We start from the raw sequence: 72,089 nt of genomic DNA on the forward strand, positions 1-72,089 counted from the left end.
CCCCTACCGGCTCTGCTGTATCAATGCCGATCGCCGAGTGGAGGGGGGAGAGGGGTCTTCAGGGTCTAGTCGTGTGATTGTATTCTATCAGTCAGATACCATACAGTACACTGGGAGTGTGTAGCCTCTAGGCTGAACAGCAACATAGGCTATTCTATAAAACGGACGGTCATTTAATTGCAAGACTAGTAGGCTACAGCTTATAGGCTATTATTAGGTTTAATAATAGGCTATGTCTAGGCTACTATGGCTATTGCCCCAAAAAAAACTCAATAGGATATTTTTTTCTAAAATGAACATATTTGTTAAACTGAAATAGGTCTACAACGATAGTCTAGCCTATACTGTCCAGTTTAAATTGCAAACCAAACTATAACACATTATTTTAGCCTACACAAGTGGGCACCAATGACAACCAATGGGTGCAGTCCACAAATGATGCCCACGGTTTTGGCCTAGCCTATATCTGAGACCTACAAAGACACAGAGTTTTTGGAGAGCTCTTCGGGATGCAGAGGGGCGCAGACAAGAGGAGGCTGATGGCTGACTTTTTTAATCATGCCTTATGGCCTTTTGCAACTGCTTTCAACAGTTTAGTCTTTAGACAGCACCCTTTACGACCTAGTTAGTTTGGGGTTTCAATTTGAATTTAAATTTTTAATTAAATAGTTCTGACTCAGACAATTTGTCTGCTGAATTTATGTATAGGCCTACTATAATGCAATGTGATGTATTAAGACCACTCAGACCGTACACAGCGGCTTGTTTTTACACAGCTCTGTTTTTAAAGTGATTTTTAGTGAGGAATATAGCAATATGTCACAATATGCATTGTATTGCAATATGTCGTGATATATTATAACTTGACCCTATCGTGATGCGTATATCGTGATGTCCTTGCCAAGACACAGTTATTAGATAACTATTCAGGACGAACCTTTGTGGGTGCTCTTTAGTGGCGCATGCAGGCTGAAACTAGTCTGCACTTAATCAAATGATGACACAAATCAGTTGACACATAGTGAATCTGGGGCTTCAGGGATGGCTATTTGTCTGCTTGTCCAGGTCACAGTTCAGCAATGGTCATGGTGAGATAAATATTGTTGCATCAACTTTAAAGGTCTGACCGGATAGTAATGTAGCATAGTTACATAGATCTGTGTTTAAATATATTGGTTGGATTCTGTCCATATAATTGAGTGGAAGGTAAAAATAACGTTTCAATCAGTGAATGCTTAATACATTTGACACAGGGGATCTATCTTTCTGGAACACTTTTGAATTGCTTAACATACCTATACGTGCCCCTCGATTTACAGAGGTTTTTCACCTATTTTTGGCTTATGACATAGTAACCAATGTGAATGGACTTGGGAGACATGTTTAACCGCAGCCCAGCACCCTCCAGCAACAATATTTAATATGATTATACACTCAGATAATCCTACGCCCACACGCATACAGGTCCAAAGCATAAGCCTCACAGAGTAACCTCTAGAGTTGTTTACCAGGCAGAGATAGAAGCCTGCTGTTGCCTTAAAACAAGTCACACTGTCCACCTATAGGAGACGCTTCCATCTGTCTTTCCCAGGGGTTAACTGTGTGCTGTGACCCCTCCACTGCTGCCCAGGCAGCTGTGTTGGACTTCACAACACCAACAGAAGGGCTTGCACACTATACCTCAAACATGAAGTGGCTAGCAGATTAGTGAATAGTGATTTATTTTATCAGACCAAAATCAAGCCCCATGATGACCTGATTATTTCTGTGTTTTCCATGACAAATAACAGAAATTTAACCAAACCATATCAGCCTACCAAATATCAGTGTTTCAAACGAAATGTTAGGACAGTCTCTGTTTGTGTGCACTGCATTCAGATACCAAGTGGACATTATTCCCTGATTTAATCCTCAAAGGAGGTGTACAGCAAGCAACAGCAATTTTCTTAAGCAAAATAAAAAAACTTAAACCTTGGAACCTTTAAAAAGAGAGATTTTTTAGGACTGCAATAATTATTCTTTTCATTATTGATTAATTGAATAATCACTTGATCTGTAATTTTTTTAAGAAAATAGTGATAAAAGTTTGCCAGTTTTGTGTGACCCCATTAGTCCTAAACTGAAAGACAACAGAGAAAGACAAATCATTTCACTAGCCTAAAACAATCATCAAAATAGTTGCCGATTCATCTTCTGTTGATTGAAAAATGTATTATTCAATTAATTATAGTGTTACAGCTGTACCCCTGATTTACAGAGCGCCTGACAGGCTGAACCCAGGGCTACAATTTAATATCAAATGTACGCAATCACGCAGGAAACAAGAGCCGACTTCTCAATTCTCGCGAGAACACACGACAGTTGAATTTTAAAATCGGGCGGCAGTGTTGCCAGAAGGAACACAAGTAAAGGTAAATGTTTACAACTCATACTAAATGTTATTCTTCTGTACAATACAACGTCTTCCTTACTATCTTTAAAGGGTGGTGAAGGTTGCCTCTGGGGAACTCACGACGGATGCAAATACATCGTAGCTTGGTTACGAGACTTTTGTTTCACTAATGAGACACTAGAGACTGGTAGCAGAGTGCTGCCGTTAGCATTCAGTATTTCATCTACTGCCAGGAAACGCCTAGTTGAAAGACTATTTGACTGACTCTGGCTTTATGTTTGTGTTACTGTGAAGGAAAGATGACTGCGGACAATGAACTGGACATTAAAGAGGCTTTTGAGCGTGCTCAGAAGGGCCACAACAATAAGGCAAAACTGGTGGCGAGTCTGAAGAGCCGCTACAGCAAGGTAAGTTATTAGGCTATGTGCTTGATACAGTGTTTATTTCTGCCATTGATTAAACTCACCACGGGGTCAATGGATTTACATTCCTCGAAGTTAATTCTTGCAAAGGATATTGGGCAAATCTCTATTATGATACTGATGCTGATTCTGAGCATTTTAAGGGAAGGAAGTGCAATTTCCTCCATAAAGCATCATCTAACAACAGGGCAATTGAAGATGGTTTACTTTAAGATATGGTATTAAAGAAAGGCAAGGCAAGACACAAGGAGAGAGAAAAAACACAAATAAAGCAAGAGAATCCAACATAGAGTGCATTTGCATTTTCAGTGTAAGGAGAGATTTGGATAAATTGCCCAACATATAACAAAGTGGCAAACTTAAATTACAATTGTGTGATTTAAAAGGTTGAAGCAGGGCAGAGCATCAGTTTTTGTTCTCCACTTTGGTGACACTGAACGCTGCTTCTATGTTTGTTTTCAAACCTAAACTATTATTTCTCTGGGTTTGTGTCCCCTTTTCTTTATTATCCTCCCATCAGCTTGAGGACAAGACCCTCTTCCATGATGAGTTTATCCACTACCTGAAGTACGCCATGATTGTCTACAAGCGTGAATCTGCAGTTGAAAATGTCATTGAGTTTGTCGCGAGGTTCGCCACCAGTTTCCAGTCTCCGCCTAAACCAGAAGAGGAGCAGCAGGAGGAAGAGGATGAAGAAGAAGATGATGAAGAGGAGGATCATCCATTTTTGAGTTTCATTTTCAACTTCCTGTTGGAGGTATGTGCATTAATAAACCAGCATATGCACGCAAAGTGAAATACTTTTAGACAGTCTTTTTTTTGTGTGATAAATGATTATCATGTGCACTTTGTTGTTTATCCCTTGGAGGATTTTTTTTTTTAAAGAAATCTGTTACACCAACACTTTTCAGACATTGATCACAAACCGCTCTTGGATTTTGACACAAGCATTTGCTGTATACAGAAGTCCTGATTTGATTGATGTCTCTGCTGCCTCTTAATTTAATTTTCGTCCCCTGCCATCTGTCTCTTCTCTCTCTTCCTATTGGACTCTCCATCTGTTCGTCACTCCTTCACTCTCCTGTGGTGTGCAAACCCCTCTTTCTCTTGTTGCATGTTCTCAGTCTCACAAAGCCAGTAGCCACGCGGTGCGTTTCCGCGCGTGCCAGCTGATCAACAAGTTGCTTGGAAGCATGGCAGAGAACGCCCAGATAGACGACGACCTCTTTGATCGTATCCACCAAGCCATGCTGGTCCGTGTCACTGATAAGTTCCCCAATGTGAGGATTCAGGCTGCGCTGGCAATGACGCGCCTGCAACAGCCACAGGATCCTGACTGTCCCACCATCAGCGGTTTGTTTGTTTTTTTCTACTCCGCCTAGTTTAAGAAAATATTCGACGGAACACACTCAGGAAAATGCAAACCATTTTATAAAGTGTCAACAAGTTACGTTTTGTCTGTCTGCTTCTGTCTGTTTAGAATAATATGTTTGGTTCAACTGTAAAATCTGCTGCTTCAAGTACATTTCTTTTTTTTTAAACTCTTTGATAACCAAATGTAAGATATTGTTGTGTGAAGTTGAACCCAAATATCCACCATCTGTTGTGCTATATCTTTGTTGTGGGATTTGTTGTGTGACTGTCCTTTTGCTTAAGCACAGTGTTCCTGCTCATTTCTTGGCTACTTAGTAAAGTCTTAAATCGCCACTCTTTCAAGTAGACTTTGTTCTCTGTGATTTTGATATGTTTTCTCTTCTCCTCTATGTCATTGTCCCTCTTAACTGTCTAATGCTCTAATTATTTTCCACTGTTCAGCATACATGCTGATTCTGGATAATGATTCTAACGCTGAGGTGCGACGTGCCGTTCTTTCCTGCATTGCAATGTCCCCAAGCACCCTCCCCAAAGTGCTGAAACGCACCCGGGACATCAAAGAGAATGTCCGCAAGCTAGCCTACCAGGTAACAAGAAGTAGTGCCAAACGATGGACTGTATGCCCAGTGCCCACACATGCTTAATGCATCAACAGATAACAAAACAACAACATGTGTTTTCTGTTTAAGGTTCTGTCCGATAAGGTTCACATCAAAGCTTTGACCATTGCACAGAGAGTTGGTCTACTGCAGCAGGGTCTGCGTGACACATCAGGTAAAAGTGATTTCTGGGCCTCTTTGTGTGACATCACATAAACACTATCTACATCTTTTTCAGTCAAGTACTTGCATTTTTTATCCAATATCAATTAATAATAAATACAAACAAATTCCTTTCTCAAACTTAATTGTTTCAGCTCTAAGCTCCATTGTGCCCAGTTAATATGTCTGACTGTGTGTTGTAGAAGCGGTGAAGGAGATGGTTTGTTCTCGCCTGCTGCCGTCCTGGCTGCTTCGGCTGGACGGTAACGTCATAGAGCTGCTCCACAGGCTGGATGTGGAGAACTGCGCCCAGACGGCTCTGGACACGCTGAAGGCCATCTTCAAAAGCACGCCTACTGAAGAACTGCTGCAGAGCAGAGTGAAGCTCGACAACAGGTACACCTATATACCATACACACCTGTACCATTATTACACCTGTCTCTGGCTCTCGCATGTGACACAGTTAACAAAGTGTCTTGAGGTTTTAAGATGACTGTATGTTTTTTCAACAGGAAGCTGATCCCAGCGGACTCTCTCACCTGTGAGAATGTGCTTTACTGGAGAGCGCTTTGTGAGTTCATCAAGGCTGAAGGAGATGATGGGGATGAAATTCTGGAGCAAGTGTTGCCAGACGCTGCCACTTATGCCGACTACCTCTACGGGTGAGAGAAGAGACGTTTAACTGGATTATCTTTAAAGTGTTCACACACTGGCAACTGTATATTTTACCCCCATTCCAGAGGAATACATTCTGAACTAGACAATTGATCAGTTAGATACAGACTCTACAGAAAAAATTATTCTTATGGTGATGACTGGGTGTTTTTTTAATAGAGTAGGAAAACTGTCTGCGGAAACTAAAAGAGGGAATTCTGTACTGAGAAGGCTTTACATTTGGTGATTTGTCTTATTCAGCCTACTGCAGCCTGACATTAACATCAGATTATGTTTTGGAATAGATTTGGATTTAGATGCAGGAAATGAGATCTATGGTCTTTGCAACCCATCTGTCACATTGGAAGCATGTAAGGAAGGGATATTTGAATGGCCAGTAGGAATGGGAGGAATCAATCAGTCTGTGTGTTCATATGGGCACCTGTTGGTATAGGACAGACGAACGACAAGCCTACCCTTTTAAAAATAGTATTAAGAAACATAGTTAATATAGTTGGAATTGTGATTCTTTTGACCAGATCATCGGCCACAGTTGTTGCCATAATGACCATGTTGTTACTCAGGTATCTGAATGCAGATCCGATGTTCTCAGAGGAGCTCCTTCTGTATGTAACTGTGTGGCTAACTCATTTTTTATATTCAACCTAACCTGGCTCGTTCTTGATATTATAGTGTGGTATTTTAATATACATATATAAAAGACTATCCATGCAAAAAAGGAAAACGATTTGGATTGATGCCCGACGCTACTGTAAATGTTTCTTGTCGGAGCCAGATTCTTCAAAAAACAGCCGTGATCCCAACAGATCATGAACCATATCTTCTTAAAAATGTAACTGATGACCTTAACACTAAATCAAATACTTGACTCTTTGTACACAGCATCTAAGTACACTTTAATTTTTTGTATTTGCATCCCGTGTTGTAGTTGCACCAATCAATCAATCATTGCGGCTGAGATTAAGAATATTACAACCCCATCCTTTATCTACCAGTTTTCATTTACAGGACCATATACTGCATAATACATATGCTAAATATGTTGCTTAAAATCTTATATTGATGACTTTTACTTAAATATTTAGCATAAATCACAGGATGCTCACCACACTCATTCATACTTACGTTCCTCCTTTTTCTTCACTGACTTTAAAGCCTTTTGCTTTTTTACCACCTCTCTAATGCGTGTGATGCTTTGATGTAACATGCTCCTTAATTAAATTGCTTCCCACTGAGTGGCAGGCTTAACATTTATCTGCTCATAAAATACAATTTAATCGGTTTAAATAAGTTACCAGTTACAACTTTGCATAAACTCCTCAGTGCCTTGTTGAAAGCTGTGTGTGGCTGTGGCTTGTGGGTAGAGCTGGTGCAGTGTTAAACTACCTACATCATTGCCGTATAGCATTGAATAAGGTTGTGTTGTTTATTCTGAGTTGTACCACTGTTAATCTGGTAGCTGATGGTCAGCCTCACTGCTCTGAGATCTGTTATGTCTTTACTCTGGCTGTTACAGATACCTGAAGGCTGTGCCTGTGCTGTCAGAGGAACAGAGGGCCGACTTCAACCAGCTTGAGCTGGTCATGACCAAGGAGTTCATCTCCCAGCAGCTCATCCATCTGGTGGGATGTCTGGACACCAACGAGGAAGGCGGCAGGTAAGCTGAGGAACAGAGGTGTTGTGGTGAAAATGCAGATGGCTGTAATATGCAACTGGAGGGAAAGATGCAGTTACAAAGTCACCCTACCAAACATGTTGACACCACATGTGAAAGAGAGAGAAGGAGAGATGGTAAAATGTCATAAAATAGTACCCATCTAAATGCTCAATAGTGTAATGTGACGTTGTCAGATGTAATTTGGGCCAAAACCCAAATAGATATAATCAGTTATCATAATATGACTACTAAAAGCAGCAACACTTCCCATTGTATAAATTGGAAATGGAATAGTAAACAACGTATTTACTTTATTAAAATAGTTGCTCATTATATGTAAACTAGTCAATGAGTTGACTAAATGTTTCAGATCTTGACTAGTTAGAGTAATAGACTTCTTTGATTGTTGTCACTATTGTCTGTTAACATCTAACAATAAGACGGTGTATTGAAATATGCTGTATGAGTGTGTCTGGGGTCCTTCCTTTAATAAACATCTGTTTATTGAGTCCAGCCCTGTGTTGTGCAGCATGGTTTGGTCCAGTTTGCCAAATATTATAAGCAGCATGTTGATGTGTGTCTTATTCAGACTGATTATGCTGTGTGCTTTTGTAGGAAGCGTGTGTTGGCCGTCCTGCAGGAGATGCTGGCTCTCCCACAGACACCCTCCTCCCTGGTCTCCCTTCTCACCGAGAAACTCCTCGCCCTAGTTCACGATGACCACAGACGCATACAGACTGTAAGTTTAAGTATCACTCTTAAATCAGAAATGTCCTGACACAAAGGAAAGTGCATATATCAGTGGCCTTCACACATTCAGTTGACAGCAATTAGGCAGAAAATGACAATATAAATGCAGAGATTATTTATCAATGTTTCCAGATGTACACGCTTCCGCAGGGCAAAATGATTGGACTGATGGATGCGTTAATTAAACTGTCCAGTGCTACTACAAGTCTTTTTAGTTTGAGACGTCACAAAATCAAACGGCATTTTCCGTTGGGTTGTGGTGTCATTACCTCTGAGATTGATGTCTTAAATGAGTGGGCTTTGTGTGACGCAGGTGGCAGAAATCATCTCGGATGTGAGGGAGCCGATCATGGAGGCCAGTCAGCCAGTCAACGAGAACGAGAGCCGTCGGCAGCAGGTCCAGGTGGGGATTGCTACGCCAACTGAAAGCAGCCACCAGCAATTTGATTCAATAATCCCTTCCAATTACCCTGTTGTAGTTTTCTGTTTGGGTGGATGAAAACACCATCTTTTGACACAGAACTAGATTTAATTTTGTGCTGCTTTTAAATATTAGATACCTAACAAGCTATTTTATTAGTCCAGTCATTTCTGTCTTGTGCTCTACTTATATTCCCTCTGTCTGTTTCTATTTGAACATCTGTTTGTACCTCCAGCTGGCAGATGGTGTTTTATTTGGAGCATGTTTAACGTGTGGGGTGGAAGGTGAATATTGTGTATACCAATCTGGTCTTTGCCTGGTGTATCCAGGTCCAGCAGTTCCTTTTGTTTATTTGATCTGCTCATCACATTTCTCACCTTATTTAACCTCAGTCACTGGTTAATTGGGAACACAATACGGCTCAGGAAATTGCACCACCTGCTTTCTCACACCTTTCCTGTGAGGAAAGTAAGCCCCAGTGGGTAGGAACCTGTCCCAGTGCTTCAGCTGTTGTTTTCCTCTTAGTGGAGGCGGAGTTGCCCTTTCTCTACAGTCAAAAGTCCTCTGGAGTGTATGTCACCTAGGGAACGACTCTAGCCTCCTCTTATGTCCCTCTATAAATGATATTTTCTTCCGTCGTTCCCTCCAGCTAGCGGAGGTGAAGGTGCGAATCTTGGAGGCTAAACAAACCCTGGAGGACTGTATCAGCGCACAGGACTTCAGCCAGGCTGCTGAGCTGAAGGACTCCATCACAGGGCTGGAGAACCGCAGGAACCTCATCATCCAGGAGGCGGCAGAGAGCAGCCAGCCGGCCGAAAAGGACAACCGCACTGAGAAGGTACACGACTCAACAATATCACCACCATTTTATGTGGTATAGTTTAGAGATATATTTCCTAAGATAAAAAATACCAAGGAAAAGTCTTTAAAATATTTTTTCCTTATTTATTTATTTCAGAATGACCCAGAGACTCTTCTGAGGTGTCTGACAATGTGTGCAGAACTGCTGAAGCAGATGAACATCAAAACACGAATCGGTCCAACCATAAGCGCCCTTATGTCCTCACTGGTATAAACCAACACTGCTCACATCTTCACATGTTTCAATATCACTATACTCTGATTGGACAGCATACATGTTTATCACCACAAATCATGTAAGTTCTAATATATGACGTGCTAAATCATTAAATAGACCACAAGGAACTTTTAAATGTTCATGAAACAGTCTAATTTTACATTATGATGATTAAATCAAGTTTCCTGAAGTTTACTTTGCTTAACCATCGTCATATTACCATTATTAATCTGACATAGTCCCATATACAGTATACATTACCTCATGCATCCTGTGGTCTCCCACTGACTAAACCTTTAACTCATCAGTGATTATCTGCTTATTGTTTAATATCATTTAACATTGTAATTAGTTTGTTGAGGTAAGAAGTGAAGTGAAGTAAGTAAAAGCTGGTTGATGTAACTAATTTTTCTCTATCTCTGTCAGGTCCTGCCCAGCATAGCGAATGCTCACCCTGCTGTCCGTAATATGGCCGTGGTGTGTCTTGGAACGTCCACTCTGCACAGCAGGGAGATGGCCAAAACCCACATGGTCCTGCTGCTACAGGTAATGATATACACGTGTGTTTTATCTAGAAGCAATTCAAATGCATTGATAAATAATAAACATGCTACTTGTTAAACAAAAATATCACTTTTAAACCTGTTGCGCGGATGGTGTCAGTTTTTAGTTGTTGACGCTGACTGAGATGTGTGTTGCTCAGATGCAATGGAAGTGAATTCAATTGAATTTGTTGTTTTTAAAATCTAACATTTAATAAACTGAACAGCAAAAATCTTTCTTTAACAGCAACCTCAAGATAATCCACAGATATGAGGTCTAGATTTTAAAACAAACTAGATTTTACAAGCGCTAATTGGAAAAATATATTTTATTCATTTTGGTGCAATGAACCAAAAACAGACATGAATTACATTCTGCCAATATTAAAGTGTGTGTGTGTGTGTTTTTAGATTGCCCAGCTGGATGAGGTAAAGATCCGTATCAGTGCTCTGCGGGCCATCATCGACCTGTTGCTGCTGTTCGGCTTCCAACTGCTCTCTGAAACAGCTGTCCCTCAGACCGCCCAGTCACCAGACAGACAGGAGGAGGACGCACCAGTGACAGAGGAGAAGGGAGATGCACCAGAAGACACCGCGCAGAGTATAATTGTGATGCTTTCCGAGTTCCTGGACAGTGAGGTGAGGGTCCCTTTTCTCGTTTCCCTTGGATGTTAAACTTTTTATTGAATTATCTGTTCGTGTTCCAAAATGTTCAGGTGTCTGACCTGCGTACAGAGACAGCGGAGGGCTTGGCCAAACTAATGTACACCGGCCGTATCTCCAGTGCCAAAATGCTCTCCCGTCTGGTGTTGCTGTGGTACAATCCTGTCACGGAGGACGACACCCGACTACGACACTGCCTGGGCGTCTTCTTCCAGCTCTATGCCCGCGAGAGCAGGTCACCAATGCCCACATATACACAAGGAAACAATGCGCTATGTGCTTAACTTAATTTGTATCTTTCTATTATATAAGTATAATTTATCTCATTGTTATTAATTTGGGAGTGTGTCTTTGTGTGCATTAGGATACACCAGGAGGTCGTGGAGGAGAGTTTCCTGCCCACTGTTCGAACTCTGATGAATGCCCCAGCCACGTCGCCACTAGCTGAGGTGGATATTAACAATGTGGTTGAGCTACTTGTGGAGTTGACCCGTCCAAGTGCACTTATTAAAGCTTCTAACACAGAGGTAAGAAACGTCCACTGAAAATACCTATTTCTGTTCTGTGGGAAAATGCAATGTTACTAAAAGCTGTGATTAATGCTTCATTTTACTGCTTTAATTCACCATTGTTTGTTTGTGTAAAGTAGATAACACATTTCTTGCGTATGTCTTTAGGAAGTGTCTGTCCATGATTACCTGGCGGTGCGTATGTGTGGGGAGATGCTAAAGGACCCCACAGCCCCTGAGGTGCGTCTCTATGCCAAGACTCTAAGCAACCTGGAACTTAGCAATGACGGGACCGTCAGGAAAGACCTGCAGACGCTGCTGCAGCAGCTTGTACAGGTACATACAGACACAAGACCAAAGAGTCTTCAGCAACACTATGCGGTTCAATGCTAATATGCTGAATCAAAGAACGTCTCATGTTAACTATTAGTTTATCCTGTTACTAGTATAGTAGGCTACTTGCTACAAAGTACAGCCAATGGGAATGTCAGTTTGTAAGGTATTTGGTCGTAAACCATAGTATTGCACCTGATGTCACTAGATACAGTTAGGGAATTGCCAAACTTATTATAATTCTTTCTGAGGGGAACATGAATGTCTTTTAACAATCCCTAACTAATGGTTGTTAAGATGTTTCCCTGAAGGCCACAGATAGTATGATTCATGAATGTCTGTACAAAGTGTCACGGTAAACCACCAATCAACTGTTGAGGTATTTGATGCCTGTAGCAAAGTGGTGGACCATCAGAATGATTGACATTGTCATCTCTTAGGACTTGGGTATATAAGTTGCTGGGGTGGCTTAAACCACACTGACACTCATATTGTTTTATGTACCTACATTTCTGCCTCTTGTAAGGTTTAATATTTAATCTCTCCTCGTTACATCGTTCTTATCTTCAGGTGGTGAAGGACCGTGTCTGCCTCCGTGCTCTGGAGAAGATGTTTTCTCTGCTGGTGGACTCAAAGGAACAGGCTGAGCTCCTCAGCGCCAGCGCGTTACAACCACTGGATGTCAATGCAGATGGTACACATGCGAACATATGAACAGTCTGTATAAAAAGCCAGCTGACATTCCGCTGAGTATCTGTAACTTAAGTTGCCTTCCCAGTAACTGTGTCTAACTAGATTTACTCCACACATTTGTGATAACTCCTCCTGTAAAAGGATTGTCTTAGAGATGAAATACGAAAATAAATTTTCTCTCATGTTTCCACAGAGGGTGCAACAGAGGATCCATCTAAATCTGCCAAGAGAGCTAAAAGAGGTAATGTGGGTTCTGTGTAAGGCAAGGCAAGTTTATTTATATAGCACAATTCAGACACAAGGCCATTCAAAGTGCTTTGCAGGGGCAAGATTAAAATACACAAACTAAAATAAATTAGAAAAGCGAATGAACAAAACATTTAAAAGCAAATTAATAGAAATACATCGAAATAAAATAAAAATTATAGGTTAAAATGGAAACAGAAAAGTCTTCAGTTTTCTGGGAGTTTGTTCCAGAGATTTGGTGCATAAAAACTAAAAGCTGCTTCTCCTTGTTTAGTCCTAACTCTGGGGACTGCAAGTAGACCTGTCCCAGACGACCTAAGGGCTCTGGACGGTTCATAATGTATCAGCAGATCAGTAATGCAGTTTGGGCTTTGTAAACCAAAATCAATATTTTTAAATCAATTCTTTGAGTGACAGGAAGCCAGTGTAAAGACCTCAGAAGTGGGGTGATGTGATCCAATTTTTTGGTCCGGGTGAGGACTCGAGCAGCAGCGTTCTGAATGAGCTGAAGCTGTCTGATGGATTTTTTGGGAAGGCCTGCAAGGACACTGTTACAGTAGTCAAGTCTACTAAAGATAAATGCATGGACAAGTTTTTCTAAATCTTGCTGAGACATAAGCCCTTTAATTCTTGATATGTTTTTAAGGTGGTACTCATCTGTGTATAGTGCCACTATATTTTTAGGGCTCTTCTTATACCTATGTGGACTCGGCACTGTGAGGTAACTTTATTTGTGCGCACAGGTCAGAGGAAAGTCTGCACAGCCAAAGGCAGAAAGCTGAGCAGGAGGGCAGAGTCATCTGAGGAGAGGTGGGTGTTTTGTCAGCTCCCCAGGTCTTCACCTTTACTTATGTATACCTTTGAACATGATTTTATACCGATTCACATTTATCTTGTTCTCTTTTTGGTTTGGCTACAGTGATGGAGAGAATGTTCCAGAGTCAGTTCCTGTTGTGCGTCCTTCGCGGAGGGCTAAGACTGCGGCTTTAGAGAAGACAAAGCTAGACCTCAACACACTCATAAACCAGGAGGCCAATGTGTCATCATAAGAGTCAATGGAAACTGAAATGAGTTATTTTTAATTAGTTTTCAAATACTTTTTATATGGAAATATTTGCCTTTCTTTCAGTCACACATCTTTTAATCACATTTCCTCAAGTTTGACATCTTTCCCAGTTTAATCATTTTTATAAATAAAGTTTAATGTCAATAAAGCTCGTCATTCTTTCATTATCACAACCAGAGAAATGGTCCCCCACCCATGTTTACCCAATATAGATATCAAAGAGCAAGTGTTCTACTTATTGAAGTTCTGAAGGTTGAAAGATTCATGGTGAGGGCAAAAAGAGCAGTTAAAATCAAATGCTAGATAATCCTGAATGTTTTCTATTCAAAGTTTACAGCAGGGTGTAGGGCATGTTGACACATACTGTTTTTTTTGTCTGCTTTTACATTTCATTGTCATCCACAAATCATATTGCTCGCTGGTTAATTCAAAAGACTTTATTGTTCCATTTACAGGTGCCTTTGTTGCATCTGTAATGGGCAGTATAAAAACACACAAAGAAAATATACAACCAATGTTTAGCACCAGGTTCTTCAACAGAGGGCTGATGGTTAAGACTGAGTCACCTCATTTCCATCGTGCTGAAATGGCAACCATAGTGACACACAATACATGTTTAAGTTTTAACCTACAGCCAGACATCTTGGATCTGTAGAGGAAAGGAAACCATGACATTAATCCAAGATTAGTGTTTACTGATCATCTGGCCCTCTCAATCAAACTTGATAAAGAGCAGTAGGCCTAGCAGAGCCCCAGTAGAGGTAGGCATCTTGCTGCAACATGAAACAAAAAACAGGAAACCTTAACTGCAACACATTCCCCACCTGCGTCTAAACCGTAAATAATGCTAGTGTATTTATGATCAAGACAATTTAATGCTAGTTTGAAAATGAACGATCAGTTTTCTTCTTTACTGAGGAGAACAAAGCAGGTGGGAAAAACAAAGTTTGTATAGCGATATCCTTAATCACATTAGATAGCTATGGAAACAACTGAAGTGACATCCCAGGCCATTGGCAATTGAGTACATCCACTCGTCTGTCAGCAATAAAATAATTACTACATATTGATAAATCATCTGGGTTTGTATTGCACCAAATACTCTAGTTTTACAGTAGGGTTTGGTAGTGGGATACGGGATGTGCAAAATATTGGGGAGGGGACTGTAGTGGGATTATTAATCTCAGAAGGAATAGTGCAAGAAGTAGATCTGACACCGACATACAGTATACGCTCTGCCTGAAAAAATAAACGCATAAACAGAATCGCAAAACAATACAGATACAAACAAATGAATCCAACTATACTACTATGACTGCAAAATACCATTTCCTTCATCGCTTTATAAACAGCTAAATTTTGTGGGGTGTTGTGGCTGAAATATAGTTTGGAAAACGTTTTTTAAGGAAATAGTGACATGACATATTTGGCTTTATTACAGGTCTGACAGCCAATTACTGCATTTTTCAATAATACAAATGGGGGTGATTGGAGTGAAGATGGGGCTACATGAGATTCCTTCATCGAACCACGTTTTGGGCTACTGGCTTGCAAAACAAAAGTGACTTAAGCACCAGAGAAAAATATTGCAAACAAGGCCCAGATTGGGAGAATGTCATTATCTTTTATAAAATCTAAAATACAAACTAATTATTTAATTAAAACAAATTAATTGAAACAGTTCTAAAGTAGGAGTGACTATTGCGGGATTGAAGAGCTGTACATTTTTATGGTGGAGATAATGACATCAAAGTTTCAAAAACTTGTTACTGGTTTCAAGATTAAAAGAAAAAAGTCAATGTCAGAAAGAAGTGGTGGCCTTGATAATGAGGTACATTTAGGGGGGGGATGGCACTGTCGTATGACCTCAAGAGTTTTCCTTCCTTTGAAAACAGACCCCCCGACACGGCTCACTGCATAATCACTTATCCCATTAAAACTCTGATGTAATGATTTGATCTACTATAGACGTACAGATAGAAAAAAACAAGTTGACAATAGGAAAAAAATCCAACATTATGTACATACATATCCATGGATAAAAATAGTGCAACATCAAGCTTTTGTTAAGTTAGACTGCTACATAATTGCTGAGTGTAAGACTGAACCATAGTGGGGTGGTCAGTCCATGTGGTCAGCTCAATGTCCAAAGGCACCACGTTAAACCACAGTCTCTTTCCCAGATAGGAGGCCTCAAGCTTCATTTAGTTTTCTGTCAAAAAAGAAACAGAGGAGAGGATGATTTTATGTGTTTTAAAACTGAAGCTTGGTCAATTTGACATTCAATTAAAGAAGTAAGGTAGTTACCGAACACGAAGTCAGACCATCTCGGCCCAGTTAGGCCCCTCATTCGCGATTGTCTCAACATTTTCGCTGGTGGTGGTTCAGTAGACACAACCCCAGAACCTTTGTAGTTGCGTTTCTGCCTCCCCACTGGCATCTCATCCTGCTCCTGGACTGATTTAGGTGCAGAACCGACTAACTCTCTTGAGGCAGTCCTACTTGTGCCCCTTTTTCTTTCATTTTTCACAGCTTTAACAACTCTTACCAGTTCTCTCTCCCTTCCTGCAAAGAGGTATGCAGAAGGTGACCCGTCATCCAGTGTCACAGTACAGGAGTCCCACTCTTCCTCAGCTGATTCATTGTCTGGAGAGTTGATCTTCCTCAGAAACACCCGGCATTCCTTTAGTGTCTCGGGACTCCAGGCTTTAGAGCAGAGGTTCTTCTCTTTGGGTACATCCAAAGACTCCTGTGTTTGATCAACAGAACTGGTGGCAGAACTTTTGTCCAAACGGTGTAATAACTGATCTTTTGCTGATTTGAGTGATTCTTTACATTTTGGTTGAAGTCCAGTCACTACATGCCTCTTTGAAAGATTTGTGGCTGCTATGTTTTTCTCATTCCTTTGCCTCTTTTTCCAACCCTCCCTATTTTTCCGAGTCAGGAATCTTGTCTGTGCTCTCAATAGAGTGTCCCGATATTTGCCAAATGCTCTACTTCTCCTCAATTGAGCTCCTTGATTGCGCCTGGAAGTTACAGACCCAGGAGTGAAAAGTTGTCGCCTAAAATTACGTTTTGGTAAATGTGCATTATTAATCTTCCTCAACCTTTTTTGAGCCTGTTGATGTTGCAGGGGACTTTTTGGCACAGTTTTGGCAAATTTCTTGACGTGTTTGCGGAGTCGCTCTGCCTGAGGACTGTGGCAAACACTTTTTCTATTGGCAGTGCGAGGGAAATGCATAAGTTCGTAAGGATTACGTGAACTTGTCTTTTTGACAATAGCCAAAGACTGTGTCTCTGTGGTCTGCATGAACCAGGAGCAGAGCTGTTGCATGCTACAGGACCTTGGCTTGTCAGGTGGACAGTCGAACAATGTTTGAACCATAGAAGGAGGTTTTGCCTTCCTAGTAAATGAACTATTTCTTGTGTCTAGTTCAGAACTAAATGGAATTTCTTTCTCCTGGTTTTCCACAGTGTCTGACACCCATGTGTCAGAAATGAGTCGTATTCGCCTGGCATGTTCCTCGGTTGTAGTTTTTTCCTCAGCTGATGCTGCCCACCACCTTAGCGTCTCTTCTGGGCTAAAGATTGAGTCTACAGACACCCTTGCCACTCCACTAAGGTCCTGAGAGGTGTTCTTCCTCTCTTGTCCACAGAGCTGTCTTTTCTCCCCTGACATTTCTACACTGCTCTGTTGCTCCCCCTGTCTCCTTTTATTGTTGGCCTTGTTTAGCAGAAGTTGTTTGGAGCGTCGTAGTAGAGCATTACTGTGGCAGTACGATCTAGAGGTAGCAACAGCGTGCAGAAAGTGGATTGATGGCTTTTTCACTCTCACTGACTGACGGACTGCTACAGTCTGATTTGGCAGTTTATCTTTACTTTCATCCTTAGTACCTATCCCTTCCGCTGTCTGACTGCTTTTGCTTGTTGATTGACGACTAATTGTCCAAGGCTCTTTGGCAGATTTAAATTCTGGTAGAAGTGCTTTTTTATGAATTAGTGTTTCAGGAGACTGCAGAGAATCCTTATTCATCTGAATTTTACGTTGCCTGGGTGACACTGTTGTTACTGTGACTGAGATTCCAGAGATTTTAACTTTAGCAGGTCTACCTGGTTTCCTTGAGGGCACAGCATCATCCTGCCTTGGACATTTGATGTTACTGCTAGATTGAGGTGCAGACTCTTTCACAGGGCAGACATAATTTAATTCCTCCGACAATTCAGTTGGGGCTGTTTCGTCATTACCTGAGCCGGTCTTAGAGTGATGCATTAATATGCCCCAGTCACTTTGAAGGCCAACTGCTTGCCAAGCATCATGAAATTCTGTTTGCAGCTGGTCAAAGCCCTCAGACACAGTCCGTTTGTTTCTCCTTGAACGGCCATACACTACTGTTATTTTCAGGTTCTTGTTAACATTCTCCTCAATGTCCGATGATAAAACAGATGTTCCACTTACTGATTTATCACCCATAACTGAATCTGTAGCCTTCTGCTTTCGTGGTCGACCAATGGGCCTCTTCACTTTCTGCTCCAGCTGTGGTCCCAACTTCTTTGGCCGACCCGGACGCCGTTTTGGAGTGGTTTCATGAAAAGATAGTAAGTCAACTGGTGATTTCTGGCTCTCAGTTTCAGCTAAACGCTTAGTTGGAATACCTCCATCTGATCTTCTGGAGCCAATTCTAGGTGATGAGGAAATTGACTTAGGTGAAGAGGCAAACTTGGATGGTGAAGGAGCATATTTGCTTGGCGAAGACGACTTGCTTGGCAAATAAACAGACTTGAGTCTTAAGGGGGCAGACTTGGATGGTGAGGAAGCCGACTTGGCTGGTGAGGAAGCCGATTTGGTTGGGGAAGAAGCTGACTTGGGTGGTAAAGAAGCAGATCTTGCAGTTGAGGTAGACTTTAGTGGTGAAGAAATAGATTTTACTTGTGAAGTACCAATATCAGTGCCCTGTCTCTCGTTTTTCTTAAGTGCCCCTGACCATGAAGACTCTTCACATGGGTCGAAGGGTTCCTCTGCTTGTCCACTAGAACCATAGCCTGCTGATTTGAGACTATATCTAACTCCTTCCTTGTCCTTTACTGGCGATACAAACATTATCTTAATTGGGCTATTGTACTGAATTTGGGAATTGGGAGGTTTCTCAGCACAGGTAGCAGACTTTGTTCTATCCACATTTGATCGGGTTTTGGGAGTTCTTGAAGCTGTCCTTGAGTCCTGTAGCCTTTTTGGAGATGGACGCAGCCTTCCAAAACAGTCTATGCCATCTGTTCTATTGTCCGAGCAGTGGTTTTTAGGACTGTTCTCTTTGGCAGCAGTTTGTGGAAAGATCTGGTTTGTGAAAAGATCATTTTCAATCTTTGTAAGATGGTTCCATGTATTACCAGGTGAGGACAGAGAGGCTTCACTTGTTGACTCAAGATGGGCGTAAGTAACATCTGGATCTTTGGATAAAGATTCCACAGAGCTTGATGTCGAAACATCATCCTTTTGTGTTCTCTGGTTAAAAATGCTTTCAGAGAAACATGCAACAAAGAACATCTTCCTGGGCTCTGTGACATAGGAGGAAAACCGCTGTGGAGGGACTATACTTCTCCTGGATTTTCTTGCCCCCTTTGGGAAATGTGATTGAGATTTCTGTCTCCCTCTTATTGGTCTATGGCAATCTTTACCTGGTCTATTGTCACTGTCAGAGCTTTGACCTAAAGGGGCTTCTTCCTGGTAACTATCATTTTCAGCACCACTACCCTCTTCTTCTTTACTGCGACTACCATGTTGTTTTGCTGAAGTGGCGGTCACTTTCATCACCTTTGTTTGTGCACTGTCACCGTTTGAATCTAGTTTGCTATATTTGCTCTGCAGCTCAGGGGTTGGTATCTGAATGCTAGATACAGTAATTCCTTTTTCCTCACTGGGTATTTCCCTTTCCTTATCCTCTGCTTTAATGACCTGCACCTCTTCCGTTACTACAAGTGTCTGTATATCGTCTTTTACTTTATTCCCTTCACTTTTTTCAATGAGAATGTTACGTGGCACCTCTTTAACTCTTTGATTCTCTTCAGGTTCTGCACCTACTTCAATCTCTTTTTCAGACTCCCCTTTAACTAGGTTGGAATCTGATAAAGTGTGCGATGTCATAAGAGTAACACTTTTATCTTTAAATATTGCCCTCTTGGCTAAAGGCCCCCTTCTCCTACTGTAGGATTGATCAAACATGGCAAGCTCTCGTTTAATTTTTAAAGTATGCCTTCTGGTTGAAGAATCATCAGTGGGTGTTGCCATAGCAGCAAGGACTTCTTGGCGACGGCGGGAGCGGGTATTAGGTGACTTGGGCTCTTTGCTATCATGGCGATTAAACAGCTCACTGAGATTATAATCACTAGCACTGCCTGTGTGAAGAACTGTGGTGATGATTTCAGTCAAATGGTCATCAGCATGAAACAGCAAATTCTGACTGGTTGAGGGAGACTGTTGCTGCTCCTTTTCAGTGACATTCACAGCTGTGGAAGCCAGAGGTGGATCCTTCTCTATAGGTCTTATTGTCTCTAGTTTCTCACTGAAGCGATTCACAACTTCTTGCAGAGAAGTCCCACTTGGGTTTTGTTCCGCTCGACACCCTTGCATCTCTTCGGTAGCTGCATTAACATCTGATTCCTGGTGGTTTGTATTCACATGACCATCTTTACTAATTAGGTCATCTTCCTCCTCTTGTCTATGGTGAAGAAGGGAAGGTGGCTTCTCATCAGTTTTTTTATTTATGTCTGAAGGAATAGGGGACAGAGAGGGAGGAGAGGGGCTCTGTTCTCTCTTCAGAACAGGACAAGGAGGATCCCCAGCTTCAACCCCATTTTCTTGTGTGGTCATGACCTGTGTCAGACAGGCATGGTTTGAATAACAGGGACAAGAATGGGGGTTGTGTTGGTTACAGTAGATCGATGAGGAAGGGCATAAACTAGAGAAGGCAGTGCATAGTGGAGGTGATATGGATAACGAAGGAGAGGATGCAAATGAACACGTGCATTTTCCTGTCAGGCTTTGGCAGTGCAGCCTCTTGGGAGAAAGAACAGTGTATGTTTCCAACCTACACTTCTGCAAACAGCAGCAGCTTGAGCTTTGAGGTGCTTTATTTTTACAGTCTTTTAAAGGGTAGTGATGGATGCTACAATTGGATTTGGAGTCTCTTGGACGATACATTGTGATACCATGATCTTGATGATCACAATCAATTGAAGGAAAGTATGGGTTGCTGTCATGGGATTTACATTCCCCAAATCTGACTGCACTAGGGTTAACATTATCCTGTAGGTTTACACCACAGTGACAACAGTGAGATTTAGTTTGACCAACAGGTCTGTGATTAAGGAAAGACAGCACATTTTCCTGGTGTGCCAACTTTAGGATCTGGTAGAGCAAGGAACGATGAGACGGGCAGAGTGAGCTAAGAGCTTCATCCAACGCAGTGCTCTGTCGACATTTTATCCCTTGCCTTCCCAGATCTTGCATTTCTTCCGTAAATGATGGCAGCAGGGAGCTAGAGGCAAAAATAAAAAGATTGGAAGCTTTAGTGAAAGCTGACCAAATACATAAATGTCTGACACAGAGCCTTATGTCTTAAGCGACACCATTACTACTACATCAATATTTACACTAACTTTATATTGTTTTAATGTATTTATAACCATAACCCTTAATTTATAATGATCTGGTATTTGATTCCATTTCATTGATTAATGTAAATATTCTTTAATACATATGAATGAGGCAAAACATTTCTGTAAGAAAGACACACCACTTCAAAATTCTTAATGAACACTTATGTCGCTTTTCCACCGCACATGTAGCTCAACTCGACTCAGTTCAACTTGGTTTGGTAGCAGCACGGGTCGTTTTCCACTGCAAATAGTACCTCCTGAACGTGGGCGGGGTCGTCATACAAAGGGGCTGAAAGCCAACTCCGGAGCAAAGTAGAAATTAAGAGTAGTTGTTGCACTATTAACTGAACCAACCGCCAAAAACACGGATGAAAAATGTTTAAGAAGCTTGTATCTGTTTGCTAAAAGAAGTAGAAGAATATTATGACGAGCCATTAAAGGGGAGGCTGGTGTCACGATGTGTGACTCTGCCACACAGTCAGCTGTAGGGATGCATCACGTAGGTCCTACATCCCTATGCACATATTAACACGGGCATGATAAAGTTGACTGTTAAGTGCTTGTTTCAGGATAAGTGTTTTCAAATGCAAGCCGTGTCTCAGCCTGAATATTTTATTGAGGTAATCAGTTCAGTCCGAGGCTTGTAATGTAATCGCTCGCTATCATGTGTGTCCCAGCTGGCTACTATAGGCTATTTAGCTTAGCTGCTAGCTGCCCTACATGTCTCCTCTCGTATGTTTAAAGTAACTTCCCCAACAACCAACCCAACTGAGTGAGCTTAGCGAATATATGAAAAAAAAAAATCAGATCTGTGATGCAAATCAAATGAAAGAGAGCCAGAGAAGGCTACACGCGACAAAATACACTCAAAAGTCCCGGAGAGTTTGGGACAATAAACAACAGAATGAAGCCGGTAGTCTCTGGCAAATCAGAAGCATCGGCAGACGGCCGGCCACTGATTAGCCAGAGACTAATGTCTAGCCAATCAGCGGCCGGCCGTCTGCCGACGTCACCTTTTAGCATCGGCTCAGCTCGCTTGGAACCTAGAGCGAGGCGATACCAAAAAAAGCAGCCGCTGCTGGTACCAGGTACCATGTTTTCGCGGTGGAAACGCCAAAAATGCGAGTTGAGTCGAGTTGAGCTGATGCCATGCAGTGGAAAAGCGCCATTATAAGCCCTCTGCATTGTCTGCATTTTCTAATATCATTAGAATAATTGTTATTCTTTAGAATATGCACTGCCTTAAAATCAACCACATGAAAATAGTTGAAAGATATGATAGGTATCCTTGATATAATGATTATAATCTTAATGAAATGCATGTTTGACATAACACTAAAAACTATTTAACATTTTGAAAGTCACATTGAGATTTCCTTTTGCTGCATACACAGCTAGTGTTATACAATTGTAATCTGAACTGGATTCAGTTTTTTTTAATCAAATTGGCATGAAAAGCTTTAAACAAATGCATTAAAAACAGTTTCTTTGATCGAGCAATTATAATAAATAAAAAAGCTGTAGGGGAGAACGGGGTAATTTGTCACATGGGTTGGATGTCACATTCGTTATATCTCGCCACCAGAGCGCGCTAGCTCTGAAATGTTGATATAAAAAAGGTCCAGAATTGGGATCAGAGGTCACATACATAGACTTCCTTGGAGGAAGACAGCTGCATTTCAGGTGAGAGGATGTTTTGTGTTTTTCATGTCAAATTCAAAATATTTTGCTTCTCAGTATTTTTCTTCTAGGCTTTTACACAATGGGTTTATAACAAAACACTTGTTACCCTCAGAAAGTGTGAAGGGTAAACTATAGTTTAGATTGTGGTTAGCAAGCTAATTAGTTGTCAGATGGTTGTTGGCCTTGATGCTAGCAAGAAATTCAAGTTGGGGTTGGTCGTCAAATTTTTTGGGGGGTTGGTTGTCACATGTTATCTCAAGGCTGCAGCCAGAAAAGGAACCCAATAACGAAATAAATTGTCAAGCTGTATCCTCACTGACACCCCAGAGAAGGAAAGAATAGAGCAGGAAAAGGCAGCTAGCAAGCAAAAGAAAAAAGGGCAACAAAATCAAAACAACCCAGTGCATCCCAATCTAGACCAGCTGCCAAGGCTACAGCACGTTATGTAGGCCTATTTGTCAACTTGACAATGCAATTAAACATTCAAATTTGGTTCTGCCTCCTTGCCTTCTTTTTAAGATTTTTCCCATTAAGATAACATTGTGACAAACAACCCCATAGTGTGTGACAACCGACCCCTTGATGGGGTTGGTTGTCACAATGTGTCAGAGTGTCTTTGATGGTAAATTACTTCTTCATTACAATAAGTTGGAAAAAAAGAGAGACACACATTTCTAGCCAACACCTTAAGCTTCAATTTAATGTAGGAATGGCTATTGACAGATGTTTTGGTGATGAGCAATTCTCACTAGAGTAAAAAGTGTGCCTACTTACCCCGTTCTCCCCTACTTGTAAATATTTACATGTAGCCTATTAAGAACCTGAAAACCGCCATTGTTAATTTTGTTGATAAAATGATGACAAGCAACTGATTAGAGAACTGTTTTATTTATGGTTTACTGAAGGAACATCTGCTAGAAGCAGAGGTAACGATTGTAGAAACGCTTAAACCAAAATGTTTTTTCAACAGCACTTTCACCAACAAACAGCTAAAACAAAACCTCTAATGTTCAAATCAACTAAGTTAAATCAGGTCATGTGATTGATCGATTTCACTATGAAGTAGTAGTTGAAAAAGTAATTGATTTTATTAACAATAAAATAGCTATATTTTTTTTTGATAATGGGTAGTTTTTCCAACCAAGTTCAGTTTAGCCTCGTTTCCACTATAAGGTGCAGCTCGGTGCGGCTCAGCCCAATTTTATTTGCGTTTCCACGGTCAAATGGTTGTGTGTGATACCGAAATAAGTGAGTTGAGCCGCACCTATTTTTGGGACTGCACCGAAAAGAGCCACCATGCACAGTGGAAAAGAGGCGTATGTGTTCAGAACTGGTTAGAGTTCAAATAGGTTGGATGCAGTAAAGGAGTGATAGATTATTTAGTGTTACTGCTAAGTTTTTTATGATAACCACATTTTTTTTTTAAATGATCACTTAAATAATTTCATCTTAACATAAGTAATAAACAACCACAATATTCAGGAGTGTCATTTCTGGACAAAATAAATTATATCGTCTAACATTTAAAAGCTTTCATGCATATGTAGCAATGCACATTTCACATTTCATCAAAGTGCCCAATCACAAATCACCTACAACAATCAAACTATTAAAATCACAGTTCTGAAGCACAATTAATAAATATATAACACAAAAAAAATTTCTACGATAAAAATGCTTCTTATAAATCATCAGTGCAATAATTGATGTATGCATAAATAGCAGATTTCTGTTTTCTTGCCAGCAGTTTAGTCAAAGGCAAACAAAAACAAAAATGCCTTAAACTCAATTTGAAAACAAGTCCAGGTGTGTTCCCAGAATATACTGCAATGAATCTTAAACAACAAAATTAATAATTTTTTTCAATTTCTCAAGACGTGTTCGGGCTTGTTTACTGACTGGCCCTTCGATATAAAAGCAGATTATTCCCAGAGTAGAGCTCATGCTGCACTATGCTGTAGCCACAGGCACTGTGTACTGTTATGAGCCGAGACATTCAAGAGCAGAGACATCAGTATTTGTATAGCTGCAAAAGTTACAAAGGTTCAAATGCTAGACAAGCTAACCTAAAAGCTTTGAAAATTAAAAATAAATAGCAATTAGTTTTAAAACGACAAATAACACATACATAGATAACCAACAAGGATACTTGCACAAGGAATCTCTGCTTCCTTGTGCAAGGTAAGAACATGGCAGAAATCCTGTAAATGCCACAGGGCAGAATTGAAACATTTTTTTTTTATTATTTCAAACTCCACTTAACGGCTGGCTGACTGAATAGAAATGTACTAGAAGTTTAAGTGTTGTTGATGAAAATAGATTTACATCAATGCCTAAGGTTCCGACTACACAACATCAGCCTGATAATAGCTCGCCCCAACAGATGTAGGGGGCGCAGGGAAAGAAAATGGCCGTCAGCTGGACAATTAATTGTTTTAGCCCGTGCAGTATATCACAGCAGATAACAAGCAACAGCACTTTTGGAACGCCTCAGTAGGGCCCGACAAAAAGCCTTTTTTTGCCTTTCAAGACACATTTCCCTGGCATGTACTGTTGGTGGTTAGGAGCACAGTGCACTTTTCCAAGCACAACTATAAACATGGTGACATGAAAGACGAATGACGTTGGTGCTGCTAAGTGCAACAGTAAAACGGAAGGTCACTGTCCTTTTTTAAAATGCTTTTCCATACACAGCAGTGTCATACACACCACTTCTGACGCCATTGTTTGATTACATTCTTGTTTCTTCGAAGTCGGACCCCGGCAACTCTTTCTCAACACCATTACGTATGATGTGAAATATAGCAAGAGATGACTGGTCGTGGACAAACATGTAGTCTGTCATGCCCCTTGACCAAGTCACGACAAAAATGTATGACACTATACTCGCCTTATCAGACACAGTGCCTATTTTAACAGAGAAAAATAGCATCAAGTCTGAACCCAGTAGGTGTTGTTCCTTGAGACACAAATCTTGTGTGTTCCTAAGCTAATAATATATCATACCCCAGCAGATTCAGTATCATAACACAGAGGCATTGATGTGAAACCTGACACTGGGCTATAGGCAGATACAGTTCAGAGGTATATGTGGCAACGAGGTTAGAGAGACAGGCAGGCTGACATCAAAGCAAAACAAATAGAAGCAGCTTTGTGGGGGTAACCCTGAACTGCTGCTTTGGTAGTAGCACTGTAATGGAAATAGGTCTGTCCCAGAGACAGACATGAGTGTAGACGCAACATTTAGAATTTCCCTTGACACAAACGAAGAAGCCTGTAAGCATTACACTGAATTAAGTTATTGTCACACTGCTGGCTTTTGACCAATCAACCATCAATAACATTAACACCCTATTCATACACTAATCTTGGAATCGCATTAGTTGAAATGGGCTTCTTTGTCGTAGCTATGCTTCTTTGTGCCAAGAAAAACGATTGAGTAAAGTTTTAAGCAGCAGTCATGTATGAGGTTTACAGTAATACAGCTACAGTAGCAGAATTAGTAAATATATGTGATAATAAAAGAACATCTTTTACAAACAGTACACATACACAATAACATACATTTTCCAAGCTTATCAGTGAACATTTTAAAACATGCTGAACAGTTGCATTCTAACTACACTTTATACAATGTTAAGACTAGCTTGCACAAACAGAGGAAAACGATGTGAACACAAAATGGCTTTCTTAAGCTAATCTCTTCAACAAAAACTCATAATAATGATGTAGCCACCACAGCAGTTTATACTGTACAATCTCCCTGTTTGCAGAGGTGTCTACCAATAGCAATGAGTTTTAATCTGTCATAATGGCTCTAAGTCACTTCAGTAGCCCAGGTAAAATACCCAGAGAGAGATAGAAAGCTGCAAATGACAATCATCAATGCTCCATTAAGAAGGAGCTTTAAGAATTGAATCAAACCTGAATAACCTAACAGCTAGATAATATGATAGTCACACTTTATTTCTTAACTCGAAGAGGTCCACATCTGTAACTCATACTTGATCATGGGCAACAATCAATGTCAGTTTTTCTCCTAAAGCTACGAGGGGTTGAGTTTAGCAGCCACTGTGAACAAAAGCTGCAAGAGCACCATTGCCTCTTGAACAAGTCTGTACCTTCTAGCTGCTTTAATCAAAGCCCAGGCCTAAGCAGGAGAAATACAGAAAAAAAAGTATGAAATACAGAAAAAAGTATGACTATCATATTAAAGACACATAGTTAAAAGACCTGAATATCAATATCAATATATTTTGTAAAGGCAAGTGTTGTGTCTCCAGAAAACATGTATCTTGTAAGAGGTGATGAGTTCAAGTGTTGAGGAGGTCTAGAGGTGTTTCATGGTCTAGAACCTCTTTTCGTCACCAGGTGAGGAAAGAGTCCCTGAGTTAGTGGAACTGGTCATGTTACCAGAACCAGATGAGTTGGAATTGGATGAACAAAAGTTAGCGGATTTCTTCTTGGGCGGATTCTTCAGTGTTCCAGTACGCTCTTTGACTTTGTATTCTAGTGTGCTATGGGGCACCCCATAAACCCCCTGGGCCTTTGACACACTCATGCGACCTCCCATTACCATGGTAATGGCTTCTTCCAGCAGGTCGTGGTCATACTGACGGTATCTCCCACGTTTCTTTCTTGGCTGTTTGTCTTTATCCCGCCCACCTGTCCCGTCTTCTGAATCATCCAGGGAGGACCCGCGAGGTCCCAGGCGATGAGGTGACTGGTTGGCAATGCTGGGACAGCCTTGTTGTAAGAAAGGAGGTCTGAGTTTAAAGAGGGATGAAGGTCTAGCACTAGCTGACAAACTGGCAGTACCCTCTGTTGAAGATGTACGTTGATGTAGGTTTTCAGCCACGTTGCCATTCTCAGCTGGGTTCGACCTGTTATGGTCAGACACAGACCGGACCTGAGGAATACGGAGGGGTGTGGGGGGCTCCATACTGGGAGAATGGGGCTGGAGGGCATCCCTGAGCTGGGGAAAAGAGTGGGTGAGGGTACTCTGTAGGCCATTCGGCTGATAAAAGGTTACAGAGGATGAAGTAAAACTTAAATCTCCATTCTCCTCTACAGCTCCTCCAATTTCTGCCCGCTCTGCCCATGCCGCCACCTTCTGCAAAACAAGACGGGCTTCACCACCCAACATCGATGACATCACATTGTATGATGACACTTCATCCCTGGCATCTTTACTACTTGGTGTAAGTTGATTTATCATTCCCAGCCTTTCCTCAGCCCAGCCTTCCAGACCTTGCCTCAGGGTGTTGAGGGGTATTCCATAAAGCAACGCAGCCCGCTGCTCCTGCAGCCTCCCAGAACGAATATCCTTCAAGGCCTTGGACAGCAACCCCCCAGACAGCTCCAAGCTCCTTTGAATGTACGCTTCCTTCTGCCTGCGCTGCCTCCTAGGGATGGGAGGACCAAACAGCAGGGTCAGGATGGAGGTGATGATTGGGGGTTTGATTTTGGCATAGGGAACATGGGAGGTGCAGAGCGAGGGGTCCACTCCTTTATGCCTTGTGTTGGTAACATCACTGCGACTGTTATGTTTCATGACTGTCTGTTCTCAGTTTCTTTCTGGGCACTCACACACACTGCTGCTGTGTGTCTCTCACGCACACACTCTTTGTGTGTGGCAAGCCTCTTCACGTCCAGGTAGGACAGTCTGTGAATGGCTGGGGTTACTTTGACACTCACACACAACCCTTGTAGTTTTGTGATATCCTTCAGTGATAGTCCTACATTCTTGAAGGTTGAATAATCAAACTCATAACTGGTAAAAAAATGTAAAATCGTTGTGAGGTACTGCAATGTTCTCATCATACAATCCTGAGCTGATGGCAAATTATAATACGTGCCATTGCTGTTGTGACGTTACCGCTCAAGAGATAAAAGAGTCAACCCCGTACAACCAAGAACAACAGACACAAACTAACTCTTCATAATGAATAACAATTAACTGCCCCAATGCACGGCCAAACAAAGTAGTATGCATTTCATTCAGGCCAAAGAGGTGTGAATTAGTTGATTTAATCAAAGAATGCTGGTAAAAAAGGCAGTAACACAATAGTAATACAGAATTGATGCTAACCTTCCAATCTCACCCATGCTAATGCATGCGTCAAAGTAAATGCAATAGACAATAGTAATGAACTAAGTTAGAAATGGGGATTTCCTCATATACAGAGCAATGTTTTAGTCGCAGTAAGTTTGCCTACATCATGTATTCTTTTTTTTTTGTATTTAAGAATCAATACAAGAATTATTAAAGAAACTCTTACCCTGAGGCTTTGTGATTAGATGAGGACGATGATGAAGTTGAGAAGGCAGAGTTCCTGTTGGAGAGGTCGAGCACACCATCTGTTACAAGAAGAAAAAAGATGATGATTTAAACCGGTTAGGGTTTAAGTTATAGTGTTTTGGTATATTCACTGGGTGTCAGCGTTAAAACTTTGGAAGCTTAATTACCAGCTTCCAATTTACAATGCCATCCCCTACCTGGTTTACATTCACTCTCTTTCTCCTCCTGGGTTCGGCTCACTGTGAGGTCCAAAGGGCCATCTGATGTTTCTGACAAAGGTGATGAGGTCGTTGATGTAACACCACTGCTGGTGGGGAGTAGGCACTTTGACGCGTACTCTATGGCAAATTGATGTATCATCTTCTTCATCAGCTCCTGGGCAACCAGAGGAATGTTGGAATTACAGCCACGGGGCACATCTGATGAAAAAGGCACATATGCAAAAAAAAAAAGGTTAGACTTGTAACATAACAGGCATGATTTCTATGATTATTCACATTATTAAAAAGGATATTTTTGGGGTATTATTCATTTTGTGTGTAAACATATATACCGTACCACTATAACTACACCAGTGTTTCGCATAGGTTTACTTCCTTTGGGGGGACTCAAAATAGTTTTGTACATGAAAATTTTCGCTGCATTTCAGATGGTTGGGTGTGTGTGAGCAGAGCCGGCCCGAGGCATAAGCGAACTAAGCGGTCGCTTAGGGCCCCCGACCGCCAGGGGGGCCCCCTCAAAAAAAAAAAAAAAAAAAAACATTTTTTTTTTTTTTTTTTTTTTAGTTTTTGTGATTGATATTAACATCATATTATGCAAATGTGAGTTAACATACAAAAAAGAATAAAATGTTTTGGTCTTAATTAATAGCCTAAAAATGTAATCAGTTCATCTGGGAGGTAATCCGAAATTATCTGATAATGTCACGTTCACATCCATGCACAGTGTGTATTGAGTTTATTTAAAAACAATTGGAAATGGGGCTGCCCTCAGTTGCCCATGCACTGTGTATAGTCTATAGCCTATTTCAGCCTCGTCTGTGGAAAAAAAGATACAGTAGCTGGACAACAGAGTTCTTCTGCTTCGTTCCTCTCACTGAATTGAAATGCATTCATTATATTACAGAGAAATATGTCCCGTAAAAGAAAAAGAGCTCCAAGCCCAACCCAGAGGACCCTCCATAATATTTAATTTTATATTAATATTTGTATGGAAAATCCATGTGTCCTTCAATAGCTTCTAATTCATCTGACCCAGTGTATCCAAATTATTTGTTCACACAAAATTTCTCAGATTTAGCCTCTTAATTTTTCTCTCAAAGTGCACCAGATTCATAGCCTGGAAATCCTGACCCTGATATCTTGAACGATAGAGGGTCTGGCGACGATCAATAGTAATTTCCAACTCTAGGGGCGGCTCCTACTCGTGCATTTCAAATGCCACTGCACGCAGTTGGATAGCACTACAACCAATCAGAGCGATGCACAAGTGACGTAAGCCCCGTTCGTTTAGCGAACAGCTGTTAAACTGTTCAATTAAACGTTTGCCGTTGTCGGTCGGCAAAACAGAACATTCCACTTACTTGCTAGTGAAAGCTATGAGTCCCGTCTTCCAATTCGTTAAGGGTCGAGGCCAAAGCAGTCTCAAACTCACAGAACATATCCGCAGCCATCTTTGATGTTTACTATCACAGCTTCGACGTCGCATGCACGTCACTGTCGTCATCCGGTTACGTCCTCCCCAGAGCACCATATAAAGGGCTCTGGCGCGCCCATATTAGATAGAACCAATTGAAACGTTATACCAGATTTCTGGTAGTCTTGATAAGCTTCAACGGAGCGTCTCCAGACCAACACGCGCAGCAAATTTAATTTGCCAGCGCCTAGTGGCAGGTCTGGGAATGCCAGGCTACCAGATTCATGCATTTCACTTTAAAAAGGTTAAAAAAATCTCCCGGGGGGGCATACCCCCGGACCCCCCTAGGAGGGTCGGAATCTCGGCTGTCTAACATTTTCGCACAGCTGCACAGTGGAGGCACTCGCGGAAAACACTGGGTGTGTGAATGATATTTAGCAAAGATCTATAGTTTCAGCAGCGCTAACATTGGAGAGGGGCCCCCTAATCATATCTCGCTTAGGGCCCCCTGAAGGCTTGGGCCGGCTCTGTGTGTGAGTGTTGGCAGTGAAACCCCTCCCTTCACAAAACGGAGCAGAGAGCAGGGCAACGCAGTAGACACTATGTGCACATAAATTAGATAAATAATAAAAGTGTTTATTTAAAAAAATAGCACCCGTTTTATATGAAAAGAGACCGTAGATAGATGACTTTTGTGTTTTATTTGCACAACAACAAAAAACGATAGGGGAAACACTGTGCATCAGAGAACATCTTAAACCTCAGTACACAAAACCCAAACTATCTGCATAGCTAATACTCTTAATTGTTCTATTTACTTTAATGTATAACTACTACAAAACAGATAGCTTTGCGTCTACAATAAGACCTTTATTGTATAATACTAAATTCACAGGTTTATGCCATGTTCCACAACTGCACGACTGACTTACCTTTCTTGTGAAACACAGCTTGGAGGAACTTGTGTGCTGATTGGCTGCTCTCAGAGATTGTTGGAGCCTGACAGGGAGAGTAATCAGAGGGAGAGGAGAGGGGCGACGTTGCAGCAAGTACATGATCCTATAATAAATAAAAAATAAATAAATAAATTAGTTACTTTACTGACTGATATTAGTATTATGGATATAAGTATATACTATAATTTTGCATATCAAACAATATAACTATTACAACTGTCAAGAGGTAAGGAAAACTTAAATTGGCACACATACAGTCCTCTCCATAAGTATTGGAACATTGAGGCCAATTCCTTTATTTTTGCTGTAGACTGGAAACATTTGGGTTTGACACCAAAATATGAATATGAGACAATAGATCAACATTTCAGCTTCTGTTTCCAGGTATTTACATCTGGATCGGATACACAACTGAGAAGATAGCATTATTTGTAAAGGAACACCACATTTGTAGGTGAGCAAAAGTATTGGAACAGATACACTTAAAATAAATTAAAGTAAATAAGACTTAATATTTTGTTGCAAATCCTTCCCTTGCAATAACTGCATCAAGCCTGTGACCCATTGACATCACAAAACTTTTTCATTCTTCTTTCGTGATGCTTTTCCAGGCTTTCACTGCAGCCTCTTTCAGTTGTTGTTTGTTTACTCTCTTCAATCTCATCTTTAGCAGGTAAAATGCATTTTCTATAGGGTTTAACTCTGGAGAGAGACTTGGCCAGTCTAAAACCTTCCATTTCTTGCCCCTGCAACTCCTTTTTTTGTTTTTGCAATGTGTTTTGGGTCATTATCTTGCTGAACGATCTTCCAATCAGTTTGGTTGCATCTTTCTTTAAATTGGCAGACAAAAGGTTTCTGTAAATTTCTTCCTTTCTTTCTCCAAACTTTAGCCTTTCCATCACTTTGGTAAAGGTTCTTCTTGACCACAACACAGTAACACATTATGGCAACAGCAACATGAACTCAGAAGTCTACAGATACATGTTGTCTGCCAATTTAAAGAAAGGTGCAACCAAACTGATTGGAAGATCCTTCACCATGCAGCAAGAAAATTATCCCAGAAAACTGCAAAAACAACAAAGGAGTTCATCAGGGGCAAGAAATGGAAGGTTTTAGACTGGCCAAGTCAATCTCCAGACTTAAACCCTTTAGAGCATGCATTTTACCTGCTAAAGAGGAGAGTGAATAGAGTAACCCCCCAAAACAAACAGCAACTGAATGAGGCTGCGGTGAAAGCCTGGAAAAGCATCACAAAAGAAGAATGCAAAAGTTTTGTGATGTCAATGGGTCACAGGCTTGATGCAGTATTGCAAGGGAAGGATTGCAACAAAATATTAAGTCTTATTCACTTAAATTTATTTTAATTCTGTCTGTTCCAATACTTTTGCTCACCTAAAAATGTGATGTTCCTTTACAAATAATGCTTTCTTCACAGTTGTGTATCCGATCCAGATGTAAATACCTGGAAATGAAAGCTGAAATGTTGATCTATTGTCTCATATTCATATTTTGGTGTCAAACCCACTTGTTTCCAGTCTACAGCAAAAATAAAGGAATTGGCCTCACTGTTCCAATACTGTTGGAGGGGACTGTATACCAACACTATTTGTGAATTATCTTGACTGGGACAATTCTTACACTGAGTTTGTCAAGGGGGAGGTTGCAGAATGAACACTGTAAGCAGCGTGCTTCTGCGGACCAATCATCCAGCTCTTGAGGTTCACAGTCTGAAAGACAAAATGCCACATCAGCAGGCATGAATCAATTAGGATTCGTAAAGGACAAAAACCTCTGACTGAGGTCACAATACATAATCTGAATATTTATACTACAGCTCCGGAAAAAATTCAGAGGCCAATCCAAATGTTCAGTAGGGCTGGCCAGAATTATGCGAATACTTGTTTGTTAAGTTAGTATTTGAAGCTCAATTCAGTATTCGGAATATAAATATATTTTTTTAAATAATTATTTTTTGCATTATTTGTTGTCAGCAAATCATATCAATTCAGATGAACACGTTATATGTACAACAAGTGTTAAAATACAAATGTAACGCTCTTTTAAAATAAAACATCAAATTATTTGAACTTTGACCTAGTTGGCCGCTGACCTTCCAAAGCGCAACCGATGATATCAGCTGAAGGCTACATGATGTTACCAGAGCGAGGCAAACTAAAAGTGGCACCAAGAGCAGTAGGGAGAGAGAGAGATGGAGGAAGAATAGATTATGGGTTTCTAGTTTTTTTAGAACGAGTATTCGAATACTCGCTTGGAAAATCGAACGAGTATTCGAAGCCTGTGAAATGGTATTCGGGAAAGCCCTAATGTTCAGTGTCACTTGTTTTACTGTTCAGAGGCATATGTATGAGTAAAATTTAGATTTAGATTTTATAATATAAACTACTGAAAACATTTCTACCAAATTCACAATAAAAATATTGTCGTTCAGAGCATTTTCAATAAGTAATGTAGAAATAAAAGAATTATGAAAAATCCAGATTGGTCTCTTTAATTTTTTCCGGGGCTGTATATAAATTGTTGGTCAAGCTTGGCTGCAATCAATGAATGTTCTTAAAAACACTAGATAATATTTGGCTCGCATCTATCAAATCAGTCTTAGATCAGTACTTCAGACAATACAAAGGCAAATGAAAACAGGTTAGACAATGAATCACGCCTGCAAGGTCTCAATCATACACCATCTGATTATGTTCCAGTATAATCTCACTCAAATTCCAGGTGGCACTGCTCACTACATTGAAACCAGAGAGAGTTTAAAGCAACCTGTGTCTTTTGGCCTGTAACAACATGGTGTAAGCTTATTTAGATAGTAGAGCTATTGCGTGTTAGGGGCGTTGTATACCAAAGGAATGCATGTCAGGTATAATAGAGAAGTTGAGGCTCAACAATTCAGATTATATTTTAACTAGAAAAAATTAACCTTACCTCAAAAGGATATGAATTTCTTAAGTGAGTGGCCAAAACAGAAAGCAGAAATCAAATTCCCTTCAAATGACTAATTAAGAATAATGCATAGTGCCACATAATGGGCAGTGACGTATGGCGCAGCATAATGGGCTGTTCCCACAGATGATCGCTGACTAGGTGTTGTGTCCATTGGTTCATGGGTCAGCTTCATCAATGCAATATAAGTTTATGCTCTTGAAGGTAAAATACATTATTGTTTAGTAACTGTAACCAGGAGAAATGATGGGCCAGTGTGCCATGTACAGATAATGTTGTGTATTTCTTACTTTGAGTTGACTGTTTCATTTGTATACATTGTTAAGCTTTTAAATTAGAAACAAGAAATATGGTAACACTTGAATATTTTATTATATAGCTGGGAGTTTTACACACTGCAAATGTTTTTTCTTTGTTGTTGTTGTACTTCCAAAGTTTGGACTAGCTTTAAGGATATTTTTTATAATCCCATCCATAGCTAAGAATCTTCATTTAAAATGCACCGGTTACTCTTCTCAGAGGAAAATCTTCACAAAAAATGTCAAGTCCAGCTTTTAGAAAAAATGAATTGGCCTTAAAAAAACAATTAAACAAAGTAGTTGTGACATATTTCTAAATAATTTCACCGTAGGGTCAAATGTGCTACATAGATGGTTGATATAACCAAAAGAGCATAGACTATAGGTTGATATAACCTATAAAGCATAGACTATAGACAATGTGGTTATAATTTCATATTTAAAAAAAAATTAATATACACACAAAAAACCCACCATCAAATAAACTGATGTCTCTCAGCAGCAACGGGCCATAGATACCCTCCAGAATGCTTTCAAACCCTGTAAGACATAATAGAAACAATTCTTCAGTCCAGATACCAATGCATTAGCAGTAGCACAAAAGCATAACTGAAGTGTTTGACATTTAGCTGATGTAAGTTCAACATATTTTAATTCTTGCACCAGACTAGACCAGTTTGACAGCTCCAACACAGGTTGCTTGCCATAAACAAGTGTCCTGCTTTTTTTGTTGTTGCAGTTAGACACCTGCAGTGATGAGTATATCTTTATCACTTGGTTAAAAAATAAATACAAATACGATTAGTGAGAGGTGACATTACCACAAAATGTATTCATTCATTGGTTTCGTGTATTATGAGTTCGGTGACAGTGGTTAAACGTTATAAAGAAGAAGATATCCTCATAACTTCGGGCGAGCTAGCCTCAGGTGACCAGCTTCTGGTACACAAAAACTATGTTTAAAAGTAGCAAACGCTACGATGAAAACAGTTACTCGAGGCCACAGAAATACACGCTTTTCTGATATTGCACTGACATTAGCTGTCCTAACGTAGAGATAATCCCCTCCCCCAAATAACATCAACAGCGTTAATATTAACATAGCATGCTTGCATTCCATTAGCATAGCCACCATATATGTCAATAATCAAAGCTGGCTAACGATGAAACTGTCGCTTGGCATCAAATTAAACGACACATCTGTATCCTACGTGCACGATATTATCTGTCATGTAGAAACACCTGAAAAGAGCTAGCACCGGCAAATAGTAGGTTAGCTCGGATGGACAAAGAAAATGAGCCAAGTCGAGCGGCTAGCCAGCTGGTAAATATTAGCTTGTCAGCTTAACTTAGCTTAGAAGCTAACGCTGGACGCCTTCGCTGCCAGGCTACCAGCTAGCTCAGATAGCATGAGCTAGCAATCAAACGTAGCTCGGGTGAGCGGTCCCTCTGCTACCGGGCGGAATCTCTTTGAAACCCGTTGACATTTTCTTTTCATTCTCATTCTCCTTTTTTTTCTTTTTTTTTTTTACGAAATGTGAATCTGCACATGGATCATACCAACGCAGTGTATCAGTTTGTGTCGCCAAGAATCAAGTTCCCGCCGAAACCCCTTTCTTTCTGTCGTGCATTTGGAGCACTGCACGGTCGCCATTCTGCTCCTTCCCCCCTCTCTCTCCTCTCTCCTCTCTCTCTCTCTGAACCGCACGGGAAGCCTGGAGTGTATGCAGCAGCTGCACTGCCCTAATCCTACCGCCAGGAGAGGAAGCTGAAGTTATGGTAGGCTATTGCTTACTGAATTAAGCTACATCTCACAGAATACACTCAAACCTACTTTTTGTGCTGCTTAATTACATTTCAATCAAACTCTATTTCAGACTCACTGGTCCAGACCAAGGCAAGTAGGCTATATGGTCTGGACACAACTGAACTCGAAAATTCGGAGGAATTCTTTAGCCTACTTTGTCTAGTCAACTAAGAGATAGATAGCTGCAATTTATTTTCACAAAGATTGATTGCTCATCCATATTTGAAAAATGCATGCATAAAGATGCTCAGTTTTCCATTGACTGCTATTGCATAGATGAAGATACAATTCAAAATTTTTTATTAATTCACTTTTTGAGTTACATTTCGGAAATGTTGCACACTCAATCAATAATGACCCTGTGCTGTGAATTATTTCCACGGACATCAGATATTTAGTTTGTAAGAATTTTTTGTAGTAGCCTATTTGTTTACGCTAGGCCTATAGGTCTATAGGCTACAGTAAAACGTTTTCGTGAACTGTGGGCTAAATTTTTGAAAAATAAAAAATGACTGAGTTTGTGGAGGACAGTCATGCAAGTTTGGGGGAAGAAATTGCTTCCAGATCAAAGAGGGGAAATCTTTCTGCTCTATTGAGGCTACAGTTTGGCGTACGAGGCTTAGTTGTAGCAGCTTTATTGTTGACCCGATTAAGTTCGACAGGACTGAACTTAAGTGCAACATTTGGAGAGTTTTCATCCATGGGAACATGCATTTCCTTGGAATAATAATAATTCAGACAAGAACGATAGGGTCCTTGAAGCCTTGCTGCTCGGCCCCTATTAAAAAAATATAAACAAAACAATAAACAAAACCAATGCAAAACACAGTAGGCCTACTAGTCTACTCAGTGGAGTTCACAAGTAGGCTACACCCTGATTAAAATGATAGGTCTATAATGTGTTCTAAAGTTTCCAAAAACACGACTATGATGTTAGTCACTTTGTGTTGGATCAGATGTTTTCTTTTGCCTCAAAAAATGAATGCATACATTTGTAGGCCTACATTTAATTTTCAACACAACATGAAAGATGTGAACATTATTTGTTAAAAAACATTTGATGTGCACTTGTCCATCTTGGAGCTTGAGAAATAAACCTCAGATGTCTTGTTAGATGTTGCCTAAGCTAAATAGTTGGAGATAATTGGGTCTTATAACCAAATATCACTGACATTAATGAGTTGGATGAAAAAATTAATTTCAATGCCCACACCTTCTCAGTAATGGCAGTAGAGATAATGTGAGATGGTCACACATTAGTGTGTGTAAAACAGTGTCAAATCTTACACAAGATTCAAGACTATGATGCTTCAGATTTACTTGACCTCATATATCCATGGGCTCACTAAATAAATAGTTAATACATTTAGCCAACCAATAATAAGTAGTTTTGTAAAATCATATTCTGGGGCACTGATGCACAAAAAACCTAACATGAACCTTATCACATTGTTTACCTCAATCTATACCTCAGTGACGGTGTGTGAATGGACCGCCTGCCTCTCCTCAGTGCAACCACATGGTGGCAGCAGAGAACTTTAGGTTTTTTAGACTACCCCATCACAGTCATGTGCATTAAGATGTTGGGACTTGATTATACCGTCTTCAGTATAATTCATCCCATATTCCAAAACCTTAGGAATAATAAAGTTTTGTTAACATCGAGTCAGCAGGGCAGCCAAGACCCAGAATCCTCCATCTATTGCATATTTGATGGGATTATGCCCAACCAAATCACATTATCCTCCTAAATAATGGACTTCAAGTTGGGTCTTGCATTATTATCCTTTCTTGAAAAGGTGGCAAAATATAGCTTTTTCAAAGAAATATTTTTAATATTGTTATTATCACAGTGTACAGTGTTTAAACGGTGCAGAAAGTTGTAAATTACACAAATTTGTTCACAGCAAACCTGGGGCCAGGTAATTCACCATCAGAGTACTTGTTGGTCTAGGGCTTTAGGAAAAATATATTTGGATGCCATGTGTTATTATGTACTTAAACTTTTGCAAAGGGAGTGGGCAAAGGGTTTTAACAGGGGCCCCCAGCTCAGTTTTGGCACAGGGCCTCCTGGGCGGTTATTCTGCCATGCATCCATTAACTCAATATTGGAAAAGTATGAGAACAGCCAACAGAATCGAAGTTCACGAAGAATGAGCCTGTGAATGAGTATAGAGGACAGAGGCAGGCCCATTGGAGCACATATGAAAGAGTTCTATAAAGCTATGGAGGGCTCTGGAGGAGATAAGGAGATGTGATTGAATGTTGAGCTTGGAGGAGGCAGCGAGTGTCACAGGCCCAGGTGGAATGTGTTGTCACGGTGACTTAGAGCGTGGTTGCTGGGGAGATGGTGATGAAAGACAGCAGTCTGATGAACGGGCCGGAGCGTGACCAACAGCATACAGCCCCGCAGACAGTGCTGCAGATTATGTGCTGGGTCACCACAATGCTGTGTGTGTTTGACTGCACGTGTGTACAAGGCGTGCAACAATGCAGTCTACCTCCAGTGTCACAGCACATGTATTATAGTGATTAGACAATTTAGTACCAAGGTGGTGGTCCCTCTGCTGACCAGAGGAATTTTAAACACCTCAACAACCAACATATTCCTTTACAGTCCTAACACACACACACACACACACACACACGCACGCACGCACGCACGCACACACACACACACACACACACACACACACACTTACGTGCATGTGCAAGCCTGGATCTTGTTATGTAGTTCAGAAGAGAGGCACAGTAGCCTCACATTTTAATTTCCCACCGTTTAACTGCCTCAACATGTCCAAACACAACAGCCAGTAATAGACTGCGTTGACAAACTACTAGGTATATTAAATATAGCCACAGGATAAAGAAATCAAGAGAACAGATTATACCCAAGAATAAAGAATGTCCTTAAAATAACCAAGGTAAGCTAAGGACCAACTCATTCATATTATTTAGTCTAACTCATTCCTCCTTTCCACTTTTGTTTCTTTTCACCTGTATCCCGTCATGCTTCAGTTCCAGTGTGTCTCTTTACCCTGTAGAGGGCGGTGTGGACAATGCTTGTTGAGAGGCTTAGTCAATTAAACTTACAGGTGCATTCCATGAGCCCATATTTATTTTAAAGATGATTAGAAACAGCTCTCCATATGCCTTAAAAGAAAAAAAACTTACATATTTAATATAAACAGGATTTAGCTGGTATTAGTAGGGTTTTATTGTTCACACTAACAATTAAAGTGGCTCTGCGTGCTGGCTCGGCATGAACTCACTCTCCTCGCCCTGTGTGCCCTAGAACTGACTGTGACGCATGTTTCCAGTTCCCTGTTTTTTTCTGATTTCATTTTGTCCTAAATTCAAGACATCTTGCTGAATTTACTACATTGTAAGTAAAGGGGCACACACCTTGGACTTTTGCAAATTTATGTGTGAGCTGTTGAATTTGTTTCCCCCCAGATATATTTTATTGAACTTCCCTGTTGTGTGCACAAACCAATGGGGATCATGCTTAATTAGAGGGGGCTGAACAGATTAGAAAAACCCTCCAACTAAAGCTCGGCTTTCAGCCGGGGCCTGGCTGTTATTAAGGTGGTGATATGTGACAGTTGATGGATTGAGTAAGCTATTTTGTGCTAATACTTGGATCCAATAAATTATAAATAATCTCTTGTACATTGTATGAATCAAAATGAGCCTGTTCCCGGGGTGAACCACAGTCACATCAGATTGGAAGAGTCCAGGGTCTGATTACATTTTTGGCAGCAACGTCCCGCATGCTAACTGACATGGAAGACGCCCACCACACTTTGAGTGGGGCCCTATACATGGGATTTGCAAAAAATCACTTATTTAACCCTTTTTGTGAAGCTTGGCGTTGTTTTTATGAAAACACATGAAGGGGAGAGGAATATGAAAGTATGGAAATGATTACCAAGGTGTTTTTTTGAGTGTATGCATTTGTCCGTGCATGTACAGTATGCATGAGTGTGTGAGGTTAGAGTCCCGGGAATCAGTATTTTGGTTGGAGCATGGCCATTGTGATTACTACAGAGGTGCAGTATTCCAGTCCCTACAGAGTCCAGTGTGAACCCTCACTTCAGCTTCCCATGTCCAAACACACAGCTACTCTCTCAGTTGTGCAAGTGAATGCTTAAAGACATCTGTTTAGAATTCCTGACTTTAAATGAGTGATGGCGGTCGCTGTATGACATGGTAATGTTTGTTTGTGAAAGAGCCATTCTCTACATTCTTTTATGATTAATCCATCTTTAAGAAGACATTTTAGAAACAGTGCGTTAGAGTGATACGTTGTAGAAGTGGAGGATTTAATTGAGAAGGTAAATAAGGAGGAGGAAGGAAGGGCAGTAAAGTGAGAAAAAGAGTTTAATTTGAGCGGCAGTGTGTGTGGACATGCATGCAGAGACCTGGAGAGATGCACTGCTGTGAACGGAGATGCCAGGCCACCGCCAATTTAAAGAAGTCTTTCATTACTTCTGCTCTGCCCAGCTGGTTCCAACTGACCCCCCTCACTCTCCCCGACTGTCTGAGCTGTCTGTCTTTTGTGCATCTGGCCAGGTCTTTAGGTAAGACGGGGCTCAGAGAGACGTGTGTTGTTCTGGAGGTAAAGGTAAAAAGGGGCTCCAGGGGCTTATGCAGCACAGGAGCACAGAGGATTATCATTAATTCTGCGCACAATAATGCACTTGACTTTGTAAGCGAATGCTCACACTCGTGCACACACACACACACACACACAAAAACACAAGCACTTAACCATTTTTAGGAGGGTGAAGGTGCACTGCGGAGGGGGGCTGGAAGGTGGAGGGTCATTTTAAGTGGAAGTGCACGGGGCCAGACCTTGCCCCAGGGATGATGTTGGGAGGGAGGGCAAGGGGGGACGAGAGGAAATAGCCAAACTAGAAACACATGCAAGGTCAAGTGTACTCCTTCATCTTAGCATATAATTGAGAGAAAAGCTGAGAAAAATGATGTTGCTGTGAGACATATCTCTCTGAAAAATTCCTGTCTTCTGCTTCTTTGCTGGCCTGTATTTTATGTTTTTATATATCAACTGTCTTACCTGTCTTCATGTTCTAATTGTTCATGTCCGAATTTTGGCTTGCATGACGCCCTGTGTCTAGAAGCAATACTTCCAAACTAAGGCCCATTGTTTCTAAAACTGTGATGTTGGTTTTTATCAATGCATTGATTTGCCCAAGTTGGAAAATGGCAACTCTCTTTTCAATTGACTCAGAAAGACAATGTGTTTTAAAAGTAGACTTAACATAACATCAACAGTGAAATGTAAATTAACAGTTGATTACAGTGTTGTAGAAATGAGCAGGACATGAGCTTATAGCTAGCAGCATAATGATTAGCTTGGTGGGCAGTGATGAAAAGACGTCACATCACAGATATAACAAAATGGTCATATCTGTGATGTCTTCAACAATGTCTGAAGGGGTCTTCACACCAAACGCGAGTAAAAGTAAAGTTTACATATACTGTAAGTCAAGGGTTTAGGTGAGATGAAGCATTTCACGAGATGAAGCGATGCCATGGAGACATTGGACGCCCTCCAATGTGCCTATCGCTTCATCGAATGAAGTTGAACTTTACAAGCGATAGCCAAACAGTGTTTAGATTCACCTGGCGTCACTGACATCTTGATGGAGGACAGTACAGATTCTGAGAAACACAGGGGAGAAAATTGTTGTCTATGTGCGGGCACCCGATGCTGTATGACACTAGCTAGGTGTTATACAAGAATTCGGAGCAGGCGTTGGGAGAGTAAGAGAGGATATATGGCTTCCTGGTAAATTCTGTGAATATGTGTCTTTTGCTTGTGGTCAACTATCGGTTGTATTTTGGCCAATTAAACCAAGTTAGGGCCGGTTAGCATTAGTCAAACTCACCCAGCTGTGTGCGCCTCCGGAGGTGAAATAAACCAAAATATGATCGAGGGTCGTGAGCATCAAGTTTAGTGTGAACACACGATAACGACTGACAATGTCAGTTAAAAAGCAGCTGCTGTGGAGCTATGTCACTGAGGTTGCTACTAGCAACAGAATCTTCAACTAATACCAACTGCATTGTCACACTGCAGAACAGTTTTCATCACCTTCTGGGGACATGACTCGTAAAACAGCTACCATGTGGGTGTGCTCTTTGTGTTCTCATGCGTACAACAGGCGAGGGACTGTGTGCTGCCTTCGACAGATGGTACTGTCAAGGTGCCCACAATGCAATGCTAAGCAAAGCACCTTGTGCATTGAATCGGCACTCACCTCTGACCTCACACAAATGCACCAAAACAAGGTGAGTCCGTATGATGCCGCAATTTAAGTGCTCTCACAGAAGCACGATCAAACAGACCTTTAAATTGAATGTAAATCCATCCCAATACGTCTACGTGTTAATGTCAAGCTAATGGGCGTCTCCAGCAATTTACAGCCCAACCGCAGGAGAGAGGAGGGTCCAGACAGATAGAGAGTATGTGGGTAGAGGTAAATGACAGTTTAACAGCTGTCTTCATACATCATCTACCCATGTGACAACCTCTCTAAGCCCACACACACTTTTTAACACAAACACATGCCTCAAGCAGTAAATGTACTGCAAGCTAAATACCTGCAATATCTGTCTGTGCACATGTATTGGTGCATGACTAAGTGTGTGTGTGTCTGTGTTTGTACATTTGTGAGAGAGAGCTGACTCCTTATATAATGCATATTGATATGCGTGTCGATGCTTTATCTCTAAGGTGTCGTTCTTTAAAATAAAAAATAAAAAGAGGCAAGTTTCCACTGTAACTTGTCTCCTTGCTGCACTTTTCGTTGATGCCTGTCTGTCTCCAGTCTTTGGTGGAAACTTACCCTTGCTCGTGTCTCTCTTTTATGCTCTTCTCTGCTAAATGTATTAAAAGGGACCCCCACCCCCTCTCTCCGTCTCTCTGCTGCAGTAATAGAACAAGGTTTATAAGGCTCGGCAGGCCTGGCTAATCTAACCCACATGCCAATAGCACTGTGCCCATTCTCTCTCCTGTTCTAATGAAGCTAACACAGACTCTGAAATCTATTCTAGTGTGTGTGTGTGTTTGTGAGTGCGTGCATGCGTGCGTGTGTGTGTGTGTGTGTGTGTGTGTGTAGGAACACCAGACATGTCAAGAGAAGTTCCAACTCAGTCCGAGCCAACAATGAGACCAGCGGGGAGGGAAAGTAGGAAAGTAGAGTTTCTCAAAATCTTTAAATCTGTTATGATTTACGCACCCAAACTCATACACACACACACACACACAACATAAGCTCATCCACACACAGATGTTTCAGCTAATTGATTGCAAGTGTGTGGCGCATAGACCCATTGCTTGTGATTAGCTCTAAGTGTGTGGTGTTCTTGTGGCTGACCCTAATAGGCCACACAGCAGTGCTTCTCTCCTTCCCCACCCACACTAAGATAATGTAATCAAGAATTTAATATAATTCAACTATGGTGCACTGCCTTATAGTCATGTGAAAAATTATTTGAAGTTGCAATCAGGGCTTTTCTTTGTGTGTGGGAGTGAACGCATACACTGTCTCATATGATGGAAATGTGTGTGTGTGTGTGTGTGTGTGTCTGGCCTGCCCAGACAAATGACTGGGCCCCTGAAAAGGTCCAGTCATTGGGCCCCCTTTACTCATACTGAACTTGTATCAGTGCATGATGCGCTTATTCCTACATGCATACCTGTACACAGGGCCGGTTCTAGCCAGTTAGATTAGGGTGGGCTACTGGAAATAATAGTGGGCAGAAATACCGATGATGCGAGCGCGCGCAGTGCCCTTGCAAGATCTCTGCACCTGCTTTTTGGCACATTTACTGTAACATTTACTGTAATTTAAGCTTTTAGACACACCAATGCTGTAGGGGGGGTTTACCATGATAGCACTGCTACCAGAAGCTTTCCTTATCAGTATAACAACCATCTGCCACCTTCGTTTAAAGGCTAAATATTTAATTTTCAAATTTTCTTAGAAAATAATAGGTAAAATGTACAGAATAATTTGCAGAACACCCTCACATAGACACCTCAAAACTTGATGAAATATCACAGTATCTCTGAATTGAAAATCCACTTCTGCTTGCAGAAATACTGATATTAAGGAATTTTCCGTTTTTTTTTTTTATTCCTATCTTTTCTGGTACCCTGATTTATGTCCAGGTCCTGGCATCACTGAACTTGCTAGGTTAGCTTACTCATCATCAATACATAGCTAACACTTGTTTTGGTTGAAAAACGACCCATGATATTTTTAGTTTTTCAATATAAAATGTGATATATTTTACCCAAGCAACAATGAATAAAATGTTTTATTTTATTATAGAAAGTTATCTTTCGAATATAGCGTTCATAATAAAGTTAGGTCATCTGCAAAAAAAAATTTTTTTTTATTTTTTATTTTTTTTCTCTCTCTGGGCCCCCCCTGGTGGCTGGGCCCTAGAAAGCTTTCCCACTTTCTACCCCATATGGGCGGCCCTGGATATAATGCTGGATATGTCTGTCAATGAGTATGTGAGTGCGTGATGGAATGTGACTGAGTAATATTGGCCTTGTCATCTTACACTCTCGATACCCAGCACACCACCCTGAGATTCGGGAAGGACTACAGGAAACGAGGATGGGATGTCTTTGTGTGTGTGTGTGTGTGTGTGTGTGTGTGTGTGTGTGTGAATTTAAGAGCAAGGGTTTTTATAAGATTGGAGGAAGTGATGAAAAGGGAGGAGAACCTCTGTGGAGATCGTTCTGGCACTTTCTCAAAGTGTGTTGCATGAACTTATGTATTGTGTGTGTGTGTGTGTGTGTGTGTGTGTGTGTGTGTGTGTGTGTGTGCGTGCGTGTGTGTGTGTGTGTTTGTGCATGTGTGTATGCGTGTGTGCGTGTGTGCGTGTATGCGTGTGTGTGACAACTGCCGCATGTGTTCGTACCACATTTGGTGAGACATCCTGTAAGGCTTTGGCAACACAGTAGGAGGCAGCTTACCCTTTTGACTCCACTGTGTGTTTGCGTATGTGTGAGCACATTTCTGTGAATGTGTGTGTGAGCACATGTGTGTGCTGACAGGATTTACTATTCGTCAGTGCATCGTGTCATCACATCGTAACTCCTGGACTGACTGGGATCCTAAAAAGACACAAAGTTTAAGTCTTATGCTCATGTAGAGATTCACAGGCACAATTTTCCTTTGGACCACAAAGGTGTGACATATACAAACATCATGGCGTCATGTCTGGAGGGAATATTCCTCCCGGCCAGCACTAGAAATACATATTATTATGTCTGGTTAGGTTATTTCTGATTAGGTAATTCAATAACTGGGATTGATTCATGCAGCTGGAAACAGCAGGTGACAAAATATTTGGATGCTGCATTTTTGCAATGTTCAGAAGAACAGAAAAACCTCCCGCAATCCAGTTTGCGCATTATTCAAAGATGGGTACCCCTACTCCTAGCTTTGTAGCCACACCATTAAAAACCTTTGAGAGGTTGGTCAGTAAGTCAAACCAGATACAATCAAACGATGTGTAGTTGTTTTGTTTTAAATGATCCGAATATTATAGGGTGTTGATATGCGGTTGTATTATCATGTAGCTGCCAAGTTGAAACTGGTTTGTTGAAGTTTCTGTCTCGCAAGGTGGAAAATATCACAGCTGTGATTAAAGCTCAGAGGCTGACTTAACTTTGTATTTCGCAAGTATATGTCAACAACATCTCAACAGTATGATGTGTACACAGCCTCAACATGAGGTTCATTAACAGATGTTTCAATCACATCACACAATTGTTCCAACCAACCATGGATTTGGTGTTGTTGACATTAAATTGTTAGTGTTCCAATTTCCTTTTTTTTTAAACACTTCAGAACTCACTGTATATTTCATGTTGGCTTAAAAGTTGATGTTGAAAGTTAACTTTTGACTCAGCAGCAGTCAGCAGTTGACAGACGATTAAAGGTGAAAGGAATAGTTCAGCTCTGTTCTCATCACTCTAGTTGAAAGCTCCATGAAAAGTGTGACCGTCTAAACATGTAGCAAGCCCCATTCCCTCTCACAAACGACACAGTTCTGATTGTTAAGAGTCCCAAAAAAGGCATAGAGCCAGGATTTAGTTTCTCTAAACAACTTGCGCAGAATAATCCAAGTATCTTGAAGCCAAACGATTAGTCTAACTGGCCGTAGTGACTCCAATTAGTATTAAGAATGTGGGTGGAGGAGAAGGTCGTGTAGCAGTTCCAATTACATCAGAGTGACTATGTAGAGTGACGGTTAATAGATAATGAATTTGCATTTAAGTAAAATCAGTTATTTTAAGAGGCTCAGAACATAATTAATAGTCCTATATAACAATAATCAATTTGAAGATTTTTCTCTTTGCTATAGATAGGGGACAAAGGGATAAGGTTAAACATAATGGCCCTCATTTATCAAACTTGCGTGGAAACTGGTGCAGATTCTGGCGCAAATACCTCCCTACGCCAGGTATCGCGTGGGATTTATCAAACAGTCGTATCTCGCCAATCTCGGCGTACGCCACGCAATTATTGATAAATGCAGCGGCTGAAAACAATCGTACCACGCCCCTATATTTTATCAGTTTAGAGGCCTCGCCCAAAGGTTTTGCGACATGGATATGCGCAATACGGCACTTCCCTGAAGTAGAAATTGACAGAATAACAGCGAAAGTAGAAAAAAAAGAGTTTCATTTCGGAGCATTAGCCTACAAGCAGCATCAAATAACGACAGAAGGCAGCAGTTAGGAAGGAAATAACTGCTGCGGTCAACAGCGTTGGTGTTGACTCAAAATCGCCACTAAAAAAAGCGTGTTGCTGTTCTGAAATGCAACCAACTGGGGGTGCGGTGCTGCGGGCATAATATAAGTGGTGGAGGAGAAAAAGACGCACCAACTGTCCGATAATGGTCCCCATAAAATAAATAGAGGTCTGCAGAGATTTGAATGATTAGAATGTATTGGCCCTTTTAGATAGCACTACTCAAAAGGGTTTTAAAAACTAAAAATAACACATTTAGCGTTTTACTGTATGACAGCATGCGCTTGGCACGAGTGGTCAGCCCGGCCGTCAGCTGCACAAGCCGACCCGGCAGCGATCAGCTGTGAGAGCGCCCACCGTCCTGCTCCACCAGCAGATAGGAACAACGTGCCGGTTAAGGTGGAAATAAATCGCTCGCTTTAGCATCAATGACACATTAAAAGAGGAACTAACATCTACAAAGTGCATGCGTCAAATAAATAAAATGTTAAGCTGATTGTTGTGCCGTGTATTTTTTTGTATCATAAAGAGCAGTGTAGGCCTACTACATATTTAATACTTAGGCTAACATTTTGAATGAATGCAGCCCCCGTGCCTCAGTGTCCCCCCAGCTGCTCCAAAACGGAGACAACTGCCCTTACGTGTGCGCACTATTGAATCAGCTCTCCTACTCAGTTGCACACCATAAGCTGCTCATTTTTAAGTGATTAATATCTTTATTTCGGTCTTATTTGCACTGCATTTGTATTATCTTCTAATAATTGTCCAACAAAGTCATCGGCTACCCGGCACAGCCTGCACTGCGAGTCTAAGCTGTTTTCAAATTTGCGTACACGAGCTGAGAGCTGGCGTGGGATTTGAGCGTACCCTACGCTCACGTCCATATTGATAAATGCCGAGATTTGCGTGGAGATGTACGTACACCCATTTTTCTGGTCTACGCAAGATTGATAAATGAGGGCCATTGTGTGTATGGGAAAAAGATGGAGGGAGAGAAAAAGTGCATATATTTCAGTGCGAACAGCAACACTATGAATGTGTTGAACACTTTCAGTATGAAAATGTTGGTGAAGGCCTTTAGCTTGTTTTTCTTGAAATCCCCACCCCTCAACGTAACCTATAAATGTCAATCTCGTGAAGTAGTAGTTTTGTTGTGTGTGTTTGTGTGCATGAGTGTGTTTTGCCCATACCCATGCCTGTGAATTTGTGTGTGTGTGTGTGTGTGTACACACGGGCTTCACCAATCAGAGTGACTTTCCCGTCTCCTTCTCTGTCTGTTCTTGCAGTCATGATGTGAATACAGCATCAGACTGACAAAAGAGAGGGAGATAGAGTGAGGACAAGAGAGAGAGACAGGAGTGTCTGGGGCCTGTCATCCAGATGGACAGACTGATTGACAGTGAGTCAGAGGCATCGTGGTGTGTGATTGGACGATGCCCCCAGAGAGGTGATGTGGTATTCTGTGGTCATTTTTGGACTAAGCTGCAGTTGATCCCCTGAATGTCACCAACAGAATACATTACACAAAGAGAACATTTCAGCCTTTTATTCTTTTCGTCTTGTATCATTTCACAGTGAAATTCATGTTACTCCAAGACTGCTGTATGTTTAAATATCAACTCTAAGGTGATATATTTCAATGTGGTGTATACAGCTGGTCTTCACTCCCCCCCTCCCATTTTTTGCTAATGCAGGTTAACTCAATCATTTGCATTGTGTTGTGTGTGGTTGGCAGCTTTCAAAAATAGCCTTTCTTTGCTAATTAGATTTTCTACTGTGTCTTTCATCTTTTGTTTCTCACAAATTGTACTCAAAATGGGAGAATACGATATGGAGCTATATTATATACACAGAAGAGTTTTTCCATTCTTTTAGACTCAGGCTCATCATCCCATTTCATTTCATCTCATCCCTTCTCTTTCTCACAACACAGAGATCAAATGCCATACAGAGGCTCAGAGATGGAGAGCTCTTTTGTCCTAAAGGGGAAGCGATAACTGAAGAACCTCAACATGTTCTGATCGTGGGGTCGATAGAGCTCGGAGGGCTGATTCAACACATGGTTCTACTAATGTCCATCTGGAACTTGTCTGAATATTATCTGCATATTTGGACTTAAAATAGACAAGAGGAGAGATGTTGAGACCGAAAAAATAGAAGGTGGCAAAAAAGTAACTCAGACATTTGTGTGTTGATGTTCTGTTGATCCAAAATCAAGGCTCAAGTATTTATATAAAAAAAATCCCTATGATTTTCCACTGTTCATTTGTGAATGTTGCTTTGCAGGCGCCCATATGTGGGTTTCGATATGTGTATGCCTTTGTGTATTTAAGTGCATGCTGGCACTGGGGTTATTGATTTGCAAGGGTGAATGCGCATTGTAATTCAAGGTGTGCTTTCCGTCTTATCCGTTCCCCCTCGGCTGACGGAGCTCCCTGTAGATCTGCATGCATTCTACACACCCTCTCCTCTTTAATTCATTAGTTTCACTCTCACACCAACTATCAAACAACATCATCTGGCATGGAAGTATCTGCTAAAGCAAGACTGCAACTTCACCTTTGGGGAGGAAACGCACAATTCAGCATACTAAATGCCGTACAGATGTAGAATTTTTAGAGCTGCCATTTTTATCCTTGTTGAAACTGAAAACTACAGCTGCACTAATAGTGCGAGAGGACATGTCAGGAATACTGCTGTTGTTCATGTAATAGATAGTATTATACACTTTCATTTATGGAAGTCATGTTTTTTTGGAATGCATATGCTTATATGATGTGAAATCCAGTGATTAAAATGTGTCACAAAAACATCTACTGAGTTTTGCAGCAGTTGAAAAGAGTGCAGTAAAATGGAAACAGCTGCATGCACCTCAAAAAGGAAACTTTTTTTAGTTTTGCTTTACATCCAATCTTTAGCATTCAGTGACGATGGATGAATGCCAATGATGGTCGATCCACCACCTGATGCCATTAAATTAATGCCATAACATTCTGTACAGTCCTTCATGGTCCCGAGGTGATGACTTCTATGGATTATGCTGATTCCCTGACTTTTTCTCTTAGACCATCATGAAGGTGACATTAATAGTTAAGATTGAAAAAGATGATGGATATCCATGCAATTTGGTTCATACATTAAAGTTCTCCAAAGCATGAATTGGAATGAACTCTTGACTTTTAAGCATCACCTTCAGGTCAATCTAAGATAAGATAAGGAACTTAATTGTCCATTACATTACATGAAATGGAATTTTGCCTTGGGCATTCTGTCAGACAGACAATGAGAAAAGACTAAAATACATAAAACATAAATGTATTTTTAAATATATTTGAATTTGTTTGAATTGGCGGCAACTGTTCTGTTTAGTGCTAATTGGTAAATGTTGGAATGCTAACATGCTAAATAAATATGGTGAATATGGTTACTTGCTGCACATGAGTATCTTAGTCCCGTTGTTGACTAAACAGTCAAGTCTGTCAAAGCTTTAAAGAGCTCTGTTATTGTAGACCCTTAATCTTGTTGTTATTTGATACTTGTTACTTTAGTGTTACCATTATTTAAAGCTATAATACTATGATGGAGAGATATTTTTTTTCCAGGTTGTGATATCTGAGACAATGCAATTTCAACACAACCGTGACACTTTATATCAAAAAATACTGATTACATTGTCATTACTTGCAAAAATATTGTCTGAGCTCAAGCAACGCTGGATTTATTTTGGTTGTGTGGCTTTTCAGTCTAGAGTACTTTGGTTTCAAAAGGAATAGCAGTAGGAAAATGCACTGTAATGACCACTTTGTCCCAGAGGTGTCGCAAAATACATTCTAAAAGACAAAGTTACATACAGCTTTCATTTTTTGCTTGATGGATGAGTCAGCTTCTTGATGACCTGCAGTCCTCCTACTGCTGTTGTAATTTTTGTTTTACAATTTATGTTGCTCTCTATCAATGCCGCCACCACCACCTGGGGTGTAAGATGAACATACAACACTGCTTTTCTGAGGGAACTGAACCCAGCAATATTCCAGATTCCCTGAGTGTAAGGGGATCTGCCCTCTTTCTTTTTTTCTCTCCTTCAGTCCCTCTCTTGCAAACATCCTCTTTCGATGGTTTGTTAATTCTCTGAAGCCCTCTGTCTGTCTCTGTCTCAGCTCTGGGACCGGTGTGGGGCTGAGTGACCTATTGAATGCTGAACACTGACCTCCGACCAGGTTCAAGAGTCACCACAGCAACATAGCAGGCGTGTCATCTCCTCCGCAGGGTTTGCCTGGTTAACCACTGCCCAAAAAAGCAGGATGTTTGTATATGTGCGTGCGTGTGAGTGTGTGTGTTTGTTTGCGTGCGTGTGTGTACGTGTGTGTGTGTGTGTGTGAGAGAGAGAGTGTGCAAGTTTGTGCTTGTTCAAAGTGTCCAACTGTAACAGAAGAGCTTTATAAGTGTGACCCACATAAAAGGTCTGATTGAGCCTCAGGACTCCCAACATACATGCCTAACACACACACACACACACACACACACACACACACACACACACACACACACACACACACACACACACACACAAACACAATGGCTGATGGTTCCCATGGTGACTGTGTTCCAGTGAGTGGGATTTTCCAGGCGGCGTCCGGAACAGTGGACACTCCAGAGTTTGTCCTGGAAGTTCTCTTTGATCTAAGTGGGTAGATCAGCCCAAAGGGAGGACAATTCCTGACCTTTTATAAAAACACACACACACACACACACACACACACACACACACACACACAGACAGACAGACAAAGACATTTGTATTGCACTTCTAAGAGAGAAAATGGCAATTTACATAAGGAATTTCCTAGATCTAAAACCCTAACCTCAACTAAATACACGCCTTACACCAACCCATACCCCATCTCAAACCCAAACAAAATGCCTAAAGCATTATTATTTTATGTTTTTTTCTGGAATATTTGTGGCCCGTAGAAATAGGTGTTAACACGATACTAACATATCATTGAGTGTAGAGTCATTGTTTCTGTCCACCTGAATGTTAGTTCAATGGTCTCCTTTTTTGCTCTGCTTAAGTCTACAACGAACACTGAGGGAAAAAACAGTTAGCTGCTAACTGTGTCTGTCTGAGGTGGGTTGATCAGCGCCTTTTCATTGAAAGGAGCTGCTTGTTGCTAATGAGAAGAGTGAGACTGAACCATAACTGTAAAGTTGCAGGTCATAAAACAACAACAATGGGCTGAACGATGCAAAATAAATGCTCAATGGAGCTGATGGGAACTGCAGAGTCAGGTGTGGTTCTCTGTGGGTTATCACTACAAACAACACCTGTCACGGAGTCAGCTGCTTTGCTGTTTAACCCCAAAATCTTTACCTCCAAAACAAAGATGAAGTTAGGGCACACATGAGAAACTTCAAGGTGTAAAACTCAAATTGGTCCTCACAAAGATAGAAAAGTCACACACCAAAAAGTACTTGTTGCAGTGTCTTAACAATGTCTGTATAGAATCGGTGGACTAGACTAGAATCGGTGGTATAAACCCTCCGCTCTCAGCCTGACTCAAGACACCAGATTTTATAGCGGAACTTGAACTGTGTGTGTGTGCGTGTGCATGTGTCTGTGTGTGAGAGTGAGAGAAAGAGAGAGAGTCTGCAGACTTAAATAAAATTAATATGTTTCTACTTTGTCCTATAGTATACTGACACATTTATCCTCCGTCTGAAATCTGTGCTGAAAACTCCACTCAACGCGAGTCGTGCCGAGGTCCGAGGTCCTCAACGGTTTGGGTAGAGGAGGGATAATAGAGCACTCACACACAAACGGACAGAGACAAAGTCAAAGTTTGCACTTGACCTTGGAAAGCAGACAGGATACCACTGGCAAAAGAAAGACCTTACTCCGCTGCTTTGGGTTAGTGTTTGCCTTAATGGGAGGTGTAAAGTATGAAGTGCTTTGTCTTATGAATGTTGAATAATGCTACCTTAAGGGCTGTGAAATTACCATCATTGAACAGAGCTAGGAGTTACAGTTCAAACCTATATAAAGCGTGACTACATGTTGTAACCGTCTCTATGACTACTGAGCAAATCTGTTGATGAAGAAGGTGAGATGTGGTTGAAAGCTCCTATAACTCAAGTAAGTGGACCTTATGTAAAAGATGAATCTATTTATAAGTAATTTTTGTGTTGTTACATCATAAGGTTAAATGATATTCTCACTGATGTTGACTTGTGTGGTGCTTTATTTTTAGAGACTGCTCATGAGAAAAAAATGCAGTAGTGTGGACAGTATGCAACTTGCTTGTGCAGCATGACACTGTTGACTCATTCCAATAATAAACCAAGACCACAATCTTTCCTCTTACGTGCTTTCACTGCCTAAACACAATACGAGTGGATAGTGTGTTGGCCCAAAAGAAAAAGACATAATTTTTATTTATTTCATTTATTTGCTGTTGCAAAAATAACTCACTAAAACTGTGATAAACATGATTTTAAGATAATTGTATTAAATTATTACATTTTGTTTTTATCTATAGTGAAATCAGCTCACTATCAACTGATCTCGGCCATGGCAAATAAGATGGAGTGGCAACAAATATGCAAAAAAAAAACACATTAAATCCAAGACTTAAAGTATTATCATTATTATTTTAGGGTGAGTTTCATGCATGTTGTCAGTCAGATAATCTCTCTCCCTGTTTCCTTTCATAAACATAACTAAATAAATCCATTAACGATCACCCACCTTCGACTCAATGGAACACACATAGTTCACCCGTCATTTTCATTTTTGCCAGCTGGGAAAAGTGTAACAGGCTTTTTGTGCATGCTGATGTTGCGCGGGGGTGTGTTCAAGTTACCGTACTGGACTGGCACTGGTCTCTGGTGTGTCATAACCTCCCATACAGGGTAAGGGGAAATTTCCTGTAACATAATCCTGAAATACAGGCATGATGTCTGGGAAATGTTTTTGCAGAATGTCACCATTTTTTGGCTTTCTTTTAGACACCAATTCGAAACCTCTGAAAAACAAAACGTCAACTGCTCAAAGTGGCAGAGCTGAAAAATATGAATGAGAGGTCAGGTCTATCTTTGTCTGTCCGACTGTCGGCCTTGCCTTCTCTCTCTCTCTCTCTCTCTCTCTCTCTCTCTCTCTCTCTCTGTCTTTCTCTTCTTGTGAAAGAGAACACAGATTCCTCTCATTGTCAAATTGGTAATTTCCTCTATTGATTGACATGTCCTGTTAAAGTTATGACAAAAGGACCAGTTAAAACATATTCACCTGGGGGCGGATTGGGTGACCCACACACACACACACACACACACACACACATGCACGTACGCATGCACGCTCACACACACACACACACACACACACACACACACACACACACACACACACACACAATAATTATGCAGAGTGTTCCCCTGTGTGTTAGAAAGGGTTAGGAATGTAGAAGAGTCAATGTATTGGGAGATTTGAGACATTTTATTTCAACAACTGCCTTCCTGTGTGAAAGGATGCACAGGTGGTTTCAGTTTCACTGTCCTGTTTACAATGATACAATATTTAATGGAGTCATTTGTTAAGTGGTACTCATATGCTCCCCTATGCTGGGGACATTCATCTCTTATTCAAATGCTCCAAGCTTTTACTAATCCAAAAACAATACAGTTACAAATGTGCATGCATGTATGTTAGCAGCATGAGAACAACTAATATGATATATGAAACTTACTATTGAGAAACTTACAAAACCACAACTCTCTGTGCAGCTGAGAAATAAATTGTGATTTGTTCCTTTAAGCTTTTAACCTGAACATTTTGCATTCCTCTTGCTTGTGGTCTGCAAAACAAATGCCCCTTTCCCCTGTTAAGTTGTGTTTATGGTTGAATTTTATTGTTCCATTTTGTAAACGGCTGAAGCATGAAAATGGCCAGACGTCATGCAAACATAAGCATTTTTCCCCATTCAATTAAGCTACAAAATGTTGCTCAACTTTTCCACACATTTAAAAGAACAACAAAGGGGGGTGGCTACAACTGGTGAGCTGGTCCTCTCAGTGGAGAACTGGGCAAATAACCAAACTCTACTTTGATAGTGTTATCTTTGCTGTCACTACTGCTGTATTTCAAACCAGCACTCAAAGGCAGTATTCACCCCCATTCAAGCCACATAAAATGATTTTCATGTATTAGCCAACCACCCCTAAAGTCCCTCCGTGTCGAAGGAATTTGTACACATAAATCAAAGAACAACTTGTGAACATGCAATTACAGTTGTTCAGTGTTCTGATCATGGCTTGTTCTTGCAATTTTCTGTCCAACCTGCGGAAGTTATGGATGTAATAGGAGACAGCGCCCTGAAGGCTTGTTATCAGTGCAATCAGCAGGTGGGCTTTTACTTTATAGCCACACACACACACACACACACACACACACACACACACACACACACACACACACACACACACACACACACACACACACACACACACACACACACACACACACACACACACACACACACACACACACACACACACACACACACACACACACACACACACACACACACACACACACACACACACACACACAAACACACACACACACACACACGTGCACACAAACAGGCATGCAAATGCAGATATATGTATAACGAAACTTGTGCACAAATGCCTCCAGGTTAAATACCTGAGAGCCAAGAACCGAAATTCCAGACCCCAACCAACCCCCAACAGACAGGGAGACACACACACATGCACTCTCTCTCTCTCTCTCTCTCTCTCTCTCTCTCTCTCTCTCTCTCTCTCTCTCACAAACACACTCCCTCTTAAATACCTTGGAGTAAAGCGAGCGTGGCCGGCACTTGCAGCCCCACCCCCCCACACCGCCCTCTCCTCGATTTTTTAATCTGATTTAACATTCAGAAAAAAATATCACACAAAGGCCACACAACCATAATGCATAAACTCCTAGCACACACACACACACACACGAAGGAGGAGGGTTTGGTGTAGAGTTTCTGCATTTAAGCCTTGTGTAAACACCTGCCAGTAATCTACCAGCTGAGATAAATCCAGATGAAACAGAACCTGTTCTAACAGTTCCTCTTCGAGTCTGTTTCAGTCTGCTTCACATCTCAGTGTGAACCCTGCGAGGCCACACTCCACTCCGTTGTGATTCTGCATATGAATGCGAGCCTTCATCGTTTCACATGATTGTTACATGATTGCTGCACTTCTCCTGCGCTGTTACCCAACCCTCAAAAGAACTTGTGTGGAGGATCCAGCGGCAGCACCGCACAGGATGCAGGGCGGGGACTTTCTGCAGTGGCTACCACAAAAGACCGGAGGCCATGATTATGATGAAAGCCTATTTCATGCTCTTCGTGGCCTGATTCCAAGCCACCGGTTCACCAAAAGTATCTTAAGGATCATAGATGTAGGGGCCAGCTTGTGACCAAGGTGCATGTCTTAAGAGTTTAAGGGCGCCTCATGGAAATCACCCTTATCTTTTCTTTTGACACCCTTCGGTACATTCTTGTATTTTAATCCACTTTGTCCTCTCAAAAGAGCAAACATAACCAATAACATTGGCAGGTTTAACTTGGGTTTTAAGGCTTTTTAGATGCCAAATGATTAACAGAATTTAATGATTCAAAAAGTGTTACAAATTAAGAAATTAAGATCAGGCTGACAATTCTTCAGTCTCAGCCTGGTATTAGTGGAAATATGGCACTGACTTTAGAAAGTTTCCCAGGAAAGTATTTGTTTGGCAGTGTGTTGCTTCATGGTGTTGCATTGCTTTGCTACAAAAGTTGAGAGCACCTTTAAACATTTTAAATTAATGCCTAGAAGATTTCAGCTTCAGGACCCTGCTGTGCCAAATAAAGAGCTCTTACTCTTTTGCCTACACATTCATTAGATAATGATGAACTTATGATTTACAAAACATAAAAATGTGTAGATGATTAATAAGTGCTATGTTAACATATCACAAATGGGTTGTAAGTCATCTATAAAGCTTTTAGTAAATTATGAAATTCTCCTAAACAAAAAATTATTAGTAAATTACTAATAAGTAATTTACAAACATTTTTGCATCCCCCTAATCTAAATGGTAAACCATTCATCAGGTACTAATGTGTAGTAGGGGTAACCTCAACTAAAAATGCACATAGTCAAATCTTATTGGTCCAATCTTGCCTATAGTCGACTAATCGTCAAATCATGTTCTTTTTTTCCTGCTTATTGATCCACATTCTCATTTGCAATATTGGGACATTTTTCCCCAAACCATACAAAGAACCAACTCTTCTTGATATGGCATAAGAATGTATGTCTACCATAGTCGTTGACTCACACTTAGGAGCTTGATTAAAAGCTTGAGTTGGTTTCATGTTTTTTTTAACAGTATAATAGGCTGATATTTATACCACAATAGGTGATGTATCATTATGAATTAGGAGAATATAAGTAATTCCATGTAATATCAGACATTCAGCACCTCCATATAGCCGGAATAGAATAATCTTTGTTTAAAATTGTACAACTATTCGACAGTGAGATTGGGCAATCAAATCAGGCCCCTTCGATCGAAGTGTGAAAAGTTGACTATTCGAGGTCAACCCTAATGTTGAAATATGCTAAAAATATATATATATAAAAGTATAAATTGAACTCCTCCTGATCATGTAAAAAGCTTTGTGAAGACCATAAATTGCAAAACAATCCAAAGTAAAAAAAAGAACCATTTTCGATAGATGGGTTTGTCATCTATTCTTTAACTGTGTCAAAATCAAGCCCCAACCTCAGCGATCTTTACTAGCATCCAATAAGGAAGTGACCAAAATTGTAGTACCTTCCGGTGGCCACTGGGGGTGGTACCAAGAGTGAGTAATTTTTTATTTGACTCACCTGTTAGACAGGCTGTTTTCAAAGTTTTATTAAACCTACTATTGCAGTGCTCGTATAGGAATCAGGTAAACAAAGAAAGATATTAGACAGTACATTTGGCTGCTATCATTGATGGCTAATTTTACACTGTTGAAGGTTATTATCAGTAACTTACTTTGTAGAAGTTGGCTCTTGAGTGACAGCTCTCCGCCCGTTGTCCCTCACTTTGCCTCGGAGGTATACGTCAGCTAGATGGGCGTATCTCCCTCCTCCCGACGTGAGGCGGAGTAAAAATCTCACAAGATGGCGACGCGCATAAACCAGGATTATTGGATGCCGTGTGAATAACTGAGGTCAGCACGGATGATACATCCATATTATATACTATCTATGGTCAAAATATGACTAAAGAATGTCTAAAAGTGACAGCAGGGAAGATACAATGTCTGGCAGTGGGACAGACAAGCACAGTGCAGGTTGTCTGTTTGATTGAGAGTTCATGTGGTATTTGGGGTGACTACAAGAAGACATATGGCACAATACTCCAAACGGAAACCAATGTCGCAAATAAGAATGAACATTATTGTAAAGTGTTACCATTGTGATCCACTTGCCAATGCAGCGCTCTTACTAAAAAATGTATACGTTAATGCCCGTCTGAATGTGGAATTCATCTTCTTCGATTCCTACACCGGTGATTACCTGTCAGTAATGCTGACAGCCGACTAAAACCCTGCCAGACAGCGACATCTCTCATAGATTTTTTTGTCAAATGTGCTATGGGAGCAAATCATACGCAAAAAAAAGAACAAAGCCTAATCAAAGACTTGCTGATTCTCCTCACTCTGAACAAGATTGCGTCTGGTGGAAGCCATGACCGCGGACAGAAGGCAGCCCCCATGTGCTAGTTAGTGGAGGTGATGTCTTCCAGCTCCACACCCTGTGAAAAAGAACCCTGTTTTTCTTTCTCTTTCGAATTTAAGCGATTTTCACATTCTTTCCTCAGACGAGGGGATAGAAAGGGAAGCCGCAAAGAGGAAAAGATCCTCTAATGGCAGTATCGGAGCACAAATAATGATAGATGCAGTTTTCTGGCCTAATGCACTGGTATGCATATGCCAGGCATCATGGGATTGATAGAACCATTATGGTATGCGTTGCTGCTGATGAGGCTGCTGATTGACAGCCCTGGTCTTGACCAGTCAGGTAAGGTCAGGCTTCTGGGATGAGGTCCATCTACCTTCATTTACATATGAATCTTTCAAAATGGAGACCAGGATTATGTAGGAATTGTCAATGCGATGCTATTCCAAGTATAGCACGAGTGTGTTGCTGGTTCTATATCCTGTAGATGAAGAATGTTCATTTCTGTTGTCAAGTTAAGGCTGAGTGTGTGTACGTGTGGAAGAGAATATCCTCCTCCTAACTGATATGATGTTTGACATTTAATTTACCGCTCCTGACTGGCGAGGTTAATAATGCTACCGAAAGCAATCAGGGCTAACCGCATATACACAACACATGCACGGATACAGGACATGGACTGGGGTGCACGCACATACACACAAACACACATTCACTAATGCAATTCCCCATCATGTTTGCCTCGTTAAGTGGCCATAAATAAGATGTCATTTTAAAACCGGGAATTTAAAAACTGTCTCCAAAGCTCATCTTCAAATCGGCAAGAGCTCTTTCTCAGCTTTGGACAGCACACACACCCACAAATACAACTCCATGAGACGGTAGATATATAGCAGATTTACTGTATGCGTGTCCGATGGTTTGGTTCCCTTCACTTAAAGTTATGTTCCTCATATATTTGAGTGGCATCTCCAAAAGAACAATATCCCACGCCATCATGAACACGCCTTGGTTACCACTAGGAGATATTCCCGACTCAGAAGTAAAAGAAGTAAAAGCAGCTTCTGCCAACAGTAGAACGTGAGCAGCCAGCAGACATGATAGCGCTGCCCTCCGTTTGTAGACTCTCTCACACACACACACACACACACACGCACACACACACACACACAAACACACATGCACGCACGCACGCACACAAGCAGAAACTCACACTGCATGTGTGGTAGATGTGAAGTCATGTAGGTAGTATGCAGGTCCAGTATAAACGGGAGGATTTCTTGTTGTTACAGTGTAATAAGGGTGACGATCAACAGGTGGACTTAATGGAGCTCAGTCTCATTGAGCCAAGGTAATCACACACACACACACACACACACGCACACACACACACACACACACACACACACACACACACACACACACACACACACACACACACACACGCACACACACACACACACAGAAGATAGAGAGAGAGAAGCCTCTATACCGTTTCTGACCTGACCACATGCATCAATACATGACATCAGTTGTATAGATTACCAGTACAAATCCTTTCATTGTGTGTTATGTCTGCCGCTTGTGGATCAATGTCAGTTTTTATCATTGTCCAAAAAGAAAGCACTTTAACTTTGAGTGTATGATTGTGGAAAATAAGAAAGTATAGTGGAAGATGGTGGTTGGAGCTTAAAGGACAAGAGGTTTTGAGGTTTTTGGGGGTATGATGGTTTTGGGGACCCTCAAGGAATAGGAGAAAGATGGAAGTTTTAGATGGAAGAGTTTGCAGGTGGGGGGCGGGGGAGGGGAGGGGGGGGGGGGGTATAGCGTGTGTGTTTATGTGTGTGTGTGTGCTAAGTCCTGTTTATAAGATTGAGCCGGTTGGACATGTGCCAGCGTGTGTGTGTGTGTGTGTGTGTGTGTGAGTGTGTGTGTGTGGATGGGCCTAGCATTTGGCCAGCAAGAGTACTCTCCCAACAGGCATTACATTTCAACCACAAATAGAAAACTAGGTCTGGAACAACTGGACCCGAAGGAGAGAGTGATAGACAAAGGAATATTTCGGCATGAGTGGTCAAAACCGTATTCATTATTTCAAATGGGAACCTATATAGGATATGGGGAAAGTGAATAATCATATGTTTTCCATAAATAGAGTTAGTTTTTTATTTACTAAGAAAGCTGAGAAGGGACATGGGAGAATAACTTCTGCAGGGTTTTGACGCTCAGCCAGGGAAATAAACAACTGCTGGACACACTTTTATACACTTTTTATGTGTATTGATAACGAGCTATGTTGAAGTCTGACTTCACATGTTCATCACCAAAGGGAATACAATGCCTCCTGAGGGGCACATGAATATATGCATCGAATTTCGAGGACATCTAAACTTTGTTGTTCTTGAAACATGCTCATTTTGGCTACAAATGTCCATCTGGTGATGTTAGAGGAAAGGTCAGGAGATCGCCAAAGTCATTAAGGTTTAATCCTCGGGGGGTTAATGAATGTATGTGATACTTTTCATGGCAATCCATCCACTTTTTTACAATTTTATACCGTGCGTAACTTATTTATTTATTTTTAGTCGTGTGGTAATTTAAAGTTATTATTTTGAATCAGCCCCACTCCACTTGTAACTGTTTTAATTAGGCTATTGTTCTGTTTTATTCAATTGATCTGAATGTTTCAATTGTTGTTGTCTCTTTGTAAGCTTGTTGTGTATTCTCATTGTATATTGTGTATCTGTCTCGACGTCATTGTAAAAGAGGGTAACCCTCAATTGATCTTTCGAGAATAAATAAAGGAAAATTAAAAATTAATGAATTGTTGCTAATGTCTTCTCTACGTGACTAATCTAATTGCCCACTGGGGATAAATAAAGTTTTCTTGAATCTTGAATCTTGAATCTAATTATTCTGCTTCTTCAGCCTGAAACAAAGTGGTGGACTGACATCGCTATCCATGGAGCCATTGCCGCAAGTGTGGCTAAAAGCATTTCTGACCACTCTGAACACGCACAAAAGTCATTTCCATGAACTTCACCCAACTCTGTGCAACAGATATATCGAAGACGCCTCAACAGCTTTTACTCAGATGAACTGACTAGCCTGCTAACATGCAGTTTTGTTTGAAGTGTTGGGGGGCACGTTGACTTCTACTATTGATGGGTGCCTGTTTTATCCGCTGAGACAGAGCAACAGATACCCGTGTAATCAAATCTGCTATGCTAGGGCACATTTGAGAGCCAAACCCTTCTACAAGCCAAATGTATACAAATGGGCCTCTTTTGTTCACAGGATACAATACAGCTGCTCAATTTACTGCTGCACTCTGAAACGGATGCAGGAGCACAATTGCGGGAAGGTTAAAGTGAGGAAGTGTGCACACGTACAAAAACAAACACACACACACACACACACACACACACACACACACACACACACACACACACACACACACACACACACACACACACATACACAGTGTTTTTGTGTTTTTTATTTTATTCATTTTCATTGTCTCCTTCGTTTTCATTACACACGCGCACTGGCAGGGCAAATTGTATCCAACCTGCGCTGATCAAACCTCTGGGTTTGAGATAGTAGAGGGTGGGGAAGCAAATCAATGGCAGTGCAGAGCGGCCGTGTTCCCTATTAAAGAAATGGCTGACACGTGCATTGGGCTCCGTCTGCTAACTGACAGCTGTAAAGATGAACAATGGGACAATCCTGCTTCATAACCTGGGAAGAGAGAGACCTTTTTCTGGACCCTGAGACTGTAGTTGCTAACACATTTGTTCTGACTGACAAAATTTTTTGCGTGCGTGTGTTTAAAGGAGCTTGACCTTAGAGGTGACTACAACCCAGAGCTCTTTATTAGGACACTAAAGTGATGGTGTTTTACGGTGACTTTGTGAGAGAAGAGAGAGAAGAGAGAGACAAGATGGATTCGCCTGTTTGCAACATCAGAGAAAAGGGCCGCAGTTGCTCACACGCAAATAAACACGACCTTAAACCGAGCAGATGCACATAAAACTGGAGCAAAGGTTAAGTAAATCCATACCTTTTCCCACCTATGAAATTGCAGCCTTTGCTCCAAAGTGGGGCGACCTTTCATTCTGAACAACACAGGGAGCCGATTTGAGATTTCCCCTTCCCTGTGCCATTGCATTGTCAGAGCCTCTCGCTCCGAGGGCTTTGTGGAGCCATGAAGTCAGGGCTACAAGCTGCTATCGACAAGTGTCCTACCCTTTCCTTCCTTTCTCCTCTCGCTCTCCTTGTCGCCGGTTATCACTGTCAAAGTCCAGCTGCGGTGTTTATGCTGGGAGCTGTCACAGAGATGTGTCACCACGATGTGATGCTTCACACGCTTGGTGACAAAACCACCAGGCGGTTATTCAAACATGTTGCATCAATACATCTTTTGCACAAACACACACACACACACACACACACACACATACACACACACACACACACACAAATGCACACACACACACACACACACACACACGCACACGCACGCACACACACACACACACACACACACACACACACACACACACACACACACACACACAAATGCACACACAAATGCACACACACACACACACACACACACACACACACACACACACACACACACACACACACAACCATATTCACTTATCATCTGTTACCTAATTTTTCTTTCACCGGACGATAAATAAATCAATTCAAGTTTTACTGTTTTATGCTTTCCAGGAAGGGTTTTGACAGGCAAAAAGAAAAAGAAACCCACTTGTATAGCCACATTGCTTCTGTCTGTTAATACTTAGAGAAAACGTTGCTGTTAGCTAACAATTTGGCAAGCTGGCTAATAGCTTCTTGTAGTCCCAGTTTTGTCACAAGCTGTCGCTTGTGGCATATCCACACACTTACTTTATGTGCTATTTCTAGCAGCTACAACAACAGGAAGAATGGCAGAGAGTGAATGTGACCAAAAAGGAGAGTGTAGGCAGCAAATAATGAGACTCGCCTTTAGCACCCATGGCAACGGTCAGATGTTCTTTCCTTAGTATAATTTGACACACTTTTCGATGTTTATTAGAAATTGAACAGATATGACACTTATAACAAATACATGGTGATAAAAAAAACTTGGCTCTAACTATCAAAGGTCAACCTGTCAAACTGAACGAATGTAGAGAGTAAAGGTAAGATGTTTATCTTTTTACTGTTTTGAACTATTTACATAAAGGAGAGAAGTCACAGCCAGGATGATAACATCAGCTGATACAGTATCTAACTGATACTGTATATATGCAAAATATATTTCTGGTTGGGAGTGTTTCTTGTGATGAATCAAGTTTTCTTTGACTGTAAGCCAGCCAAATATTTGACAACATTAACAGTGAGAGGTTCCAGCTACAAGATTTGTTTTACTCAGTGGCGGCAGGCTGAGACGGAGGTGGTGGAAAATGGGCTTCTTGACATGCTCCTTCCTTTAACTGGCTGCCAGGGTTGAACTTCAGTCTGTGTTCATCTTCCACATGTTGAACAGCTCATGGTAAAAAAGCATAACACCTCGTGGCACTGTAATGTCATGGCTAAGATAATGTTAGCTTTTGAGGCTTTTTTCTGTTTTTTTTCATTACATTTTAACAAATGTATCCGGGGATTATCTGTGATTAAAAATATGACACAAAACACTCAATGCAATTCAAATTTTTGAATTTCCATTAGCTTTCCAAGCCCTATGCAGTGTAGCCAGGTTCTTATTTTTACTAAATTTGCTTGGCTTTGGCAAATCTTCTCTTTGTCTAACCAAAAGGACCTTGTCATTATTCTTTTTTCGCAGCTTCTTTTTGGGTGTGTTGCAAAAATCCTTAAAAGAAAATAAGTTTAAACTGATATTTTCCTTTTATATAGAGAATTTGAAAGTCAATCTGAAAATGCTTTTAGTGTAACTGTCATTATTGTGTGTCAGCTGGCTTTTGTAACATCAGTTAGAAAAATATGTCTATATTTTTGGACGTGGTCCTTTTGGACATACTCATGCACACATACACGCACACAAGCAAACCTTGAAATGGACTGAATAATTTGAGGCAATACTGGATTAATTGATGTGGTTGTGCCTGGTGGGGATTTCATATGTGTGTGTATAAACTCAGATAATAAGCCAGATGTTACAATGACCAGGTTCACACACACACACACACACACACACACACACACACACACACACACACACACACACACACACACACAGAGAGAGAGAGAGAGAGAGAGAGAGAGAGAGAGAGAGTCTGCCAAAAGTTAAGCTAAAACAGAAACAATATGTGCAATAGACCACCATTAAATAAAGAATGCAGCATTAAAGGAACATTAAAAGAATACCTTGTCTGTTGTATTTCAGGCCCACCATGTCATGTGTTGGACCGGCATTTGTGTCTGCATATTTGTGTGTGATATATGAGTGGTTGATGGGAGAATGAACTTTGGTGCCGTGTTTGTTTTCTGTCTGATAACGTCACACAGTCTTTAAAGCAAGCAACACTAAAATAATATCAGAAATGTGTGTGTGTGTGTGTGTGTGTGTGTGTGTGTGTGTGTGTGTGTGTGTGTGTGTGTGTGTGTGTGTGTGTGTGTGTGTGTGTGTGTGTGTGTGTGTGTGTTTGGCTGGTGGTTCCAGCCTGATGCCTCTGAACTGGTTGGGTGTTCTCAATGTGTGAGTGTGCGCACATATTTTCATCTGTTTCACTGTGTGCACACCATTGCTTATATTTCGGCAGGGTGATTTGTGTGCTTGTTTGTGTGTGTGTGTTCACTTATATGGTACATGTACATTCTCAGTATGTGGCTCCGTGCCCACAGCTGCTCGACTCCGTAGTTTTTTTCTCTGCCTGCAGGTCTGCATCTATTTAGTGGATTGCACAGCACAGACAGTGAATATCAACCTCAAACCAAATAACAACAACACTAGACACACAAGTCCTCCCATATCCAGCCACACACACTTCACAACCCCATTGATCAAATGTAAGCCTGATCAAAGACAGGCATAAAAGAAAAAGAGTCTATGAATTTTTAAGGGTGAGGAGGGCGACCGGTGGGGTGGATATTCAACCTGGTCTCCCAGAAATGATGTTTATACAGCACTAATTTGCAACAGAAAATACATTCTGAGAGAACTTGATGCCTGAACCGTTATTAATAAACATATCGTATAAGCGGTATTAGAAAATGGATGGATGGATCTTTGTAAGAGTTTTGGAGGATCACATGTCATTCTTAAATTGAAGAAACAAACGTTGTTTTTTTTAGTCGTTTCATTTGGACTTGTTGACCTTTCTCTGACCTCAATCTAAGCGCTTTCGTTCCCTTAACCCTAACCACAAACTTGACTACAGACTGGCATACGAACTCCTCTCTCATCCACATCCACCCATGTTTCAAGAACTGGAAGAACATGCGCACAATCCAGGCTGTAAAAATATTCTAAACACAAGTGGCATAACAAGTAATGGTAGTATATAAACATAAGTCCTTGGAGACATGGTTAACATACGTGTCTGATGAGTCAGCCGTGTGGTGGCATGAGTTTAGAGGACATAGGAAACAAGGTTTTAAACGGGCTGTAACCTCCTCACACAAACACACACACCCGCCCTCCTAAACTAGTATTCTGAAATCACTTCCTTTGCCTTACATCTAATTCTTAATCAACGCATGCCAAGTTGCAATTATCACTACATGGTGCAACCGTAACGGACTGGAATACCCCTGCCATTATTTTCCAGGCTTGTTTGCTGGCAATAGGCTTCTCCAAAAATCTGGCTCATCAATGAGTCATGAGCATGGGGAAGACTCCTGTCACCCCACAGCCAGCGAGAAGTCACAAGAAATCACCACGAGGGGAAGAAGAGGTTCAGATCCTTTTACTCTTTATGCTGTTAATTAAGGATGCAGTGTTTTGGACTCTGTTACGAGACTGTCCAATGATGAATGAAGCCATGCAACCAGTCGTCTCACGTATACACGCTCCCTCTCCTGGCAGATGTTGTATGAAGTATGTCACTGGGTGTCGTCATCTGGCCAGTCCTAATCCCCGATGTCTGACGTCACCGAGTTGACCAATGACCTCGGCGACGCTGTGTGTGTGTGTGTGTGTGTGTGTCAGGTGGCCCGTTGTCATGCAACAAACAATGGACGCATGATCAGTGTGTGTGTGGGTTATGAATCATATTCATTTTTCCCGAGGTGGTTTCCAGTGTCTCCGGCCCCTCCTCACCCACCCATGTCGCCCATAGCACCCCCCTTTCCCTTCCCCTGCCTACAGTGACTCACGGCCTGTGAGCCCTCTCACGCCCCGCAGACCTAGTGGGCCGGAGGACGGGACTGGATGGGTGGGGGTCATGGGGTGTGGTGTGTGGGGGTCATTGGGTGGATAGCGGGGTGTTTTCCTCTTTCATTCTGGATGGCTAGTTTAGTGACCTCTGGAAGGCTTCTGCTAGGTGTGGACATTATGACTGAATTCAGCTGTAATGACAGTTTTAGGCCGCACCGTGTGCAGGAACAATCACACGTACACACACACGTACACACGTACACACACACACACACACACACACACACACACACACACACACACACACACACAAACAGCTGCTCGAGCACTTAGCGGTGAAGCCATATTTGCAGAAATCACAGTGACAAGCGGTATTAACCCTAAATGTCAGCGTCAATTTCACTAACAGAAGTGCAGCACGTTATGTGGCCCACGCCAACATTTGTCTTGGCTGAAACCCAGAAGGAAAGGAAACTGTACTCTGCTTTTTAAATTAACTACTCTTAATCATGTTTTCAGTTTCGTTCTTTTTGTGCATTTGAAGAAGCCTTGTTCCATAGTTGGGAGTCTGTGCATTTCACTGTTTATGCAGGTGATTTATCTGTCACTGTACTGTAGCTGATTGAAGGAATAACTCACCTTTATGAGCCATGTCTTGTGATACAGTTGTCATATGGTTGATTTACATGTCCCACACATGTCAGCGTAGTCAGTTGGTTTTCGGATCGTATCCTCACTAAGAAATTTGAAAACACATTTTCGGGAGTCCAGGTGGCCTGGTGGTTACACAGATTCTGGGCCAGAGGCTGATTTTGTGTATGATACTTCTCCCTCTCCCCGCCTGTTTCCTGTCTTTACCACTACTGTCCCGTAAATTACATTAGAAAAGTACGCTGTTTGTCCATGTGCCTATGATCTGACGCCATTTTGTATTTGATTCCAAAACTGTTACAAATCACCTAATACATAAATTGTACAATAATAGATGACACAAAATTCAATTAGAATAAATAAATGAATAAAATAAATAATGTCCAAAGACAGCCTAAAGATGTACGTTTTAAGATTGTGTTTTAAAGATATATAGTTATAGAACAACCAAAAGACGCTAATAAATACAGTAATAACAATGTTGATGCGCGGTTTTAAACAGGATGCAAACACTGGGGAACTTCTTGTTGTTCTTAATCCAATAAGGTCAAAATCCCTAAATCTAGTATTGTAGTGTTAACGAAATCAATGCAAATGCCAATGAAAAAAGAAAAGTGTGGAATAAACATTAAAGGTTCATTAAGCGGAATGGTCAGTTTAGCTAACTTCCTGTCAGTTACTGCAGTTAGCAGTCCCCTCCCTCGTCCCCACATCACTACATTAATGCACTGCGGTCTTCAAGCAGCGAGTTATCTAGCATCTTCTTAGATCCATAAGTGCGATAAAACATGATAAAAACCATCAAAACACACATTGTGAAGGATTTTTACCTGCTCCGCCATTGTAGGAGCATACACATTCACCCATCTGTCACTCTGCACGTGCACCGGCAGTGAGACGGGTGCCGGTTTGTAGCGTTCTCTCTTCTGATTGGTTATTAGTAGTGGTATCCCCGAAAAGTTTATTTGCCGATTACATGCAGGGCAAGTGACTGAGAGATCGGCTTTATAAAACGTGCACACTATATAAGTGATCACTGTACGAATAAAGAGCGATTTAACACTTGTATTAACATAAATAAATCGCTTACTTCACCTTTAAGAGGCCAACTTCCTCTCATCTCTGGGTTTAAAAATGTTCAATGTAAACCCACCTGATCACAGAATTCAGCTCTTGTAAGGAATCTGTAATGATGTTTCATTATAATAATAACATTCACGCCAACTCTGTGGGCATGAAACAACCCTTTTATTAACAGTCTCAGAGCAGATGCCCAATAATTGTTGTTAGCCTTAATTAGCATTTCACATTTATTTAGTGGTCAGACAACAAAAACAGAACAAATGAAGAAAATGAGAACAGCTCAATTATGTGTTGCATTGAAATACAGTATGAGAGATAATTGAAAGCAGAGGGCAACAGATCGAAGGTTTAACTTTTTGTTTTAAGTGTCTGCAGCCAAAACAGGATGGAGATGAAGAAACTCAGCTGTTTTTCTGACTTCATTTCAGAATGGTTAGAGAATTTGTTTTTAAATGACCTGAAAAAACTATTTTCAGATGTATTCATAATAGCGTGGACATGGCCTAAGGTTGGTATCACAGTGATGCAATTAACACTTACAAATACCATTTAGCACTAGAGAGCTGGCCACAGGGTTGCAGCACACACTGCTGAAACAAGCACTACACTGACAGATGACACAGTATTGTGTGTGTGTGTGTGTGTGTGTGTGTGTGTGTGTGTGTGTGTGTGCGTGCGCGCGTATGACTATGGGGGAATGGGGACTGTCAGCATTGCTTTTGTTAACAACCAGCCTGGAGGGACACACATGGTGCAGGGGATAAACTACTACCACCGTCGGGGAACACAGACTCTCCACAGCAAGGGTGCTAAAAGAAATCTCATAACCAAACCAGGCTTGAGTTACAGAACTGTGAATGATGGATTACAGCCCTTTTCCCTCTGCATAACTTTTATTCAAAAACATACACTTGCAGGTTAACATCAATCCACACTGCCGCCCACATTTGTGAAGTCACACCATGTTTTTGTTTTGTTCTGCTTTCTTTAGTTCAGAGATGCGGCAGGTGTATATATAGACTGACTGAAATTAAATCAATCTAATCGTACTTACAAATAAAGAAGCCCAAAGTGATTAACTGCACAGTTAACTTAAATATACCTACTGAAACCGCAAGTGAACAAATAAAAGAGGGAATATCAAAGCAGAAAAATGAAAAGCAGATTTGTTTTATACCAAGAAACAATGCACCTCTTTGAAACAAGCTTAAAATGAAAACAAGTAAATGATCGTATGTAAATGTCAACTTCTATCCTGAATACTAGCACTTCCGTCTTCAGTGTTCGGCACCATCACGGTTATCCACCTGAAGTTGTGGTATTTTAAGTCAGAATTATTAGAAATATTTACACTGTATTTTCCCCCATAATATTGTGACTTAACTTTCAAAATGACAAATACATTTTCGTTACCATATACATTTTTTTTACTGCCATTGTTTTGGCTTTCAAACTTAAGCACAAGTGTGAATGCATTCCATTATGGGCATCACCACCTTACATGTTAATAAATATCTGACTAGTTTTACAACATAACAAACACTATAAATGAGATGAACACTTTATTCTCAGGCACCATAATGTACATCGCAGTAATTTCTGCTGCACAGTGCTGGTGTTGTGTCAAAGTTCGTTTCATCCACTTACCTGTCTAACCTGTCTCTGCCATGCCTAACCATAACCTACGCCCTAATGTTGGAGCTACGGAAAACATCATTTGAACAGGAGAGATATACTATCCAAGGGATGAACAGTCTTCTACTCAATACCAGGATCAGTTGGTCCAGTTACTCCTATGATGGCCATGGTAACTTGTCAGTTGACCAGAGTTAAAGTAAGGCACGGTGCTTTTCATTTTATCAGTACTGTGTGGACCAGCTGAACTGCAGAAAGAACTGACAACCTGCAACACACACTTGCTTGAAGCCCGTCGCCTTTCTGTCTGACATGTGTTCTCCTGCGCCCAAGGTCGACTGAGCCGCGTGTACGCAGCATGTTCATTGTTTGTTCTGTCAGCCGAAGCTGTTAGCGGCGACAAGGCTACGATGGGGAAACTGGCGCGCTAACGACATGTGACAAGGGTAGGCAGAGTTGACCCAGTCTCAAACTTTTTTCTCCCTTTTCTCTCTTTTTCTATTACACGTCATTTTCTCTGTCTGTCTCTGAGCTCAACTTGACAGCAGTTGTGTGGAAGGAAAACCGCCCCCAGGTGTTGTTTTTCCATGTCACTGCATGGAGCACTGTCATCCGGACTTGGCGCCCGCTCTTGCCAATAGTCACCAAGCCGTGATTCCTTTAACATGTTTTTGGTTAGCAGGGATTCTGCATAATACGCCGTGCAGTGTGTACCTAACGATCTGCTGGTGCCACAGATTTTTAAAGCGAGGCTGCGCGGCTCTCGCTCTGATTTGAAATGAGCTAATTAGGTCTATGTAAGCAGAGGAGTCTAAGTAAGGATTAGGAGAAAAAGGGAAGGAGCTGTGTGTGTGTGTGTGTGTGTGTGTGTGTGTGTGTGTGTGTGTGTGTGTGTGTGTGTGTGTGTGTGTGTGTGTGTGAAGGGGGGGAGGG

At 41.1% G+C, this 72,089-nt stretch overlaps 2 protein-coding genes across 4 annotated transcripts; one reads left to right on the plus strand and one right to left on the minus strand.

Moving 5' to 3' along the window:
• Positions 1 to 2,373: 2,373 nt before the first annotated feature.
• Positions 2,374 to 13,716, plus strand: ncapg (non-SMC condensin I complex, subunit G). 2 transcript variants are annotated; one of them, XM_080029816.1, is made up of 22 exons: positions 2,374 to 2,411; positions 2,687 to 2,799; positions 3,335 to 3,571; positions 3,939 to 4,167; positions 4,630 to 4,775; positions 4,878 to 4,962; positions 5,153 to 5,345; positions 5,463 to 5,612; positions 7,142 to 7,282; positions 7,898 to 8,021; positions 8,346 to 8,435; positions 9,103 to 9,291; positions 9,412 to 9,522; positions 9,958 to 10,077; positions 10,485 to 10,712; positions 10,790 to 10,971; positions 11,101 to 11,263; positions 11,414 to 11,581; positions 12,149 to 12,272; positions 12,465 to 12,512; positions 13,261 to 13,327; positions 13,437 to 13,716. In XM_080029816.1, exons 2-22 carry the CDS (start codon positions 2,692 to 2,694, stop codon positions 13,564 to 13,566), a joined length of 3,033 nt encoding a protein of 1,010 aa, XP_079885942.1. In that variant the 5' UTR covers positions 2,374 to 2,411; positions 2,687 to 2,691; the 3' UTR covers positions 13,567 to 13,716. The 2 variants fall into 2 exon arrangements, with proteins under 2 accessions (XP_079885942.1, XP_079885943.1); XM_080029817.1 differs by having other exon boundaries at positions 5,156 to 5,345.
• A 347-nt stretch (positions 13,717 to 14,063) lies between these two features.
• On the minus strand, positions 14,064 to 36,748 carry lcorl (ligand dependent nuclear receptor corepressor-like). Of its 2 annotated transcripts, XM_080029128.1 has the most exons (8): positions 36,635 to 36,748; positions 35,549 to 35,614; positions 33,450 to 33,538; positions 31,788 to 31,914; positions 29,418 to 29,639; positions 29,201 to 29,279; positions 15,891 to 21,115; positions 14,064 to 15,795 (listed from the first exon to the last, which is right to left on the minus strand). In XM_080029128.1, the coding sequence occupies exons 1-8, from the start codon at positions 36,726 to 36,728 to the stop codon at positions 15,788 to 15,790; spliced, it is 5,910 nt and encodes a 1,969-aa protein (XP_079885254.1). In that variant the 5' UTR covers positions 36,729 to 36,748; the 3' UTR covers positions 14,064 to 15,787. The 2 variants fall into 2 exon arrangements, with proteins under 2 accessions (XP_079885254.1, XP_079885255.1); XM_080029129.1 differs by lacking the exons at positions 14,064 to 15,795; positions 15,891 to 21,115 and adding an exon at positions 25,908 to 28,324.
• Positions 36,749 to 72,089: the final 35,341 nt, after the last annotated feature.

Source organism: Ammodytes marinus, assembly GCF_949987685.1.
Source record: "Ammodytes marinus genome assembly, chromosome: 6".
Taxonomy (NCBI): domain Eukaryota; kingdom Metazoa; phylum Chordata; class Actinopteri; order Uranoscopiformes; family Ammodytidae; genus Ammodytes; species Ammodytes marinus.

Excerpts from the sequence above, each read along its gene's own strand:
- ncapg (XM_080029816.1), top strand. The coding sequence starts at position 2,692 with ATGACTGCGGACAATGAACTGGACATTAAAGAGGCTTTTGAGCGTGCT. Across the intron at positions 2,800-3,334 it reads TGAAGAGCCGCTACAGCAAG|CTTGAGGACAAGACCCTCTT; the intron begins GTAAGTTATTAG and ends TCCTCCCATCAG. Across the intron at positions 8,436-9,102 it reads GCCGTCGGCAGCAGGTCCAG|CTAGCGGAGGTGAAGGTGCG; the intron begins GTGGGGATTGCT and ends CGTTCCCTCCAG.
- lcorl (XM_080029128.1), bottom strand. The coding sequence starts at position 36,728 with ATGGCGACCGTGCAGTGCTCCAAATGCACGACAGAAAGAAAGGGGTTT. Across the intron at positions 33,539-35,548 it reads AGACATCAGTTTATTTGATG|ACTGTGAACCTCAAGAGCTG; the intron begins GTGGGTTTTTTG and ends TTTGTCTTTCAG. Across the intron at positions 29,280-29,417 it reads AGAGAGTGAATGTAAACCAG|ATGGTGTGCTCGACCTCTCC; the intron begins GTAGGGGATGGC and ends TTCTTGTAACAG.